Raw genomic sequence first — 72,089 nt, 5'->3', positions numbered from 1 at the left:
ACTTCTATTGGCTAAGCATGTTTTAAAGATATAATAATAACAAAAGTACAAGCATCCTCCCTCCCCCATCCTTCTCAACATTTTGGGGACTTACTCTTTCCTATCCTGCTTCAGCCTCTGTGGAGAATAAGTTAACTCTTAACCCAATTTTTATATAACGTTGTTCCTACTAAGTTCAAGATCAAAGACAACATTGATGCTGGGTTCTGAAGGTGACTCCTTAAGCCTTGGACTGAAAGATGAAGACAGGTAGATGATTCTTTTCCTTCACCGGAGATGAAAACAAACAAAAAAACACAACAGCAACAACAACAAAAAAAAGAGGCAGGCAAAGCACCATGCTGTATAGCTGGAGGTAGGGAGAGAAGGCAGGAAGGTCCAAGGTCTTTTCTCTTATAGCACCATCCTTTCACTGCACACCATCAGTGAAGGAATGAAATCAAGAACAAATGGTGAAGTTTTTGCCCCATATTTGTCCAAAGACTCCTTTATTCAGCATGTACTTAGCTGATCAGAACCATTTTCAGAATATCTATTCATGCTCCAGTGTTTCAGGAAAATCAGACTATTACAGAGTTTGACACAAATACAATCTCGTTTCTGCTGCCTATAGATTAACCGGTAATATTATGATTAGAATGACAGCACAATGATAGAAAGCTGGACTCAGAGATTTGAGTCTCACCCCTGACAAGTTATGTGACGTGGGGCAATTCACTTAACCTCTCAGTGCTATAGGCAACATTTTAGACTCAAAGTTACGGAGAAGATGCCAATTATGTTAGAAGAGGAAACTTTCTCACTTGGGACTTCCTTATACTGATGAAATCCAGTCCTTAATTCCTTTTTTTAAAAAATGATGTTCATTATTTTGCAATAAGTTGCTCCTGCTTTGAGTTATAATGTAGACTATACATTGGAAGTTGTATAGTTTATAGTTATATATTAATTTTCTCAATAACTCAGCCAATGTGTTGAACTGATACTGGAGGTATAGCCACTACCTAAGAAAACCCATAATACTTAGGTGTTTTCATAAAGAAATTCCCCACTAATTACTTTGATTCTATAAAGAAGAAAACCCAATATACAATATTAAAATTGAAAGGGGCAAAATCACCACCAACAAAGAAAAATTAAAATAATCATTGGGAAATATTTTGCTCAATTACATGCCAATACATTTGAGAATCTGAGCAAAATCAATGAATATTTATGAAAATATAATTTACTTAGATTTACAGGTGAGGAAATAACCTAAAAAACTATATCTTAGAAAAAATAAATTGAACAATTCATTAATGAATTTCCTAGAAAAAAATCTCCAGGGCCGGATGGGTTCATGAATGAATTCTATCTAACATTTAAAGACCAATTAACTCCAATACCATATAAACTACTTGAGGAAATAAGTGGAATCCTACCAAATTTCTTTTATGACACAAATATGTGTTGGCACCTAAACCAGGAAGAGTTAAAACAGAGAAAGAAAATTATAGACCAATTTTCTTAATGAATATTAATGCAAAAATTTTAAACAAAATACTAGCAAAATAATTACAAGGAATACATACTACGATGAGGTGGGATTTATACCAGAAATGCAGGATTGGTTCAAAATTAGGAAAACCATTAGCATAATTGACCATCTCAATAACAAAACCATCAGAAATTATATAATTTTCTCAAGAGATGCTGAAAAAGCTTTTGACAATATAGCACCCATTCCTATTAAAATTACCAGACTTAAGACTAAAGAAAGTTTTCCTTAAAATAAGCACTATCTAAAACCATCAGCAAGAATTATCTATAATATAGCTTTTGATATAAGCTAGAAGCCTTTGAAAGGAGAAGAAGAGTGAAGGAAATATACCTATTATCACTATTATTATTTAATATAGTACTAGACATGTTAACTATAGCAATAAGAGAACAAGCAAAATTAAAGTAATTAAACTAGGCAAAGAGGAAACAAAACTGGATTTTTCGGAAATTTTCCTATTCATCATTTCTTATTGTATGGTAATATTCTATTATATTCATGGACCTTAGCTTGTCCAGCCATTCCTCAGTTGATAGACATCCCCTCAATTTACAATATTTTGTTACCACAAAGGGCTCCTGTAAATATTTTTGTACATGTAGTTTCTTTTCCCTTTTTTACAATCTCTTTGGGATACAGAGCTAGTAGTGGTATTGCTAGTACAAAGGATATGCACAGGTTGGTTGCCCTTTGAGCATAGTTCCAAATTGCCCTCCAGAATGGATCACTTCACAACTTCACCAACAATGCATCTTTGTACCAAATTTCCCACATCCTATTCAACATGTATCACTTTCCTTTTTTTTTTTTTTTTGTTTTGTTATAGTAGCCAATCTGAAAGATGCAAGGTGATAACTCAGAATTGTTTTAATTTGTATTTCTCTAATCAAAAGTGATTTAGAGCACTTCTTCTTATGTGTGTAGATAGCTTTGATTTCTTCATCTGAAAACAGCCTTTCATATCTTTTGACCACTTATCCACCAGGCAATGACTTGTATTCTTACAAATTTGACTTAGTTTGAGAAATGAAATCTTTGTCAGAGACACTTGCTGTAAAGATTGTTTCCCACCTTTCTGATTTCCTTCTAATCTTGGTTGAATTTGGTTGTTTGTACTGAAGCTTTTTTAATTTAATATAATTAAAATTATCTATTTTACATTTCATATCATTCTCTAGCTCATATTTGGTCAAGAATTTTTCCCCTCCCCATAAATCTGACAAGTAGACAAAAACTCCAATAATATATATTTCATTCTGTAGATCTGAGAGGGGGGAAACTGAGGAACTGATTACTGACAAGGGCATTTCCTCAACAATCTTTTAAGACCTATCTATTACATTTTGGAATCATTCAGATGAAACTATTTTATATTAATAAGGACTGGTGACTTGCAGAAAGATGTCTTTTTCTGAAGATAGCATGCTATTGCTTTGACAGGCATCCTCTTTGTCATTTTTTCAGTTACACGTACTCATTTTTTTCAATGTGACTGCCAGGCCAAGCAGAAAAGCTTCTATTTTCTGGCTATATTCATTCATATTTCCAGTGGCCACAGGCAGTGACTAGCTGTCCATAGCCAAGAGTTGGTTAGGACCATCACCAGGAGGGTCTCCCCACTGAGGTGGGGAGTTACCCAACCGTAATCCCACATCTGGTGGTTTTTAAAGGTAACAATTCTTCTCTCTGGATTCCATTCCCAATGCTGCTCTGCCCCAATGCACACAGCATTAAAGAGATAGCCACAGAATCACAGGATGGAGCACGCAGCTGTGATGGCCCTGGCACTCTGTTCTGATTCTGGGTGGGCCTGGGTGGATACTACTAGTTGAAGCCATCAGCTGGGCAGTGTGCACGGGCAATTTGAAAAATTGACTAAATAGGTAATTAAAATGAACTCAGGGAATGTTTTCAAACCTGAAGGACTGAATTATTTCCAATTTAAGTTTGGGTAAAGGTTTGAGCAGTGCTGATTAAAAAAAAGGAAATAAACTGATTCCCCCTATCCACCCCCCCATCCTTCTGTACCACCCCAAACCATTCACACATGTAGGACCATCCAAAAAAATGAAGAGTAACTTTTTTTTTCCAAGACAGATCTCTGGAACACTCTCCCTCCCTCACTTGGAACCACTTCCTCTCTTCAAATCTCACTTTAAAACCTTCCTGTTTGCCTTAGCCTTTGACTGACTCAGACCCCATTCATCTTTCTTTTCCCTCTCCCCATGACCACATCCTTCCATTCTCCCCTCACCATAGACTGTGTGAGAACACTAGACTGACTCTTTACTGCTCTTCATTTTTCAGCTTTTTCCTGTTCCTTTGCAACACCTTGACATGTCAGTTTCTACTTTCCACTTGGCTGTGAGTCACTGTGCCCCATTGTACATAGCATCAAGCCATTTCTTCATGCAGACCCTCCCTCTCTCTTTTCCCTCATCCTCTGAAGAGGTAAATAATTTAAAAAGTCTTAAACTTTATCTTTCTTTGTGTGGTCACGTTCATTTCCAAATATATCTCTGTCGCTTTCCCTTCATAGATAGATATTCCTTGTAGCAAAGAATAAAAAAGAAATGGGGGAAGGAAGGGAATGGTTTAATAAAGTCCACAGACATTCCAACAGAGAAAGAGCACAAACAATGCAGTCGGAACACCTGGGTCCAGTTTCAGATGCTTACTAGTTGGGTGAGCTTAAACAAGTCACTTGGCTTCTATTCTGTCAATTGTAAAATAAACTCTGGTATACCTTCAGGCTCCAGAGCTAAAGGCTGTGTCTCACAGTAAAAGCTGAGCTGCATACCTGTAGTCTTCCATTTCAACAGAGAAAGGAGAAAGTTAAGGTCTTTTTCTCGTCTCTTTGAGAATGAGCTCAATTATTATCATTATAGAGCACTCAATTTCACTTTTTTGAGTTATTCTTTTTATTTACATTGATATATTCACTCATATTCTGCCTCTATGACTTTGTGCTGGCTGTCCTCACGCTCTTGCCTTGATTTTACCTTTTTTATTGCTTGTTTAATTCAAAGCATTGCTCAAGTACCACTTCCTATAAAAAGTCTGAGCCCAATAAAAAGTGCCCTCCTTTCCCCTCAAAATTTAATTTTGTATTTCTGTACAAGTCGTTTCCCTCTTAGAATATGAGATCCTTGAGGGCAGGGAGTATTTCATTTTTATTTTTATATTCCCAGTAACCAGAACAATACATGGTACTCAGTAGGTGCTTAATGATTGCAAGTTGATTAACGGTTTTTTGTAGAGGGTCACAGTCAGTGGGGAAACTCTGGGTAAGATACAAGACCCTTCAGCCCAGAGGGAACCTGCTAACAGTGTCTGGTTCGGCTCCCCATCTCCCCTAAGGGCTCTCAGCCTTCCTGAGAAGTCAGGGGGTGGTTATAACCTGTGTTGAGATTGAAGCAGAGTGATACCAGGTAGCAAACTACATACAATAGCAAGTTGTTTATGTGGTACCACGTGCTCAGTGTTGTTTTTGTTACATTATATAAAGGGGATAGTCCTTGAAATAAACGGACTCCATTTTTCCACCATCCTCAGGAGTCCCGCCTCATCACTTCTCCACTAGGAAGGTATATTTTAATCACCTCGGTGTGGGGGCTCTAGAAAGCAGGACACAACGACTTTTCTTCTTTCTGAATCACTTAATTTAATTTAATTTTTGCTGAGACAGTTGGGGGTAAGTGACTTGCCCAGGGTCACACAGCCAGGAAGTGTTAAGTGTCTGAGGGCAGATTTGAACTCAGGTCATCCTGACTTCAGGGCTAATGCTCTATCCACTGTGTCATCTAGCTGCCCCAAATCAATTAATTCTAGACTTCCTATTGTAACCATATACACTCTGAGAATTCTTATGCTTATCCCCACTCTTAAAATTGAGCCTTGAGTCTCAAAGCAAAGCTAATTTTCCGTCAAGATTCTAAGGATACCCTTAGGACTTAGTAATGAGTTTCTGATCCCAGTGTCTTGAACTCCCAGTGGTGTGCTTCCCCCTTCCAAGATTATCAGTTGAGAATCATTCTAGTCAACAAGCCTTAAATAGCTTTTAGAAAAGAGTATTTGCTAAGGTGATCTGGACAAAGTATTTGTTACAAGGCATCCCTCCAAAATTCTGAGACATTCTGCCACAAATATAGGCAGAATTCAGGGGAAAGTACATTGCTGTTTAGAGAGCACACGTGACAAAGTGATAAAATCCTAGTTCCTGGTTGTTTTCTCTCATTTCTGGCGGGTTCAAGGAGTTCCCTGTGGGCATGGGCTAGTTTCTCTGATGGACTTCTTATAGATTCATAAAAATGCATCTAGTTTATCTTTGATTTCCAATGTGGATACTGCCATTATTGGATCTGAAGATGTCATCAGATTACTGATGGGTAGATGGAAATTTCAAAATCTTTTAGTCCCTTAAAAAACTTGCAAGATCTTCTGGTCAAAGAGGGGGCTGAAGGAGACCTGAATAAGATTGAAACCCAGGCTTCTTTCTCCTTCTGCACCATGTATTTCTAAGTAAGAGATTTTCCTGAAAAGCCAGGCTTGTTCCAACTTCTAAGATGTCTTCCTTCTCTTGATGTGACACTTGTTAGAACTTCCCAAGCTAATTTTAGTTATCCATACAGTTACCCACACTCAAGGGGAGGTGACAAATCTTTTAACCAACTGAAAGAGGGGTCCAAACTGTTATTTCACTTTGTTCAATGAGTTTTCACATGTAATACAGTCTGTGGCTGAGATTGATTGTTTAAATATATTACCACTTATTTTAAATGGGATGGGAGTGATTATTGATTTATTCAAACAACCCACTCTTATACTATGCTTTTCTTTGAATTATTCATATTTGTATTTTTTTGGGACACAGATAAATAAGACACACCTGACTAAGATTTTTCATTACACTCATGTGCCATAATTTGGCACAGGTCATATTCTCTTATACCAATTGGTGGATATCCACTTTGTTTTCAGTTCTTTGGTACTACAAAGAAAACTAAGTATTTTGGTGTATTTTACTGCACCACTTTTCTTATTTTTTGAGGATGAAAATAATTTCAGTGCCATTTTGTTTTGTTTCAATAATACTAAGTTGTAGCTTTCAAGTTTAGGAAACTTGGAAAACAAAATGACAAGATGACTTGCTTGTTACACATATCAAAAATATGTAATCTTTTAGTGTGTTCCTTGGTAGAGCTTGAGGAAAGGACATGACAGGAAAACAGCTAAAATTAGGTCATCTATTGTTAGATACCATTAAAACTGTTATTATTATCCAAATTGGAGAAAATAATTTTCTTTATGTAATCAGAAAAATAGCGACATCATGGAATAGTTGATAGAGGTACAGTCTTGGCATTGAAAAAATATGGGTCCAGGTCTTTACCCTAACACACATAAGCTGTGGTACTATGACCAAAAGGTTAACTTCTCAGTGCCCTTGGCAAATGTCTAACATTGCAAATTACACACTAATTGCCATCTGCATTGGTGGGAAAAATCTCCATATCATAATATAATGAAAAACAGGTCCTTGCCAAAAAATAGACACTACTGGCATCTAAGGTTGGAAAGACCTTGAAGATCATCCCACTTAGTCTTCACCACCATCATTTTTACAGAAGAAGAAATTGAGGTTCATTCAGAGAAATAAAATTATTTGCTCAAGATCACATAGACAGTAAATTACAAAGCTAGGATTTGAATTTATATGCTTTAACACTAAATGAAGTGCCCAACATACCAAACTAAATTGTCTTCTCTTAGATCTCAGTTTCCTCATTTGTGAAGCAAACACAAAATGTTTGTATCACTTATCATTGTTCAGTCATTTTTTACCCGTCAGACTCTTCATGACCCCACTTAGAGTTTTCCTGGCAAAAATATTTGAGTGTTTTGCCAGTACCTTCTCTAGCTCATTTTGCAGGTGAGGACATTGAGGCACACAGGGTTAAGGGATTTGCCCAAGGTCACACACTTACTAAATATTTGAGGCCAAATTTAAACTCAGGATGATGAGTCTTCCTAATGCCAGAGCTGGCACTCGATCCACTGTACTAGCTGGCTGCCCTTACCATACAGATCAGTTATGAGGAAAATGTTCTTCAAAATCTACACAAATGTACATCTTTCTCTACCTTCTTTAATATTAAAACACTTCTCACTTTTAATGGAAATGGAAATCTTGGTAAATCTGTGACAAGAGTAGAAACATTTTTAGAAAGGTTTGAAAAAATGGTCAGAATCAAATTATTATTAAATTGTAACTCTCAAGAAAAATATTTGCATATAGTTCAAAAGCAGAATAATATCAGACATGGCAGCTAAAGGGAACAATCTTAAATCATCTGCAGATGATAACCAGGACTGTGTTATATATCTATGTAATGGAATAGCCCTATGGCTGAGAGGGGGGATGGAATAATATCAAAATAATGGTGCATCCACTTGCCAGGTCTAGACTTCTCATAGATATGGCAAATATTGGTCTCCAGTATGCAGAGTACTGGGGGAGGAGGGAGGGTTTGGAAAAGATATCAAATTTGGCTCAGACACATTACTAGCTCTCAAGAAGTTTACAATCTAATTCTTATAATCTAGGGTTTACACTTTTTTCTTTGACTTCCAAAGGATAAAACTAGGGATAAATAGTAGAAGTTATAAAGGATGGAATTTAGGTTTCATAGAAGAGAAAAGTTCCTAACAGAGCAATCAAAAAGTAAAAGGGCTACCTTGGTAAGTGTGTTGAAGTCCACTTCACAGGAGGTCTTCATAGCCGTGAATCAGGTTTTTTGGAGTGGGGATTCTTTATTGGGTTGACTAGACAGACACTGAGGCCCCTTTTAGCTCTAAAATGCTGTTAATTCTGTAAATGTCTGCTTAACCAAATAATTGGGATAATATAGTCAATTTTCAAGTTTTCTTAACTTATTATTATGTTTAAGAATTATTCAATAATTCATCTTCTCATTTTGTGTTTCTCTTGCCTTTTTCCCTTTTTCAGATAACTCCCTACCCCCCCTTTTTTTTAACCATTTCCACTGGATAAAAAAGAAGCAGAAAAAAAATTAAATGTGAATCTAGAAAGAAATCTTATGGAAGAGAGAGTTGAAACTATTTGTCAAAATTGGGGGAACATTGGTTGGGCCCATGTATGGTACAGAGAGTTGTATAAATTAATGAGGGCTACACACTGAATATACTAGACTTAGAATTTTAGAATTTCCTAGATGATTACTATTCTTAATTCAACCTTCTTCATTAAAGAAAGAAACTGAGGCCTTGAGAATGGAAATGACTTGTCCAAAGTCACAAGGTAAGTGGTGGAGGGAGGATCAGAATTAAAGTTTCTTTTTCTTTCAAGGGAATCAGGGTTAAGTGACTTGTCCACAGCCACACAACTAGTAAGTATAAAGTTTCTACTTTGTGCACCTTGCTAATAATAATTAAGTGCTTTAGGCCTTGTGATACTTTTCTCATGACAATCTTGTAAGGAAGATAGTACAAGTATTATTATTTCCATTTTATAGATGAAGAAACTGAGAATTAGAGGAAGAGTATATGATTTATTCATTGTCTATTTCATAAATTCCAGTGGCTCCTTCTCAAAGGATCAAATATAAATCTTTCTGGTCATCAAAGTCATTCATAATCTGTCCCATCCCCATCATTCCAGTCTTCTTTTGCCTTAACTCCTATTGCCATATCACTGCTCTGTGATGACACTGGCTTCCCTACTGTTCCTCAAACAAAATATTCCATCTCTCAAATCTGGGCATTTTCACTAGCTTTCTCTGGAATTCTCTGCCTCCTCAACTCTGCCATTTGGAGTCTTTTAAATCTCAGCTAAAATCCGATCTCCTACAAGAAGCCTCTTTCAATCTCCCTGAATGCTGTTTATCTCCTCTTTATACTTTATATACCTTGTTTGCAAGCAGTTGCTTTCATATTATCTCTCCCATTAAAAAACAGGAACTCATCTTTTACTTTTCATTGTATATACCTGCATTTAGTAAAGTACTTGGTATATAGTAGGTGCTTAACAAACACTTACTGATTGACTTCAGCATCCTGTAGCTAGTAAGTGTTGAGCTGGGAGTCAAATTCAAGCGTTCTGAATGCAAATGCATCTAATTCAAACTAAACTTGTCCAAAATTATTTAGCAAAGTAATTTTCTTTTGAAAATTTGACATGAAATGAGTGGGTGGTAGAAAAGAGTGATGGGCAGCTAGATGGCACAATGGATGGAGTGCTGGACCTGGAGTTGGAAAACTTCATCTTCTTGAATTCAAATCTGGCCTCAGACACATACTAGTTGTGTGGCCCTGTTAAGTCACTTAAGCTTGTGGGTTTCAATTTCCTCATCTGTAAAATGAGCTGGAGAAGTAAATGGCAAACCACTTCAGTATCTTTGTCAAGAAAATCCCAGATGAGGTCATGAAAAATCAAAATGACTGAAAAATGACTGAATAGCAAAACCCAAGAAATATAATATTTGATTTTGTAACATATGTTAAATTTGTCTTTGCTATATTATTATCATATTACAAAATATTATTTGATATTGTAATATATAATATGATCTTGCAAAGTTCCATCCTAAAGTAATCCTTCACTGACTATTATGATATGTGAAATGTCATCATCATTAGAAATTAAGTTCTTTAGAACACAAAGTTACTTTGGTATTTTGACATTCTTTGTGAAAAATACAAATATTCCTTACATGGGTAACATTTTCAGCCATTTTCAAATAATATCTTTACAGGGATCACAGAATCCCTGAATTTTGAACTGGGATAGATCTTATAGATTTAGTTCAACTCAACTCTGATTTTATATATTAAGCATAAGAAAAACTAGAGAAGGCTGATTTTTTTTCTGGAAGATCAATCAAATAGCTAAAGATGGCTGGCAATTTGAATTCAGAGGAAAGGTGAAAAGAATTAGGCCTAAAAATGGAAAAAGGTCCTAGGAGACCAGGATTCAAATTCTTGTTCAACCATAACTAGATGTATGATTTTCAGCAAATTATATTTCATTGCTTTGAACAATCCTCAGTTTCCCTAGCTATAAAATGAGGTAAATATTTATTTTAAGTTTTCCTCACACAAATGTGCTGAGGAAAGCATTCTGTAAACTTTGAAGTCATATAACAATGTAGACCATAATTCATATTAAGAACAGCGCACAGAGATTTTTCTACTAAAAGTACAATATTGGGAGAAGGGAATCAGACAGACATAATAGAGGAGGAAGGATTTAGATAGATAAGGAGGCAAACAAGAAAAATGGGAGAATTCCTTTTATGCATGATCTGAAACTTCACAAGTAGAGTATCATAATACTAAAGCTGGAAAGCACCTTAAACTTTATTTAATCCAATTTCCTCATTTTATGAATGAACAAATTAACACAAAGACTAGGTAATGATAGATAGACTCAAGATTTGAACCTGGGTCCTCTGAGATACAAATTCAACACTTCATTGAAAAGAAGAAGCAGGGATTCCAGTTTGAGAGGAAAGCATTTTCTTTTTTAAAAGTAATTTATTGATATTTTGTTTTCACAACACTTATATTTCCCAATGTGTTTCTTCCTTCATTCTAACCCAGACAGATGTTATAATAAGGAATAAAATATAATTTAGCAACACTCACCAATTTATCAAAAAATTCTGACATCATAGGCAATATTCCATATCCAAAGTGCTCCACTTGTGCAGCGAAGTAAAAAGTCAATCATGTCCAACTCTTCTTAATCCCATGGACCATGACACACTAGAGGCCCAAAACACTGAATTTTCTTGGTAAAGATACTAGAGTAGTTTTCCATTTCCTTCTCCAGTGGATTAAGGCAAACAAGTTAAAAACTCAGGTTCACACAGCTAGTTAATGTATGAGACCAAATCTGAACCCAATTCTTGCTCACTACAACATCAGTGCTCTATCCATTGAGCCACTTGGCTTCCTTCTGAGAGGATGCCTACAAGACCTTTTAAATTTATTTTGACAGTTACTGAGGGCTTCTTATATGCAAGATATTTTTAGGTTCTTTTATAGCAACTGGATTTTTTTCTTTTAATTAAAAAATTATAGTTGCCTTTTATCTTTACAGTCATTTCTCCTCAACATCTTATTCCCCAGCTCAGCCCCGAGCCCTTCCCTGTAACAAAGAAAGCCCTTATTCAAAACTAAGCAACACAGAACACAACTAAGGTTCCTGATAGCATATAGGGAATCCCACTTTAAGTGGCTGTCTTCTGCCACCCATTTAATCTTGCCTAAATTTTATTGAAGAAGAAGATTGAAAAGTAAAAGAGAAAATGCCTTGAGGCACTCAACCCAAAGTTCTTTGGTTTTTTGCTTCTTTCCTCCATCTCACTAAGAGTTGGTTATAATCATAGAATATCATGAAAACCACTCCATACTGTAGTGTCAGCAACACCTGAGGAGTTCAAATTCTTCCTAAAACATCTGCTACCTGTGTAAGCCTAGGTAAGTTATGAACTCCCTGGGTTCAAGTTTTCTTTTCTTTAAAGTGAGGGATTGCATTCAATGGTTTCTAAAATCTCTTTCAGTTCTAGATCTCTAAGCTGATGTGTTTGCATCACTTTGAGGATTTGATGTCTGTGTCTAGTCCTTTCCCAGAGAGCCAAGATCTCTGGGAAATCTCTTCCATGAAATGACTTCCAAGCAAGTCATTTAACTCCTCTGAGCCTCACTTTCCTCATCTCTAAAATGAGGAGTTTGGGTTGTATGATCTCAGAAAGGGCTCTGAGCTCTAAATTTTACAGCTTGCCATCAGTGAAACATTTTATCTCTCCAGTAGTGATGATGATGGTGATTCAGCAGCTCATCTTTCTGCTTCACTGGCCTCTGGAAAAAAGCTCTCCTTATTTAAAAGCCTCCTATTGGCCTATCTTGTTTTTTAGAGAGGTAGGATAAAATCAAGCTCTATCTGCCCCAGTTTTTCTTAGCAATCTCTGTCTAAATTAGGGCACTTCCAATTTAAAGTGGATTTTTCTATTTAGAATAAGTCTCTCCTGTGGAGTCAGCTCTTTCCTAAAAGCATGCCTTTTCTTCATGTGTATATTTCACAGAATTGAAAGAAACCCCTGGGGAGTTTTATTTCTCCTCCTGAAGTTTCCCATATCCAGAAGGGAATTCAAGTTTCAAAGATCATTTAGAGGATAAGTCTATGGGAGAAAGCTTAATTTTCATGCAATGTGAGTGAAAAGAGGGTGAGAAGGGAGAAATAGAATTGAGTGGACTGAAGTAATAGAAGGAATAAGTAGAAGAAATTGAGGATGAAAGGAGAGAAGGAGAAAGAGACAGATACAAGAGAGAAAGAGAGAAGGGAGGAGGAAAAGCGAGGGAGGGCAAAGGAGAAAGAAGGAAAGTAGAAGAGAAGAAAGAAGAGGAAGAAGGGGAGAAGAGAGAATTGAGAAGAGGAGATAGAGAAAGAGAAGAAAGAAGAGGAGGGAAAGATGGAGAAGAAAAGAGAGAAAAGAGAGAGAAGAGAGAGAAAGAGAGAAGAGAGAGAGATGCAAAAGAGACAGAGAGAAGGAGGGAAAGAGAGGAGAAAGAGAGGAAAGAGGAGAGAGAAGAAAGACACGGGGGAGAGAAGGGAAGAAGAGAGAATGAGGAAGAGAAAGACAAGGAAGAAGAAAAAGAAGGTGGGAAGAAGGGAGAGAGAGAATAAGAGAGAGGAGAGAAAGAGAGACAGAAAGAGAGAGTGAGACAGAAGAGGAAGAGAGAGAGACAAGAACGACAGAGAAAGGAGAGAAGAAACAACAGAAGGGATGAGGGACAGAGAGAGAAAAAAAGAGAGGAAAGGAGAGGAAAGAGAGGAGAGGAGGGAGGAAGAGACAGAGACAGAGAAACAGAGAGAGGAGACAGAGACAGAGGGGGGAGAGAGAGAAAAAGAAAGAAGGGGAAGAGCGGAGAGGAGAGGAGAGGAAAGAGAGAGAGAGAGAGAGAGAGAGAGAGAGAGAGAGAGAGAGAGAGAGATGGAAGGAGAGAGACTGAGAGAGACAAAGAGAGTCAGAAAGACACAGAGACACAGACAGACAAAGAGACAGAGAGAGATTGAGAGAGAAATGGAGAGGGAGGGAGGGAGAGACAGATTCAGAGAGACAGAGACAGAGACAGATACAGAGAGAGAGAGAGAGAAACAGAGACAGAGAAGGAGAGGAATGAAAGGAGTGAGAGGAGTGAAAGGAAAGAAGGAGAGAAGGAAAGAAAGAAAGACAGGAGGCTGGGGAATAAAAAAGGATAGGAAGCGGCATATGTAAATAGTAGAGAATGTGAGTGGAAGTCCCTCAAAGTGGTGATTACTAATCTGATCTCTGACAGGGAAGTTTTCAGCTGACTCCGTTTAGGACATGTCACGGTTCACCCCATAAACTGTCACGTCCCATCAGTTTTCTCTTACGGGGGATCTCGGTGTCATCACCGCCATGAGAAGGCCTGGCAGCTGGCAAAGAGTTTCCGCGCGGGGCTATCCGATACGCCATTATTCGCCTCGTCTCATTTTAGCCGAGCAGTTACGCTGCTGTCAGAGGTAATGGAGACCGTGCCACTAAGAAAATCGGCTGTAATTTATTTATCAATTGTTTCTGCATACCGCAAGAGCGGCCATCTACTTTACGGCTGCGTCCGAGGTATCTGAGAGCCCCCGAAGTTCATGGTTTTCCGGTATTCTAAGCTCTACTTATGGCTTTTCCTGTAGATGACATCCAACACCGCCTTTGTGGTCTTGAAGGCCGTTTTCTTCTTTGCTTTCTTTAGTCACAAATCATTCTGAGGCATCCCTTAAGTGCATTTGTATTGTTAAGTGCACCGGACTGATTTGGTGTTAATTCAATTTGAGTGCCCTTAATATCTTGTGGGGGGTGATGCAATGCGGGCCGGCTGCACCTTGTAAAAACTGGTCCCAGGTTTGCCTGAGAGCAAGGCACCTTTCCCTTAGCCATTTACCAAAGTTGCTGATAAAATTTTCATAAGGAAACCTTTTTAGTCTGACCCTATTGTGTTATTCTCCCATTAAGGCTCAGGGCATCAAGTCTGTCTTCAAGTGACAGCTTATTGCATTCTCCTCCATTATTGCTGCCTGAACATAGCTGGCTGATGGGTCACAATGGAAGCCCCCTCTCGCAGAGTTCTGGGAAGAGCTGACAAAGAAAGAACCTGGGAGATTCTCTGTGTGCTTGCACAGAATTGTGGAGTGGGACTGAATTCCTAATCTATAACAACCTTTTAACTTTGAAGGATGAAGAGATAGATGAAGGATGTCCAAGGGATCCGCAGGAGACGTGGGGAAGAGAAGAGCAGGGGAAATGAAGGCATGGCTAAAAAAAAGTAAGAACTGCCAAAAACACTTTACATAAAGTGAAGAGCAAAGAAAGTGGTATACTGGGTTAAACATCTGTAAGGGACTGCTTTTCTTTGGGAATGTTGGACTTAGAAAATGGCAACAAAAGTGCTGCAAGAAGCTAGTTTTGCTTTGAAAATAGATTCAAGAATGACGATAGATCTGTGAGATCTTAGAGACTATGTCTAAAGCAGAATTAATCACCTCCATACTCCAAACTTGCTCCTCCTCTATTGATCTCTATTTTTGTTAATGAAAACCCATCAAGTGACCCAAGTCACCCAGGTTTCTAACCACAGAGTGATTTTTTTTGGCTCTTTTCTTTCTCTCACAGCCCCCTTGTTCCTTCAAATTTTAGGTTTTCAGGTCTTGTTGCTCCTATCTCCAAGACATCTCTTGTATATATACTTTTCACACTCCACTTGTGGGTTACCATTCCAGTTTGTGTCCTTATCACCTCTCCCCCATGCTACTGTAATATTCTCCAAATTAATCTTCTGACTTCCAATCTGTCTCTAACCAATTCCCCCACACAAGTACCAAAGTAATTTTCCTAAGGCACAGGCTTGATAATATCACTCAAAAACTTTCACTGGCTTCCTATTGCCCATAGGATAAAACAGATTCCTCAGCCTGGCACTTGTAGGTCCATCGACAATCCGATTTTATTTCTCTTGATTCTTCTCAGAGACCTTTGTAGTCCAAAAGAAACAGATGTAACTTAACTTCCTTAAATTCTACATTTCAACATCCTCTTCAATACATTTGAGCAAGCTCTCTTCCAGTGCTGGTAAAATACTCATTTCTTCCTTTCATAATCCTTATGTTCTTCAACTTACCTTTTCTATGTACTTTTCCATGATCCCTTCCTCTTCCCTAATTGTGACTGCCTTTCCTTCCCAAATTACATTGCATTTGTATCTGTGTACCTGTTCTATTCCTCAGTAGAATGTAAACTCCATGAGGAAAGGAACTATTTAAGTTTTAGCTCCCTAGAGGCTTGCACAATACCTTTCACACAATAGATGCTTAATAAGTGTCTGTTGAATTAAATTTGGTTCAACTCTCTCATCTTTGAGATGGGAATACTGAGGCTCTGAGAGGCTGAGTAATTTTCACTAGATCACCTAATTCAGAAATGGCTCCCAGTTTAGTGAATTTCTGCCTTTTCACTTCCTCCCCTGTTGCCTACCCTTTTGTATCCACCAGTGACTGTCCCTCACTTAGCATGCCGGTGTCCTAATACTGATTCATTTATAATAGGTCTCAAGTGCTATGAGACATCTTTTCAGCTCTTAGTAAAGGGTTATCTTACCTGTAGGGGCTAATTCTTTTTAGGTCATTCATATTTGTTTCAGGAATAAGGCTTATGGGACCATTTAAAGCACCAAAATCTCATGCAAAACATTCTTTGCTCATCACCATTGGTTAAAGTTCAAAGAAATCTTAGAGTTAGAAACAAAAATAGCAAATACCATGGACTCTATTGCTTTTTAAGTTACTCATCATAAAAGAATGAGAATCCATATCTAACAGAGCACTTTGAGATACGCAAAGGACTTTCTTTATGCTGATAATTACTAGCTATGTGTTGAACAAACCATCGTCTCAATCTCTCTATACTCCAACTTCCTCATCTGTAAAATGGGGATAACATTTGCATATTATCTACCTCACATGGTTGTTAGAACTTTAATTTGACTTGGGTCAGCAAGGCAGATTTGTCAAATAGAGCCCTGGCAAGGGGTTACTCTGGTGACATAACCTCCTGGGAGTTTTAGGAAGAAAGAAAATTGAGATGAATCCTTGGACAAGGTGGGGGTGGAGTTTTTTCCCATACACAGGAGTTGGAGGAACTTTTCTGGAAGAAAAAAAGGAGGGAAACAGGGAGAGATGTTGGTTGTCCTACAGTAACAATATAATGGTGTCTGTCATATCTTCATGAGAAATGATTTTCTATTTAAATAGACTAGATAGGATATTCATGGAGGGAAGCCAGAGCTGAACAATGGGAGGGCCCTATCCTACCCCAGTCCTGTTTCCATAATTTATTCTATTAAAAATATATTTATTGGATTTAATATTATTTCTTATAAACACCTGTGGTCAACACAGTCTTTATGTTGCAAGTTGTTGCATTCTTTGAGGATTCAAAGGAGGCCACACAGGACATAGGGAGCTTTCCCTGCAGTGGCTGAGAGCTCTACCCCATGCCCACTGTTAGATAGTTCAACCTTTTAACTAGGGACATAAGCACAAGCCATTAATTGATAAATCTATCTTATAGACACAAGCCAAATTATATTTATGACAACTCAGTGAGGTAGGTAATTGTTGTGATTGAAATTGGGATAAACTGAGGCATGGGTTTTGAGCATAAACAATTTATTATTAAAGCATGAATTTGTTAGTAAACATGATCTCGGCTTCTTGGACAAGCTAAGACCTTGAATAAGAACTGACAGGTCATTTTATAGACAAAAAGAAGAACATCCAAAAATAATAAAAGGCAGCATCTTAGATGAGGAAGACAATATGGTTGGTTACAAAGTTAGAAACATCATGGATATGGGGGACAATATGATTGACTAGAAATGGGAAATGGGGGCAGGAGCCTAGCAACACCCCTTTACTAGTAAATTCTTATTGGTTCAGTCCAACTGACAGGCCAGTTAATGATATAAAGATAGCAAATCAGACTTCCTTGAATTGAAGTGATTAACAGAAAAACTGGACTTCTAAACTTAGCCTAGAGATAATGAAATGTGATTTAAGCAGTTACACAAAATATTGGTGTTTGGCACAGAATAGAAACAATTGCAAAATAGAATCTATTTGATTTTTTCATAATCATAATTATTATCCCCATTTTACAGATGAGGAAACTGGGGTATAGAAAAATGAGATGATGGCCAGGGACCAAAGCTACTTAATGTCAGAACTCAAGATTTGAATCCAGGTTTCCTGACTCTCAGTCTATTATACTTTCCCTTATATCACTATGAGGTCTATGTAATCTTAGGGTCATACTCTATATTGAACTGAATATGGAAATATTAGACACTGGGAGGGCACATGAGTCAGTAGAAAGTCTTGCTTTAATGGAAAGAGACTAAAATGGCCAAAAACTATAATGAAAAGTGTATGATGCAATTTCTTTTGATCTTCAAATGAAATTGGCAAAGATTAGCACCTGACTCTCAAGAGAATCCGTATTTGTGAGATTTTATTATTTCCATTCTACAGGTAGAAGAATAAAGATAAAGAAGTCAAGTGATATAGCTGGGTGTACCCATGGATACAGGGCTGAGCCTGGAGCCAGGAAGACCTGAATTCAAATACAGCCTCAGACACTTACAAGCTGTAAGATCCAAGACAAATCACTTCACCTTGTTTGTCTTGGTTTCCTCATCTGTAAAATGAATCAGAGAAGAAATTGGCAAAGTACCACAATATCTTTGCCAAGAAAACCCCAAATAGGGTCTTGGAGAATTTGATACACATGAAAAATGACTGAATGACCCTAAAAGTAGAGAGAACCAGGGGATTTCCTACTTGATAAAGAATAAGAAGTATTAGGCATAGTATTGATTATATTATTCTATGGTGCTTTTTTTTATTGTGTTTTATGCTCAGTATGAGCAAAGAATAAGTCTGAAAGCTAAGTGAAAATTTGTCCATTCATTCATTTATTTATTTATTTTTGCTGAGGCAATTGGGGTTAAGTGGCTTTCCCAGAGTCACACAGCCAGGAAATGTTAAGTGTCTGAGGCCAAATTTGAACTCAGGTCCTCCTCACTTCAGGGCCAGTGCTCTATCCACTGCACCACTTAGCTGCTCCCATTTAAGTGGAAATTTTAAAAAGATCCCTTAAACAACATAAATACTTTCTGACTTAAAAAAATTCTTTGTTTTTCTTCTACAATAAATTATAAGCTCTTTGAGGGCAGGGGCCGTTTCCTTTTTTTGTTTTTATATCTCTAGCACCTAAAAGAGTGCCAGATATAGAATAACTACTAACTAGATGCTTGTTAATGGAGTGATGAATTTTTTGGGATTCTCACAGTTTGGGCTTTTTTTACATGGGTTTCACATAAGATCATCAGATCACAAATTGAGAGTTGGGGTGGGGGAATCATAGAAATTATTATATCCTCTCCCTTAATTTTACAGATGACAAAATTGAGGATGAGAGAAATGAAGTTGCTTTCCCAGAGTCATACATATATATTCATTATGAAAAACAAGCATGCCCATGCCAAAGAAGCCCAAGCTGTAGAAAGACTTACCAAACTGGAAAAGTTTTAAGAATAAAGAGAATAGCTCTGGTTATGGAAAGCATATACTTGTCATCCAAGGACCAGGCGAAGAGGTCACGAGATGCCAGTTTCCCCCCTGTTTACACTCTACTAGATCTCCTTCTAACTCTCAGGAAGTTTTGCTCCGTGAGGAAATACCCATCCTGATAAAATCAGGGGCCATTCACTAATGCCTGTGTATATAATCAAACACTTCACATTTATATATAGTCTTAAGAATGGCAAAGTATCTTCCACTTAACATCTTTAATCTTTCAGGGAAGTAGTGCACAGATGGGGAATTGGAGGTACTCAGAACCAAAGGGATATATGTTTCCCCAACCAGGAAGCATAGCACCCTGTACTCAAACTCTGAATTCAGAGGTTTTTTTCATACCACGCTGTGTCTATGTGTATACATGTGTGCTTGGTTGCGGAGGAGATCCCTTGAAAATAGTCATTATAAGTGTGTGTATGTGTGCTGTGGGTTCATAGTCCCGAGGAGAGGTCAGCGAATGTTTGGTAAGCTGATTTTGATATAATATCAGCTAATGCTTGGGGCACAGTTGGAGAGGATGCCCTAGTCAGGGAACTGTGTGTGTTTCATTAGAATGTATAATAGATTAGCCTATCTATCCCTTGATCTTTGAGAGTATTTGGGTGAGCTGGAGATCAGGCATGTCTTCCTTTATGATTTTCACAGAGAAAAGAAACCATTGGGAACACTCTTCCCAGACTTCTCCTCTGAACTGCCCCAGGCGGTAAGAGTTGGATCTACATTCCCCCAGATTTGGTCATTTAAAGACGCCTGACAGGGCCTAGGAATGCTGACATGTTTCAAAAACTACAAAAAAATAACCTGCTCAGATTTCCAACGGGGGAGGGTTACTGTTGACTCAATCCTCAGCAAGATTTTCTCTTGTTCCTCTTCTTTTCCAAGAGTGAAATTCATATTAATTCCGCATGCTTATCTAATAATCTGTCTGTCTGTCTTTGGCTCTGTCCATCTCTGTTTCTGTCTTTATCTCTCCGTCACATCTCCATCTGTCTCTAGCTCTGTCTCTGTTTCTAGCTCTGTCTCTGTCTGTCTCTCTGTCTCTGTCTCTGTCTCTGTCTCTGTCTCTGTCTCTATCTTTGTCTTTTTCTCTTTTTCTCAAAGAGCATTAGTTATTCTAGAAAGAGAAGCATTCACCAGGAAGTTCCAGATGAGCTGTTGCCAGGGATGTTGCTTTCAACTCCAATGAGCTGAAGCGACTGAGAAAGAAGGATCGTGGGGTGAGGTTTTGGTTTGATGTCTGGTAGTGCTGGGGAGATGATTCATATAGGACAATGCCCTTGGGGTTGTTGGTGAAAGCCCAGCGTAGTACCTCCAGCTGAACTGGAACTCTGAAGTTCAGCCAAAAAAGAGTTACTGGTTTTGACTTGGCAAATAATTGGTGGGTCAAAGGCAAAGGATGTGGTGAGGGGGTTAGTCTTTCACTGGAAAAATTACCTGCTGGGAAAGAGGGAACCATATAATGTGTTCAGTAAAGAAAATCCTAGCAGGAAAGACATCTCTCACATTACAGAGCCGCGTTCAAGAATCAGAAGGGGATTGTCATTTTAAGGTACCAGCTATAAGAAAAGGGATGAGTAGAGGCGGTTATGGCATCAAACTATGAAAGAACAGTTTGTATAAACTGGGTGTGAAGGTGGATCAAAGGGAAAAGAAAGAGAATTCCCCTGTTCTGTTTTTCAATAAAATCCTTGATTTCTTGTGTTACTGTCAGGAGTTAGTAGGGTGATAACTAGTATTTATTTTTGTATCTGGGGCAAATGCCAAAAAACCAAGGAAAATCACACAAAAGTATTCCTTCAGTTGATGGAGGTAGGAGGACAGAGACAAGATGCTGCCCTGTACAGTGGTGGGAGGTGGGGAAAAGCAAGAGATGAAAAAGGAGGTTACGCTAGCCTGCCCTCAGCTAGCTTCCTATGTTAATTACTTTGTCTCCTTTCAGAGAAGTTAGCTCCGTGATTTCTATGAAGATGAAGGCCTCTAAATTTGGTGCTCTAGGAGAAAACCCCTATAAATTTATTCTAGTTATAATTCTATTAAGGTACCACAATGCCCTGAATTTATTTAGTAAGTGTTGAATTGAGTTTGGTAGTGAGCTACCTTTCCTTATTGAGACTTAAACTTCCACTGGCTTCTACTTCCACTGACTGGCTTCCAGTCATTTTAGTGTCCAACTTTTCTTGAATACAGACCTTCCTGACTCCAAGCTCAATGCTCTATCTACTGTGTCACCTAGCTTTTACTGTAGGATTGTGGCTTATTCTGTCTAGATGACTCAAACTCAATTTAATTTCTTTTAAAAATGTTTTATTGACAGTTTTTGTTTGTTTTTTTAATATTACCATCACTGCCCCAAAATTTCAGTACTACCTTTCCATAAAATCTTATACCAAAGAAAATAAACAAAAAAATAAAGTTATATAAAACAATTTTTGCTTAAGTCTTGACAGCATATATAGTATTCTATATCTGCTATCAAGACTAGTCATCAAATCAATCTGAATATAGCTTTTTTTTTTTTAGTGTTAATTGCTTTATTGTGGTCACATATATTTCTCTCTTGGTTTTTCCTTTCTTCATTCTGTATCAGTTCATGTAAGTGTAATACCAATAATAATAATTAGCTAATTTTAAGCTTGGAGACAATACAATGGTACCTCAGGTCTATGTGATCTCCTCTTTAGTAACTTTTAAAAGAAGTTTATATCAAAGAGTTAGGATTCTCAAACAATTGCTCTGAGCCCCTAAAAGAAAATTACTAACATTTAGGCAAATGTTTAACTCTCTGCCTTAATCAACATTTATATTTATTTCCTACTAATTCCTGGACTCTTAATGGTTGAAGCAAATTTAAGTTATGAGAAATGCTTGGGTGAAGTAGCAGCAGAGTACATTAAAGTGTCTATTAATGTATAGGCAGGGTAAGAAAAAGCTGGGTGAAAGAACAGACCATATCTTGTTAGAGCATTGTCATAATATTCAATTACATGATTATATTGAAATGATTATTCATTTTCCATCAATGAGTCCTTGCTTTGTATCCTTTTTTGCCATCACAAAAATATTTTTATAGAGTTTTAGAATATATCATTCTTTTTGTTCTTCAGCCCTTTCAGTTCAATGTTAACTTCTTCTAATTCAAGAGGCAATTCCTCTATGAAATTTATTCTCATCCTATCGAGTATATCTTCTCCCAGCAGAACTTGCTTGTTTTGTATATATTCTGCATATCCTTGTCCGTATACATACTATTTCCTCCAGTTGAAAATAAGGTATTTAAAGGGATATATTGCTTCATATTTTCTTTAGAAAAGGGCCTAGAAAAGGATTTAGAAAAATCCTTAGAGTTGAACATAGTGCCTTGCATGAAAATAATCACTTAATAAATATTTGTTGCATAAGTAAATGCCTTTTACCTCCTGGAATATATATATATATATATATATATATATATATATATATATATTACTGATAATTCTGGGACAAAAGGTATAAATATTTTAGTGACTGTAATTCTTTTGGCACATAAAGACTGTCAAATCTGGTGTTCTATCCATTGTGCCACCTAGCTGCCTTTTTTTTTTTTTTTTTTTTTTTTTTTTTTTTTTTTTTTTTTGCTGAGACAATTGGGGTTAAGTGACTTGCCCAGGGTCAAACAGCTAGGAAGTGTTAAGTGTCTGAGGCCAGATTTGAACTCAGGTCCTCCTGACTTGAGGACTGATGCTTTATCCACTGTGTTATCTATTTCTATCTATCATCTATCTATCTATCTATCCTTATCTATCTACCTATCTATACATCTCTATCTGTCTATCCATCTTTATCTGTTTCTCTATTCATCTTTATCTTTATCATCTTTCTACTCATCTTTATCTATCTATTTATCTATTACCTAGCTATCTACAACAATCCCATGTGGTATGTGGGTTCTGTTACTTTCCATTAGCCTTCTCTTTTTGCCTTATCTGAGAACAGACTAATATAGATTTTCTTTCATTCCCTTTTGTGAACTAATTTAACATCTATTCTTCTTGCTTGTCATTGTAGGGAAACTGAGGACAATGCTAAGCAAAAAAATTTATAGTTAAATAATTACATGATTGAAACTGACAAATTTACTTCAGATAAGTGTTTGGGAAATATGGTAAGTATATGGATCAAGTGTAAATAAATACTTATCTTGAGGCTTTTTGGGCAGCTAGGTGGCAAAGTAAATAGAGTGCCAGACCTGGAGTCAGGAGTCAGACACTTACTAGTTATGTGACCCTAGGAGATCACTTAACCCTGTTTATTTCAGTTCTTCAACTCTAAAGTGAGTTGGAGAAGGAAATGGCAAACCGCTTTAATATCTTTGCCAAGAAAACCCCAAATAGGGTCACAAAGAGTTGGATATGGCCAAACAACTACAAAATTGAGGTCTTTACTATGGCCTTGAAAAGACTGATTTTGATATTTTTTCATTTGTATTTCCCCTGAAGACATTAGTGCCACAAATGGTATCTATGCTTGATATGGACTCATTACTTGGAGAATGATTTGGATACTTGGATAATCATCTTCAAAATAGTTTTTTTTTGTTCTTTCCAATTATGCTTTTTGGAGGCCAGCCAACAATAATGCAACAGGCCAAGAGAGAAAGCAAACAGTGCTGGATTACATTAGTAAATTATAGTACATTAGACGCAGGCGGGATTCCCAAATTCTTAGACTAGCAGAAGTGTTTTAATAAAACCATACAAGGAAGAAAAGGAGCTGCTTTTAGAGAGGTGGTGTCCATGAATTTGAAGAGACAAGCTCAGTCCAACAACAGGGTGATGGTCAAAGATAGACTTTGTCCTGCCCTTGAAAGATGGAAACAAGGGCAGGTAGCATGAATAAATGAAACTGAGATATGGTCCTATAAACACAGGGAAGGTAACACTAAAGTTCTGTATAAACTGATTCTGCAGAAAGAAGCTAAGGATAACAAGCTTTTATAAAAAGCTTTGTTGGAACAAAGAGGAAGATCAGAGAAAAGATAGAATCACTGCTTGGGGTGAATGGGATGATGATAAGATGATGAAGAAAAGGTGGAGAAGCTCAGCTCTTATTCTATTTCTGATTTCTCTGCTAAGAAAAATGATCTTTGGACCATAAAGGAAAGAACAAAAAGGTCTCTCTAAGCTGCTGCCGATACTCAAGATAAGTAATAAAAGAAGAACTAGATGTCTTTGATGAGTTCAAGACTCCAAGCCCCAAAGAATTACCCCTGAGTATTCAAATACCTGGCATATATATTTAAATATAATGGTATGTAGAGAGGTGTGGGAGATTTCCATTTTTAAAAGAAAGAAGAGAATGGAATTAACTATAGATAAATGAGACTGATTTTGTATCCTGATAATATACTACAATATATTATTTAAAACAAGAGACAACCTTACAAGAGTGAGGGCCAAGAGAAATGTCTTGTTTATGGAACAGCCAGAAAAGCAGTATTATTGAATCAAAACATACATGGCAGGGAGTAAGGTGAAAGAAGACTGGAGAGGTAGAAGGAGGCTAGGTGATGAAGGGCTTTTAATACCAGATAATTTTCTGTTTGATCCTGGAAATTATAGGGAATGACCGGAGTTTATTGAAGGGAGTAATGTGGGGTTTGACATTGTCAGATCTGCACTTTAAGAAAATCGCTTTGGTGGCTAAATGGAAAATGGATTGGAGTAAGAAGAGATGTGAGGCAGGCAGACCCAATAGCATGCTACTGCAGTGGTTTAATTGCAAAGGGATGAGTTGGGGGGGACCAACATGGTGACAGTATCAGAGAGAAGAAGGGATATTGAAAAGATAGTGCAAAGGTAAAATTGATAGGTTTTGGGTACCGATAGGATATGAAGGATGAGAGATAGTAAGAAGTCAAAGATAACTCCTACGTAGAACCTGAGGGACTGGGAGGATGGTGGTGTCCTCTATGATTCTATGAGTTTTACCAGACTGCCAAAGGGATCTGTGACATAACTTAGTAAGAAGCCTTGTACTGCACCATGCTACCTCTCTATAAAATTATAGTTTAAGCATATGTTATTATTAATTATTCACATTTTGTTCTAGCCCAACAAACACTTCCTCAAAAAAAATCCAAATAAACCTCATTACAAAGACATTTAATCCTTGCAAAAAAGTTTTCTTTGATGTGTTTTCTTTTTTTTTTTTTAATCAAGGAAAATGTAATATTTTCCCCCAAGAGCAGCTTAATGGCACAGTGGATAAAGAACTATGCTTAGAGTCAGGCAAACTCTCCTTCCCAAGTTAAAAGTTGGCCTCAGACACTTGATAGCTGTGTGACTATTTTATTTTAGTTTCTTCATCTATGAAATATACAAATTATTTTTCCTTCTAATCTTAACTGCATTGACTTTTATTTGTGAAAAACTTTTCAATTTTAGGTAATCAAAATTGTTTATTTTGTCTTCTGTGATCTTCTTTAATCCCTCTGATCAGGGATTCTTTCCTTACTCATAGTTGTTAAAATATATTTCCTTCCATGCTCCTCTCCTTCACTTAAGATGTGACCTAAATCACACCTACATTTTGACCTTGTTTTGGTTCTAGTTTTCCTAGCAACTTTTGTTGAGTAGTGTCTGGTTTTATCAAGCATTATCCTGCTATGTTTTTTTTTCTTCTCTATTGTGTAGCTAATTTGTGCCACTAATCATCTTTTCTCTTTTTTTTTTTTTAGCCAGTAAATAGTTTTTGATGATTACAGAACTATTTTATAATATATATATATGTAAATTTACATATATATGTATACCCACATAGAATGACATAATTTCTAAATATCTAAGAAAATTAAATGACGAAATAAATAATAAACCTATAATAATTCAGTATCAATGTATCTCCTTCAGATTTAGACAAATCAAACAGAATACAAATAGGAAAGAAGTTAAGGACTTAAACATAATTTGAGAAAAATTAAATATAATAGAACTCTAGTGATTATTGAATTGGTATAGAAATATATATACATATGTTTTATCTATATATATATCTATACACACATTTCTGCCTTGTACCTAATATCTTTATGAATATTATCCATGAATTAAAGAATGAAACCCTCATAAACAAATTAAGAAAAGCATATATTAAATATATTTTTTATTGGTTACAGCACAATAAAAGTATATTCAATAAAAGGTTTTTAAAGAAATGGTTAAAATTGATTTTAGGCTAAAATAACTTAATCTAGAATAATTGATAGATCAAAGTAAAAATAACATAAAAATAGACAATCTCTATTCTCTTGGATCCTGAACTTAGCTTGCCATAAATTTCCAAGGCCCAGAAGGTATATGGATTTATCACTGCCATCTCAATAAGTCATTTGTTGGTTCCTTTTCCCATGTTGGTTTGGATGTAAGAGATTCTTGAATGCTCAAATGCCTTAGGCATCCTTACTGGAATACTATTTTCTTAGTTTTCCAATCCTTTGGGCTTTCCTAGCTGCAGTATTTGAGGATATCTGAACTGGAAGGACTTTCTATGTTGTATTTTTTTTCACCCTGGCTCTTCTCACTAGGTTTGCTCATTAATGCCTATAAACTTCTGTTACTATTGTTCAGTAATTTTCTGTTTTGTCTATCTCTTCATGATCTAACTTGGAGTTTTCTTGGCATAGATACTGGAGTGTTTTCTATTTCTTTCTCCAGCTCATTTTATAGCTGAGGAAACTGTGGTAATCAGATTAAGTGACTTAACTAAGATCAGACAACTAGTAAGTGTCTGAGGTCAGCTTTGAACTCTGGAAAATGAGTCTTCCCAATTTTAAGCCCAGAAATCTATCCACTGCATCACCTAGTTATCCTGTGTAGGCTTCTAAGTGTTCTCTTTTGTTAACCTAAGCAGGATGAAAGCATACTATAGTTTTTCTGTTTCTATTTTTAAAATAGTATTGTATTTTCCCCCCAGTTACATGTCATGACAACTTTTAGTATTCATTTTTACAAGATTTTCAGCTACAAATTTTCTCTCCTTATCCTCCTCTTTTCCTAAAATTATAGACAATTTGATATAGATTATGAATATGCTATTGTAAAGCATATTACCATATTAGCCATATCAGAAAAGAAGAAAAGATGAAAAATAAACATGAAAAGACTAAAATAGGTGAAAAATATACTTCAATTTAGCTTCTATCAGTTCTTTCCCTGGATGTTGATAGAATTTTTATTCATGAGTCCTTGGTACTTGTCTTGGATCATTATATTGCTGAGAAGAGCTGAATTATTCATAGTTGATCCTCATACAATGTTGCTGAGTACAATGTGTACAATGTTATTCTGGTTGTGCTCATTTCACTTTTTATCAGTTCATACAAATCTTTCCAAGTTTTTCTGAAATTGTTTCATTTTATCATTTCTTATTGCACAATAGCATTCCATCTACCACAGCTTGAGTCATGAACCTGTAACTCATCTAACTTCTCCTTTAAGAATTTGAATGCTATACCACTTAGTGAGTGTGTGTGCACACACACGCACACTAAGTGGTATAGCAACTTGTAGTTTCCTTCTTTATCTCTTTCAATTAGATATATTTTTGTTTTTATTTTGTCTGAGATTAGGATTGTTAAACTTGCTTTTTTTTTTTTTTTTTACTTTAACTGAAGCATAATAGATTCTGTTCCAACTCGTTATCTTTACACTGTGTGTGTCCTTCTCCTTCAAGTATATTTCTTATAAGCAAAAACTGCAGGATTCTGGCCTTTGAGTCACTCTGTTATCCATTTTTATGGGAGATTTCATCCTTTCTTATTGATAATTATGATGATTAATTATGTATTTCCTTTCATCCTATTTTTCCTCCTATTTATCTTCTCTCACCTTTCACCCTTTTCTCTCATCAACAGTATTTTGCTTCTGTCTGCTACCACCTCCTCTGGTCTGCCTTCTTCTCTGTCAGTCCTCCCCTTCTTACTCCTCCCTGCTTTTACTTAATTTTCTCCCCTTCTACTTTCCTGCTAGGTGAGATAGATTTCTATATTAAACTGATAGTATATATAATTTTCTTTTTTCTTTTTTAAAAAATTTTTAATAGCTTTTTATTTATAAGTTATATGCATGGTAATTTTACAGCATTGACAATTGCCAAACCTTTTGTTCCAATTTTTTCCTCTCCTTCCTCCCACCCCCTCCCCTAGATGGCAGGATGACCAATACATATCATTTTCTTTTGAGCTGATAGTGATGAGAGCAAAGTTCAAGGAATAACCATTGCCCACCTGCCCACCCTCCTATCTTCCCTTTGTAATGTCTTTTGAGCCTCTTCTTGTGAAATAAATTGCCCCATTATACCTCTACCTTCCTTCTGCATCCAGTGTACTCCTCTTTCTCATCCCTTAATTATTTATGTCATTCCCTTAAATTCATCTTATACCCATACCCTTTGTCTATATATATTGCTTCTATCTGTACTATCAATGATATAATTTTTAAGAATTATAATTATCATCTTCTCATGTACTGTAAGTTCAGTTCCACTGACTCCTTTTCCCTTTTTAGGTTTCTCTTAGGTCTTGATATTGGAAATAAAATTTTTTGTTCAATTCTGGTCTTCTTTATGAAAGCTTGAAATCCTTCTATTTCATTGAATGACGATTTTCCCCTCAGAATATTATGTTTAACTTTTCCAGTTAAGTGATTCTTGGTTGAAATCCTGGCTCCTTTGCCTTCTGGAATATCACGCTCCATAATCTCTGATCCTTTAATGTTGCAGGTATTAAATCCTGTGTAATCCTCATTATGACTCCCCAATTTTTGAATTGTTTCTTTCTGACCACTTGCAATATTTATCCTTTTGGCTATAATGTTCCTTAGAATTTTTATCTTGGCATCTCTTGAAGTTATTTGTGTTTTTTTTTCAATGCCCATTTTGCCCTCTGGTTCCAATATATCAGGACAATTTTTTCTTTGATAATTTTTTGAAAGATTCTGTTCAGGTCCTCCTTTTCTTTATGGGTTTCCTTTTGACATTGTTTCTCCTGGATCTATTTTCTAGGTCAGTTGTTTTTCCCAGGAAGTATTTTATATTTTCTTCTAGTTTTCTTTTTTTTTAATTTGTTTGATTCTTGATATGTCATTAATTTCCATTTACCCAATTCTAGCTTTTAAAGTGTTATTTTCCTCAATTAGTTTTGATACTTTCTTTTCTTTTTGGCCAATTGTGCTTTTATAAGGAGTTGTTTTCTTCTGTGTATTTTTGTATTTCCTTTTCCATTTGGCCAATTTTACTTAAAAATTTTTTTTATTATTAAAGCTTTTTATTTACAAAGCATATGCATGAGTAATTTTTCCAACATTGACCCTTGCATAACCTTTTGTTTCATATTTTCCCCTCCTGCCCCTCCATCCCCTCTTGCCCCCCCATCCCCTCCCCTAGCTGGCAAGTAGTCCAATACATGTTAAATATGTTGAAATATATGCTAGATCCAATATATGTATACATATTTATACAGTTTCTTGTTGCACAAGAAAAATCAGATCAAGAAGGAAGAAAAAGAAAACTGAGAAAGAAAACAAAATGCAAGCAAATAACAAAAGAGAGAGTGAGAATGCTATGTTATGTTCCACACTCTGTTCCCATGGTTCTCTCTCTGGGTGTAGATAGCTCTCTTCATCACTGCACAAGTGGAACTGATTTGAATCATCTCAATGTTGAAGAGAGCCATGTCCATAAGAACTGATTATTGTATGGTCTTGTTGCCATGTATCATGATCTCCTGGTTCAGCTCATTTCACTTAGCATCAGTTCATGTAGGTCTCTCCAAGTCTCTCTGAAATCATCCTGCTGATCGTTCCTTACAGATCAATAATGTTCCATAGCATTCATATATCATAATTTATTCAGCAATTCTCCAAATGATGAGCATCCATTCAGTTTCCAGTTTCTTGCCACTACAAAAAGGGCTGCCACAAACATTTTTGCATATGTGGGTCCCTTTCTCTCCTTTAAGATCTCTTTGGGATATAAGCTTAGTAGAAACACTGCTGGATTAAAGGCTGTGCACAGTTTGATAACTTTTTGAGCATAGTTCCAGAATGGTTGGATCTTTTTACAGTTCTACCAACAATGTATCAGTGTCCCAGTTTTCCCACTTCTTCCTCAACTTTGTCACTATCTCTTCCTGCCATCTTAGCCAAATCTGAGAGGTGTGTGCCAATCTGGCATCTCAGAGTTGTCTTAATTTGCATTTCTCTGATCAATAGTGATTTGAAGCACCTTTTCATGTGGCTAGAAATAGTTTCAATTTTTTCATCTGAAAATTGTCTGTTCATATCCTTTGATCATTTATCAATTGGAGAATGGTTTGAACTATTATAAATTTGAGTCAGTTCTCTATATATTTTAGAAATGAGGCCTTTATCAGATTGTTTGGATGTAAAAATGTTTCCAATCTTGTCTGCATTAGTTTTGTTTGTACAAAATCTTTTTAACTTAATATAATCAAAATGATCTATTTTATGATCAATAATGGTTTCTAGTTCTTCTTTGGTCATAAATTCCTTCCTCTTCCACAAATCTGAGAGGTAAACTATCCTATGTTCTTGTAATTTGTTTATAATATCATTCTTTATGTCTAGATCATGAACCCATTTTGACCTTATCTTGGTATATGGTGTTAAGTATGGGTCTATGCCTACTTTCTGACATACTAGTTTCCAGTTTTCCCATCAGTTTTTGCCAAATAGTGAATTCTTATCCCAAAAGCTGGGGACCTTTGGGTATGTCAAATACTAGATTGTTATGGTCATTGGTTATTTTGTTCTGTGAACCTAACCTATTCCACTGATCAACTTCTCTATTTCTTAGTCAGTACCAAATGGTTTTGATGACCATTGCTTTATAATATAGTTTTAGATCTAGTGCAACTAGGCCACCTTCATTTGCTTTTCTCTTCATTAATTGTTTTGAGATTCTTACCCTTTTGTATTTCCAGATGAATTTTGTTGTTATTTTTTTCTAGTTCAGTAAAATAGTTTCCTGGGAGTTTGATTGGCATAGCATTAAGTAAATACATTAGTTTAGGAAGTATTGCCTTGTTTATTATATTCGCTCAACCTATCCATGGGCACGTCATATTTTTCCAATTGCTTAGATCTGATTTTATTTGTGTAGAAAGTGTTTTGTAGTTTTGCTTATATAGTTCCTGACTTTCCTTTGGTAGATAAATTCCCACATATTTTATATTATCAACAGTTATTTTAAATGTAATTTCTTTTTGTATCTCTTACTGTTGGATTTTGTTAATGATATATAAAAACTCTGATGATTTATGTGGATTTATTTTGTATCCTGCAACTTTGCTAAAGTTGTGAATTATTTCTAATAGCTTTTTAGTTGATTCTCTGGGGTTCTCTAAGTATACCATCATATTATCTGCAAAGAGTGATAATTTGGTTTCTTCATTACTTACTCTAATTCCTTTAATCTCTTTTTCTTCTCCTTGCCAAGGCTAGCATTTCTAATACAATATTGAATAGTAATTGGATAGTGGGTAACCTTGTTTCACCTCTGATCTTATTGGGAATGGTTCTAGTTTATTACATTACATATGATGCTTGCTGATGGTTTTAAATGGAGGCTACTGACTATATTAAGGAAAAGTCCATTTATTTCTATACTCTCTAGTGTTTTTAATAGGAATAGGTATTGGATTTTATCAAATGCTTTTTCTGTATCTATTGAGATAATCATGTAGTTTGTGTTAATTTGGTTATTGATATAGTTAGTTATGCTAATAGTTTTCCTAATATTGAACTCAACCCTGCATTACTGATATAAATCCCACTTGGTCATGATGTATTATCCTCGGGATGATTATCTATAATCTCTTTGCTAATATGTTATCTAAGATTTTTGCATCAATATTCATTAGGGGGATTGGTTTTCTTTCTCTATTTTCATCCTACCTGGTTTAGGTATCAGTACCATGTCTGTGTAATAAAAGAAATTTGGCAAGAGTCCTTCATTCCCTATTTTTTCAAATAGTTTATATAGTATTGGAGTTAATTGATCTTTAAATGTTTGGTAGAATTCACATGTAAATCCATCTGGTTCTGGGGATTTTTTCTTAAGGAGTTGATTAATAGCTTGTTCTATTTCTTTTTCTAAAATGGGACTATTTAAGTAATTTTTTCCCTCTCTTCTATTAATCTGGGCAATCTATATTGTTGCAGGTATTCCTCCATTTCATTTAAGTTGTAAAATTTATTGGCATAATGTTGGGCAAAGTAATTCCTGACAACTGCCCTAGTTTCCTCTTCATCGGTGGATAGTTCTCCCTTTTCATTTTTGAGCCTAACAATTTGATTTTCCTCTTTCCTTTTTATAATCAAATTTACCACAGGTTTATCTATTTTGTTGAGTTTTTTTTTCATAAAACCAACTCTTAATTTTATTTATTAATTCAATAGATTTTTTAGTTTCAATTTTATTGATCTATCCTTTTATTTTTGGAATTTCAAGTTTGGTATTTGATTGAGGATTTTAATTTGTTCTTTTTCTAGCTTTTTAAAATTGCAAGCCCAATTTATTGATTTTTTTCTTTCTCTATTTTATGCAAGTAACCATCTAGAAATATAAAATTTCCCCTTATTGCCGCTTTCGCTGTATCCCACAAATTTTAGTATGTTGTCTCATTATTGTCATTATCTTGGACCAAGTGGTACATATATGTTTAATATTGATATTGCTTCATTATCTATGGTACCCTTTAGCAAGATATAGTTTCCTTCCTTATCTCTTTTAATTAGATCAATTTTTGCTTTTGCTTAATCTGAGATCAAGATGGCTACCCCTGTTTATTTTACTTTACCTGAAACATAATAAATTTTGCTTCAGCCTTTTACCTTTACTCTATATGTATAGCTCTGCTTTAAATATGTTTTTTGTAAACAACATATTGTAGGATTCTGGCTTTTAACCCAGTTTGCTATCCACTTACATTTTATGGGAGAGTTTATCCCATTCCCATTTACAGTTAAAACTAATAATTTTGTATTTCCTGCCATTTTATTAATCCTAAATTATACTTTTCTCTTTCCTTTTCCCCTTTCCCTCCTCCCCAGTTTTTTACTTATGAGCACTACTTGCCTCAAGCAGTCCTTCCCTGTTAGAGACCCTCCCACTTTCTTATACCTTTCCCCTATGATTTCTCTTTTTTGCTTCTATTTATCTTCCCCTTACCCCTCCCACTTTTCTATGAGAGAGTTTCTCAGTGAAACCAAATATATGTAATATTCTTTCTTTAGGCCAAATCTGATGAGAATAAGATTCACACAATATTTGTCACCCTCTCTTCTTTCCCTTAATTATAATAAGTTTTGTTTGCCTCTTCCTGAGATATAATTTCCCTCATTTTACCTCTACTTTCCCCCTTTTTCTACTAAAATCCCCTTTCCATCTCTAATTTATTTTTTATATTATAAGAGTAAAATTAGATTATTTTCTTTCAATGTATACTCATAACAGAACTACAGTTCTCAAAATTTTTTTCCTTTTTACCTTTTTATGCTTCTCTTGAGTTCTATATTTGGAAGTCAAATTTTTTGTTTAGTTCTGGTCTTTTCATCAAAAATAAATGGAATTCACCAGTTTCATTGAGTTTCCATCTTTTTCCCTGAAAGAAAATGCTCAGTTTAACAGGGTAACTTATTTTTGGGTACATTCCAAGTTCCTTCACCTTTTCAGAATATCAGATTCCAGGCCCTTTGATCCTTTGACGTGGAAGCTGCTAGGTCCTGAATAATCCTTATTATGGCTCCTCAGTATTTGAATTGTTTCTTTCTGGCTGCTTGTAATATTTTTTCCTTGGTCTGATAGTTTTAAAATTTAGCTACAATATTTCTTGGGGTTTTAATTTTGAATTGAATTTTGCCCTTTCAGGAGGCTTTTGGTGAATTCTTTCAATGTTCATTTTACCTTCTGATTCCTGAAAGATAGTGTTTAGGCTCTTTTTTTCATCATGTATTTCAGGGAGTCCAATAATCCTTAGATTGTCTTTCCTAGATCTGTTTTCCAGGTTGATTGTTTTCCCAATTAGGTATGTTACATTTTTTTCTTTTTTTGGGGTGGGGAGGGGTTTGCTTGATTCTTTTGGTCTCATTGAGTAATTCATTTCCATTTGTTCAATTCTGAATTTTAGTGAATTACTTTTTTTATTTACTTCTTTTTATATTTGTTCAATTGAATTTTTAAAAGAATTGTTTTGTTCTATGGAATTTTTTTTCCATTTCACAAATTCTGTTTTTTAAGGAGTTATTTTCTTTTTCTGTTTCACAAATTCTGTTTTTCTTGGAGTTGCTTTCTTTGTCCATTTTATCAAATCTATCTTTTAATGAGTTATATGCTTTTTCCATTTGACTAAGTTTATTTTGTAGTGAATGTTCTTCAGATAGTTTTTGTTGCTTTTTCCAAACCCTCTTGCAAATTTTTCATTTCCTTTCCTCATTTTTCTTCTTCTCTTTTAAGATCCTTTTAAAAATTTCTTCTAATAGAGCCTTGTGTGAGACCAGGTTATATTGCCTTTTGGGGCTTCATCTGGAGACAATATCCTTTGGTCTCCTCAGGGTTTGAAATCTGTTCTTCTCTTTTACTATAGAAGCTGTGTATCATCAGAGTACAATTTACCTTTTTCCTTTTTTTTTTTTGCCTTTAGGGCAGGTGATGTTTTTCAAGTGGTCACAGCTGCGCTGGGTCAGTGCTGATTCACTACTGATGTTGGGTGGGGATGGCTAGGTCCTGTGAGAGTCTGGCATTTTTAATTCTGGCACTATTAATCTTTTGTGTTTGTGTTGGATGTTTTATAATTTATCTGTTGATCTACTAGCTTAACCAGGGCAGAGTGACCAACACTGATATAGATTCCTCCCCCTAGATTCTCTGACACACAGAGTCCGCACTACCCGGGGACTCCGTTCTGTCTGTGCTGGTGTTTCTACTCAGCTGCTTGCACTGACTGCCTCCCTCCTGTTTCCAATTGAAACAGACCTTTTCTGGTGATCTTTGAATTTATCTTCTGCTTATAATTTGTTATACTCACACCATTTGTGGGTTCTGCTGGTCCAGAGCTAATTCAAAGGCTAGATTTCATAATTAGCGTGAGGGTTGTAGAGAAGGGCAGAGAGAAACGTGTGTTGTCTCCGCCATTTTGGGTCCCCAATTCTACTTTTTAAGCAATTTTTCAAGTTGACTCTTTTTTGATTATTTTCTTGCATCACTGTCATTTCTTTTCCCAATCTTTTTTTCCCTACTTTTCTTACACGACTTTTAAGTTACTTTTTGAACTCTTTCATGAATTCTTTCTGGGTTTGAGACCACTTCCTATTTTTCTATGGGGTTTTCTTGTCCTCTTCTGAGTTTGTGTCTTGGTCTTTCCTGTTATCATAATAACTCCTAATGGTCAGATTCTTTTTGTTATTGTTGCTTTTGTTTTTTGCCCATCTGTTTTTGGACCTCTTTTCTTTTTTTTTTTTTAAATTTGAGCTCTGCTCTTGGGGTAGAAAGGATATTGTCTCGGATTCTTGTGCCAGTGACTTCAGGCCCTACCTGTTTACATAGTGCTGCACTGATGTTGGGCTGGGGTTCATGGGGAACCTCAGAGTCTGGGTGCTGCCCTGAGGAGATATGGTGGTTGGGTAGCTGATGCTGCTGAAAATCTTGGGGGTCTGGCATCTTATCTACTGCTGAGCTGGGGTCCTAGTTGTGGTGTCTGGCATGGACTGAAGCTGGTGGAATGTTTTTCTGTTTCCCTGGAGCTATGTTGAAGTATATATTTAACATCCAGAGGCTTCCTGATTTCCCTCCATGTGCTGGAATTCTTGGAGATTTGACCACTAAAGGATGTCTGTTCCTGAGTCTGTGATGAAGCACTTGGTAGTTCTCAGAAATGGGAGTCTCCTGGTTCCTCTGGCTATGCTGAGGCACATATGAGGTGAAGGTCCTAGTGATGGCTTTTGTCTGCTTCACTACACTAAGGCTGAGGATCTCCTGCTGGTTTTTAAAGGTAGGATTTGCTGCTGGCTTGCTAGAATGCTTCCTATTCTGAATGAAACTCCTCTTTTACCTGAGAAAGACAGACTTTTCTTGATGATTTTCCAAGTTTCTTGGGCTAAAAGTTATTTCACTCAGTCTTTTTGCTGGTTCTGCTATTTTAGGATTTGTTTTGGGATGCTATTTTTGGTGAATATGGAAGAATTACAGTGATTTACTGCTTACTCTGCCATCTTATGTATTTTTTCTGTTTCTTAATAAATATTTGGCTTGATGCTTCCTTGTTTTATATTTTTCTGCAATATATATGTGGGGATTAGAGCTTTGTGCTCCTATTCTCTCTACTACATGGGTTGAGTAATAAAGAATTTGTGTTTAAACTAGCCTTTAAGAAAAATCTCTTGTCTACATTAATTAGCATTCAATTGACAGAGAAAATTCAAGCTACTACTCAGTGGTATTAACTCCCCTGAGTATCTGTTGACTTTAACCTGTTTTGTTTATGCCAAAGGTACAGATAATATTCTTTTGGAAATAACTTCCTGTCCTCATAACCTTTTTTCATCTTCCTAGTTTACCTCTCTCCTCAGACTTTCATGTAAATTTGTATACGTGTTGTAGTCCTTTCAATAGATTATAAGCTTCTTGAGGCCAGGATTGTTTTTATTTATTTATTTATTTTTTGTCAGCAGGACCTAGTACAATGCCTTGCTTATTGTTGATGAGTGGTAAATGTTGTTTTGATTCGATTCGATTAAATTAAGTAATGCTTTTATATAACCAATTAATCATATTAGGCAGGACATCTTCCCTCTCCACACATCTATACAGTCAAGTATTGAATTCACTTTGTATGTATCAACACAGCCCACTGAAGATCTCTTAAGAAGTAATAATAGTATGGAACATGCTTATACAATGCAATTGATGTGACCTTTCCTTAGTTGATGAATTTTTGTCAACTGCAGAAACAGCTGATTACTGAGCCATCAAGTGGATCACTCCCCTGTCAATCCAATTTAGTGACAATGACAGCTAAGACATTAGCATCAAGCTTATCCTGTCCTAATGAGTTCAGCCACCTTTGCTACTAAAGTAGGACTGATCACATAACGATTTGTTCAATTGTTATGTGACCATCTGTTTCAGTGTCCAAAAAAGCTCATTTGTCTAAGGAATGGATGAATTGGGTTTATTGCGGAGATCTGGACAGAGAAGGAAAGAAAGGTGGATATTGATTTATGGATGACAAACATGAGGAATTGTAATCACTCGAGTCTGTTAGTTGGTGTATAATAAAGAAGAGTCTTGATGTTTTCTACCTAGGAAAGTTAAGATTTTAACTAAGCTGTTATTATTTAAAATAGTTAATTTCACCTCCATCTTCATCTTTTATTCCTTAGTGTATCCTTTTTGTTTCTAGAATTTAGCACAGCAACTTAGCCTGGCATATAAAATGTGTTAATAAATGCTTGCCTAGTGATTGGCTGACTATACTTTCGTTGAAAATGGGAGCTTTGGTTTTGTTTAAATACTTTACAAGAGGCACAATAGGAAAAAAATAAACTGTACTAGGAATCAAGAGACCTAGATTTCAGTCTGTGTCTAATGACTATAGTGTTGGGTGAACTCATCTCTGGACTGGTTTCCTCTTTTGAAAAGAAATTGAAAGAGTTATTTTAGTTATCTCTAAAGTTCTTCCCACCTTAAGCACTGACTTTAATAATTCTGTTATAAAAGTATATAATTATTCCTTCTATATTAAACATTGACCATAATTATATAAAAGAAATAATTGTTTCAGAGCTTAAAACCAATTAAAATACAAAGAAATGAAAGACCAACTTTGAGATCTGGAAGAGACATTAGAAATAGATTATGGAGAGCCAATCTCTTTATTTTACAGATGGAGAAATTTAGGCCCAGAGATGCAAAGTGATTTGCTTGAGACCATAAAGATATCAATATCAGGCTGGGAACTTTGACCCAGGTATTCTGATTTTGAATCTGGTTCACTCTCTATTTTAACTTGTTGCCAATTACATATGTTCTGAGCCAGAGGTATTTTGGTAACCCATTCTCCAAAAAAAAATGTATATGCAATACATTTATCAATTTAATTGGCATTTTAAACATTTTATACATCACTTTATTAAGTCTAGACAATTAATAATTGTTTAATGAATAAATAACAAATCAAGTCCTGGTTTGTAGCATTTGACAATTTCAATGGTATAAATGCTCATAATGAAAATTTAACAATCAGCTCTCACAAGTCATTTTGTGCTGGCTCCAGCATACCACTGGTCTGAGTTCATATAAGGCATTTATATGAGGCATTTATACGTTGACTCTTGGCCTCTTTTTACTGTAATGACACCATTTATATTCTAGGAAAGCACTTACGATCTTGAATCTAAAGTGACCTTTGATTTATATACCTATTCTGTTAAATCTGACTGTGAATAAAATGAATTTTGTATTGTGATGAAGGAAGAGAAATTTAAGAAAATATCTAATTTTTCTAGTTTCATTTCAGGGACAAAACTGTGAGTTTGGACTTGAGTTTTAACAAACTCCTTGTGAATCTGTAGTTAGATGCTGTATGCATGTGTGAGCACACACACGTGTTTGCATTCTTCTAAATGAGCAACAGCTTCTATGATATGGTTATCACTGGGTAAATTGCATACATCATCCTCTTGAGTGAGAGGTAATAAATCATTATTTCCAGGTAGAATCTTTTATTGAGGCTTTGGGATTCCATTTCATTGAGAAAAGATTTTGTTTTCCCTCTTGGCTCTATATAGGCTATGTTTTACCAAAGAATTCACGTCAAGCTGACATTTATTAGTTAGGACACGGTCCACACCAATCAGACACACACTGTCCAGCTGTTGCCATACCAGTTTTGCTATGGATGTCCCACATTTGTGTACATCTCACTCTTCAGAAGGTTTGACTAGTAGAAGAATCAAATAATAAAATTGCTGTCTATTTTCTTTCCTGGGAAACCACCTTGCACAGATTTTTTTTTTAAAGCTTTATTGATAACTTTGTTTTTAAAGCATAGTCAGTTCATAATATATGTTCACTGTTTCTTTGTCTTTGAATCATCCCTTGAAACAGAAAAACACATAAAATCAAATTTAAAAATATTTCATTTGACAGGATATGCAACATTCCACATCCCTAGTCCTCCACCTCTCTAGGTTCTTTCATAGATGTTTAAATTTTATTTAATAAAAAAGAGTAGTGATCCATAAGTTGAATAGTTAGATTACAGTCATTAACTGGAAACACCATCCTTTCCAACAATCACCACAGTTTGAAATGCAATGTTGAGATCACAACTATACTGCTGCCACAGCTATTCCTGACACTGGTAGTTTTAAGCTACCTTCGGGAGATTTTAGACAGCCCCCACAGTGGGAAAGAGGAATGATTTACTTGGGGATCCTGGCTAGCAAGCCTGCTAAATCATTCGTGTATTATTAAATATTTTATGGGCTGGAGAGAGCAGGTGGTGCCAGGAAGACATGCCCGTGTTGTTCTCACCATTCCTAGCATTGACCTTGCTTGTAAAAGAAGGAGTTGGCCCCACACATACTGCCAGAAAGAGGCATGCTGGGTTACTCTGCCAGGTGAAGCATTCAGAGGCAAAATAGGCATTAATCTATAGACTAGCATGTGGGGCATACCATGCCTGAAATCCCACCATTAACAAATCTTCCTCTGCATAATTAAGGAACTATTCCTTGTTAATATTCAAAGAGCCCCCTTTTCAACTTCACAAGCACTCTCCATTTAGTCATTTACCGAGTTCCTTAAATCTCATGTCTTCTAAGCTAAATTCTACAACTCATGGGGATAAAGGTACTGATTTCACTTACCACATTTTCAAATCTGATTTTCATCATACCACAAAAAAGTATTTTAATGAATTCTGCAGCCAACATTTTTTATTTCATTTAATTTGGTGAGCTCAATTAATCAACATACATTTATTAAAGATTTACTACATGCAAGGCACTGTGGCTTAAAGTAATTAATTAGCATATTAATTTAGATCATCAGTTTGTATTTATGTCTATCATCTATCTATCTATCTTTCTATCATCTACCTATCTGTCTGTCTGTCTATATATCTGTCCATTCATCTATCTACCTGTCTGTCTGTTTGTCTATACATCTGTATATCTACCTGTCCTCTATCTACCTTTCTATCTCTCTATCAATGATCTATGTCTATCCATTTCCTGTCTATTTGTCCATTTGTCTCTTTGTCTCTCTGTGTATTTCTCTCCTAGACAGGCAATACAGATAAACAAGGGTCTGGCCCAGTGGGATATAGGAGAAGATGAGTCTGCCCTTTATGGGGGAGATTATTCAATGTTTCCAAAGAAATGAAAATGTTTGGTATATGTCTTTAGCCTCGATGTTCTGCTGGTAATGCTATCTTGGAACATTATATTCTCAAAAGAACCAAAATTGCTATTAACCTAAAAGGCAATGGAAAAGGGCACTCTGGTTTTAATCAGGCTGAAAAATGTCAATGACAAGGATAAGTTGCATAAAAAGCAGCTAAATGGTGTAGAGGATTAAGTGCTCAAACTGAAGTTAGGAAATCTGAGTTCAAATTCTGACATGGACACTTATTAGCATAAGAGATATGGAAATGTCATCTAACTTCCCTAGACATCAGATTTCTCATCACTAAAGTGTGGGTGATGATACTATCAACTCATGGGATCCTTATGAGGATTAGATATATGTGTGTATATATGCATATACATCCATACATATAATGTCTATAAATATTCTTTAAACCTAAAAGTGCAAAATAAATTTAATTATTATTATTATGATTATTAAAAATATGATCAAGGATATGCGTTACTATAAAATCTAGCAATTCACAAGCATTTATTAAATGGCAACTGTGTGCCAGAATTGTGCTAAGCACTGAGGATACAGATATAAAATAAAAAAAGGCCTTATTCTCAAAGTGTTTATATTCTAAAACGGAATCATATTCTTCAAGTAATGAGGATGAGACAAAGAATGAAGTGCCTCATTATTACCTTCAAGATATTCTGAGGACCAAAAGGAGTTCTCCATAAGGCAGAATGAATCCTCTATGGGAAAGTTCTATAAACTTTGGGAAATCACCCCCCACCCATGCAGACAGACTAAATACTGAGGTAGGGGAAGGGATGAGGCAATGTTCAAAATTATTGAATGTGTTGGAGTCTCACTCCCATATCTGTCTTCTTGTTGCAAGAAACAAAGTTCTATTCAAAATAGGCAAAAAAGAGGCTATCACAGAAAAAAAAATCACAAAAAAACCCAACTGAATGAAGGTAGAACTGTGATTATTTAACATGGTATGCCCAACTGAGGTAAAATTTAAGTTGGTGAAAGTTGAATTTTGCCCTTCCACCATCACCACCAGTTGGTTTAAACTCACGGAAAGAGAACTTATGGACTGACTGTATTGTGTGCATATGCAAAGTCAATCTTTGTTTATATAAAATAACATGACATCTATTATATTTCTTACCATCATTCATTTGGATAAGTATGATATAATAAAAGCCTATAACTATTTTTTCTAAAAATAAAATAAATAAAAAATAATTATAGTCTTTTAGAATATTGAACAACTAAATTTAAAGTTGATTGTTTTGAATACTGTATTATATATTCTCCAAATGTGTGTGTGAACATAAAACATTTTTTTATGAAAGACTGATATTGCTACACATTTTTGGAAGCCAAAGGAATATAGACAGGAAGACATGAAAGAATCAGACATAGGATTAAAAGATGTGGAGGAATTACAACTCTTATTAGTAGAAGGACCAATGGGGTCACACATCTGTAGAAGTGTAGGAGGACCAGTAAGATTTCTGTTAGTCAAATTGATATATAGAATATCAGGGCTTTTGTTGCTAGCAGGTATGAATAATAAAGACAGAAATACAAGATGGTAGCAGAGGCTGATGCCCCTACCTGTTTTTAATCTTCAAATGAAATCACAAAAAGTTGGACATGACTGAACAATTACAACAAAATGTTGAATTAGGTGATATGTTTATTAGAGATGAATTCTGTGTAAATAACCTTAAAGGGTGATCAGTAAAGCATGTAAATGGGCTATGGTTATGTGCAAGTCCTTAAAAATGATTTTCAAAGAATCGTTGATGTAGAACTCAGAGGGAACTTAAAGTCCATTTTATCCAACATCTTCAATTTTTAGATGAAAAAAAAAAAAAACTGAGGCCCCTGGAAGTTAAATGATGTGTTCCAAATCATTCAAGTTGTAAATGTAAAAGGCAAGATTCCTTGACTCCAAAGTCAGTGTTCTTTCTATTATACCTAATTTTAATATTGGTAATGACCCTGCTCTTAATAGATGTTTGGAAAACATTTAGTTCTCAGTTCATAGTAAGGTATTCTTAAATGATATTAGTTATAATTTAATGTTATTTACTAAGTATTTATTTAAGGGCTGAATATATCATATAGAGATATTTGCATTTTAATGAAGAGTAGAATCCTGAAAATAATATCTCAAATGAGAAGAATGAATTTCTAATGAATGTTGTCTAATGGTGTCACGCACTGATCTTTGATCTTGAAATTTAGGAAAGTTGGGTTTTGGTTACTTCTCTTTTGATCTCCAGAAAACCACTTCCTTTTTGTAGACCTCAGTTTACCACCATGTGAAGGGAAGAGTAGAATTACATCAACTTTGAGGCATCCAAGAGTTCATGATAAGCAATTGATCTTTCCAGAAGAAAAACCACCAGCAGTTAAGTCTTTACAGTGTTTGGAAATGATCAAACATGGTAGTCTTGACTAAGCAATCAACAATTAGCAGAGAGAGAGAGAGAAAGAGAGAGAGAGAGAGAGAGAGAGAGAGAGAGAGAGAGAGAGCAATTAGTTGCAGCTGAAATCATAAGGATATAAAATGAAATAGATGAAAAATGCCATCAATGGTAATTCTTATTTTAATTTCCCATTTTAATCTCTTACCAATGGGCATATAATCTTTAAAACTCATGTTTGACATTCCAGACACACAGTGAAGCAGAGACATGCTGTGCCTTTACCATAACTGACACGCGTTCCAGATATCAACTAAGACCCTGAGCCCTAATCCCATACAAAGAGAAACTGTTCTAAATTAGTGACACAGAAAATACACTTGGCCAGCCAAGATAGTTACACATGATTAATGTGACGAAGGCAAATACTTTTGTTTTTAAAAATAAAAGAAAGATATCACTGAATAAGAAAAAGGAAAAAAAATATATTTTTGCAAAGCAGAAAAGAGTGTCCTGGTTTCCATCTCTGCTCTTGTATTTCCTTTCTGTCTCTGTCTCTCCCTCTAGCCCCCCTGCCCAATCTTGCCATCTGTGCTTTGGTTTCTTTGTTTTTCTACCAATAAGACAGAGTGATAAACAGTGTTGGTATTTTTTTTCTAGGAACCCTGACCGTATTAATATTAAATCATCTGTGTATACTAAATGATTAACCCACTGGTAGGGCCAATAGGTCTTGGAATGTATCCACCTCCTAACGCTCCCCCACATCTCCTTATCCCTCCACCCCACCCCAGTCTCTGGCACACATCTTCACCACTGGATTTAAAATATAGATAATGCAGTGGGAGAGATATTAGCCATTTCTTTTATTCAGATTTCACATAATCAGAGAAACAGAATTGGAAGGAACCTCAGCACTAATCTTTGTAAATCCACACCTGGACAAGAACTAGAAATTTCTGACTTTCCATTCACTTTACCCTTGTCCCCCTCTTTTCTACCACATAATAAAAGATAAAGGGGAAAGCATTTATAAATTAGTGTTTCTAGTAAGGAAAATTGCAAGCAGAGGGCTAAAAGGAAGAGTAAGCCAGATATACGTAGTACAACAGCTAACCTTTTGTCCAGGCATGCTGAAATAATGAAATCAGGAAAATGGGACTTGGGGCAGCTATCCAATGTGTGAATTGACAGAGGATTAAATGTTGTCAGTTCAATAACAACTCATCTCTAAGCCTTGAATCCTACTACTACTCTGAATTAGTCATTGGCACAATGGTTTGAACCGAAATTAGTTTAGGAGATAATTCTTTTCTTCTATTAAATTTTATTTTGTTTATTTTTTCAGTTAAGAAGCACATATTTTCTTTCCCTATCACTTTCTCTCTCTCACTGCAAAACCAAAATTTACCAACCCTCTGAAACAAATAAACAGTCAAGCAAAAAGAAAATCCCTTATTAACCATGTTTAAAAATCTATGTCCTATTATTCATTTGGACTTTATCACTTCTCTTTCAGAAGATAAGTAGACTTTTTCATCTGTAGCTCTTTAGAATTATGGTAGGCCATTCCATTGGGCAGTCTTTCAAATTTGGTTTGTCTTAATTCCAATAGCCTTGGAATGGAAAATACTTTCCACATCCAAAGAGAGAACTATGAACACTGAATGTGGATCGAAATATACTATTTTCATCTTTTTTTGTTTGCTTTTTCTTTCTCTTGGCCTTTCCCTATTTTGATTTTTCTTTCACAACATAATTAATATGGAAATATGTTTAAAATGATTGTACATGTGTAACAGCACATCATTTGCTGTCTTTGGGAGGGAGAGATGAGGGAGGGCAGAAGAAAAATTTTGAAACTCAAGATTTTACAAAAATGAATGCTGAAAACTATCTTTACACGTAATTGGAAAAATAAAATACTATTAAAAGTAAAAAAAAACCCACAAAGTTGTTTGTCTTTATGATATATTTATGTTACTGTATAAATTAATCTCATGGTTCAGTTCATTTTACTCTTTACCTGCTAGAGGCAGAAGTCTTCCCTTGTTTTTCTGAAACTGTCGCTTTTTCCATTTCTTTCTATATAGTAATATTCCATTATATTCCTATACCACAACTGATTCAGCCAATCCTCGATTGATAGGAATTCCCTTAAGTTTTCAGGTATTTTTTCCACTACAAAAAGAGATGCTATAAATATTTTTGTTCAAGGAGTCTCTTTTCTGAATTCCCCAATTCTTTGAATTGTTTGGTGGCATAGTTCTAACAGTAATATAATTAGATCAACAAGTAGATATAATTGAGTGACTTTGGAGGTATAGTTCCAAATAGCTTTCCAAAATGACTGGACCAATTCATAGCTCTATTAACAGTGTCTCACTGTGCCCATTCCTCCAGTATTTGTTATTTTCTTTTTTGTCATCTTGAACACTTAGATGGATGTAAACTAGAACCCAGGGTTATTTTAATTTGAAGTTTTCTAATTAGTTATTTGAACAATATTTTTTATATGACTCAATAACTTGGCTTTCATCTTTTGAAAATGTTTGTTCAGATTCTTTGACCATTTATCAATCAGAGAAATGACTCTTATTCTTATAAATTTGAGTCACTTCTTTTTCTTAATTAGCCTAGCAATGTTTGGTTTGTCTCTGGGAACAGATTTGATCTGGGCTTCAAATCAGTTCCATTGTCACCATGAAATCTGGGGTTGCCACTTGCCAATTAGATTTGTAAAGTGAGTTCAAAAAGGACTTATATTTTAATCTTGCCTTTGCATCTGAATGGGTTGGACTATATTAACTCAAGGTTTCTTTCCCAGCTCTAAATCCTATGATCTTAAGGAAATTGTCTTAGATTCCCCAATCAGGTAATCTTGGTGTAAATCCTAGCTCTGACATTTACTAGTTCTGTGACTTTAAGTAAGCTATTTAATCATTCCTACTGTCAAAAAAAAATTGGAATAATAATGTTGACACTCCCTAACTTGCACAGTTTGTTAGGAAGATACTTTGTAAAATGTAATGTACTATAAAAAAGTAGGTTGTTACTGTCAGGTCTACAATTCAATAACATTGAATTTTGGTGCATAGATCAAGGACATTCATATTTCCTTTGGGTATAGACAAGAAAAGCTAGCTACAGGTCACGTTTCTACTCAGGTGTACTTTTTAAATAAAAATATAATTCTTTATTGATAATATACATCACTATAAGAGATGGATATACAAAGAGATACCATATGTTAGAACCATATAAATATCAGTGTCTTGCTCAGCTTAAATAAATCTTCAGAATTATCAATCACTGCTTAATCTAACTCTGACATTTCCCCATATCTCAGCTAGAAAATTACCCTGAATTTCTTCTTAGAGTTCAAAGCTCCCAGGGCTGTGCTCAGAATTCACAAGGTCATGACCCATCCCTAATTCAAAAGGCTACTGCAAGTGAACCTCTAACTAGCTTCTTGTTTTTAATTGGGGCGGGGGGGGGGAAGGGGAAAGCATTTGCTTACTTGGTTTTAGAAACTTAAAAATAAAGCAATAGGTGTTGGTATCTGCCTCTCTATGTAAGGAAGATGGGAGAAGTGTCAAGTCATTCAATCCATGAACAAATATTAAAAACCTACTATGTGCCAGTCACTGGGCTAAGCAATGGTGACATGAAATGAGGCAAAAATACAGTCCCTGCCCTCAAAGAATCCACACATGAATGGGAGAGACAAGAAATAAACTATATTAATATATGGTTTTCTAAGTCACCCATAGTATGTATGGTTATGTATGGTTTAGCAACCCCATTTCTATTTGAGTTCCACACTACAGTTTTACAGTCAAATGTAGTCTTTTTTTTTTTTTTTTGCTATGGTCCTGTATATCATTAACTTCTATGCCTCCACTCTCCCAGTAGTTACTTGCCAGATAGTGAAGACCGTTCTAGCTCTGTAGTCTTTGCATTCAAAAATTGATTAAGATTCCTGTCAAAGCCTTTTTGTTTGTTTGCTTTTAAGGGGCATGACCCTATTCTCTTCTGCTAATTCAAATTCAGCAAAATTATTCCTCTGAAAACCAATTTGAACACAACATACAAAAAAGTTGTAAAACAAAACTATCTCATTACTGCATAAGTATTAAGGAGCCCTGAGAATTCAGATTTCTTATTCAATAACTAGTCATGAAGCACAAGTACAAGATGGTGTTAATAGCCACTTGCCCCACACTGTTTAGCCAAAGAGTTCTGCATCCTTGGGAATACAAGAATCGTTCTGTTGGTTTGCATAGACTAACACGGATGGGCAAAATTGTTGAGTCGGCATGATGCTTTTTAAAGTTCTCAGAAAGACTGATCATCTAGACCTTCTACCCCTCAGCTCTTCTTGTCTCTATGGTACAGGGCCAACTTGTCATTGGAAACTGGACTTTCTCAATTAGAACTTAGTTCTGAACCCTTTGTCAAACCCTTCTGCTTCTTCCACTAATATTACAATAAATCTAGTTATATCAGCCTGGTTGATATAGTGGAACTGGCTATCCACAAGAACAGATAAACATGCTTGGATACTGTATACGAATGATGTGAATCTTAAGCATATAATAAATATATACACATATATTAAAATATATACTTTTGTCTACATTTAAACAGTTTGTCCATGTAAAGTTCCTTAAAATTGTTCTTTCATATTGTCTCTTATATGTTAATTTTTCTGTTAAATTCAAGTTTCGTTGATAGAAAGTCCTGAAAATCTGCAAGTTAAATGAATGTCTATTTTTTTTCTCATTCAAAATTATAAATAATTTTGCTGGGTATGATTTTGTTTTTTACCTCAGGCCTAGCTTTTTTGATTGTCAATAGATATGATTACAGGACCTGCAGTCTTTTATGCTGATAAGTCTTGTGCAATTCTAATTGTAAGTCCAGTGTATTTGAATTGTTTTTTTTTTTTTTTCTTGTTTCTTGTAAATTTTATTTCTTTGATCTGGGGATCTTGAAATTTGGCAATAATATTCTTGTGTATTTTCCATAAAGGAGCTCTTTGAAGTGGTGATTGGTAGTTTTTTTTTCTATTTCTACTTTCTCCTCATATTTTACCACTGCAGGATAATTTTCTTGAATTATTTCCTGCGTTATGGTGTCTAATTATTGGTGTCTAGGTTTTCTTTTTGGTTAGAATTTTCTGGCATTTCAATTGTTCTTATATTTACTTTTCTTGATCTGTTCTCCAAGTCTGTCGCTTTCTTATAAGATATTACACATTCTATTCTATTTTTTCATTCTTTATAATCTGTTTTATTATTTTGTGGTCTCTTATAGCTCCAATGGCTTCTCCTTGCCCAATTCTAATTTTCAAAGAATTATTTTCATTTGTGAGACTCTGTACCTCCTTTTCTAGTTGATTAAAATTTTTTTTCATAATCTTGTTTTTCTTGGATGGTTTTATTTTTGTTTTTAGTTTTTTCCTTAATGTCTCTCATTTGATTTTTAAATTCTTTTTTGAATTTTTCTATAAATTCTCTCTGGAAAGAGAACCATTTCACAATACTCTTTGCTCTTTGGGGTAGAAGATTTTTTTTTTTAACTAAAATATCTTCTTTTGAAGATGAAGCCCAGAGTTCCCTGTTTCCAAAATATATTTCTTTTTTTCCCCTTTTTCTATGAAGCAATTGGGGCTCACACAGCTAGTAAGTATTAAGTGTCTGAGCTCGGATTTGAACTCAGGTCATCCTGAATGCAGGGCCAATGTTCTACTCACTGTACCATCTAGCTTCTTCCCAAAATGCATTTTAATGGTAGAGTTTATTCTTCTTTGCCAGTTCATTTTTTTAAAATAAAAAGATATTAGTATAAGCATCTCTAATTGTGGGGTGAGGTGATGGTGCCTCAAGCTTCCCTTCAGCTCTTCACTCTGACCAGGAACCCCAAACCAAGAGCTTCACCCTCCTGCAAGTGCCTACAGCTAGTAGCATCCCTTTCCACATGTCTGGGCACTCACCAGGTGCTAGTTCAGCTGAGCCTGACCTTCCTAATCAGCTGAGGTTCTTCAATCTTCCCAAACTCAGAGTCTAACTCCACAAAGAATACAGGGGTGAAAATTTCTGTGGTTCCTGCTAAGGGTCTAGCCACACTTACTGAGTCCAAGGGGTCCCACTTGATGTTTCTGTGGAGATAGTCTGGAGGTGTTTGCACTTCATACAGGTTAATTCCCAGTCCAGGGACTTTGAATTTTCTTGGATTTCTTTGGATTCTTGGATATCTAGAGGACCCCTGTTTTTTCCCAAGTCTTGTGATTTTTCAGTAGTTTATGTTTGCCCTGAGATGCAAATCTGTACTGTTTGTGGCGGAAAGTGGGAGAGCTTGAAATTTACCCACCTACTCTGCCATCTTCTCAGAATCCTCCCCCTACATGGAGTTTCAAACCAGCCACAAAAAAGAAGAAAGATTGAAATAATAAAAATAGGAATAACCATAGGCCAAATATAACAATAGTTCTCAAAATATGGAACAGGGACCTTTGCAGGTCTCCAAGATCCTTCCAAGGTTCATGAGATCAAAACTATTTTTATAATAACACTAAGATGTTATAAATTATAATATAATAAATGTCAACAAATATGATCCATATAAATAAAAAATTGGGGCTCAATAATTTTTAAGAGTGTAAAGACACCCTGAAACCAAAAAGTTTAAGAACTTGATTATAGATTATAAAAGGGACATGAATTAGACAGAAAAGACTTTAGAGATCTTCTATTAAAACCTTCTCATTTATAATGGAGATTTGGGAACCTGGCAACCAGAAATTCATGCTGGTATGGTAGGAAGATTTCTGGTCACCTCTTCAGAACATATACAAATTACTCTCTGTTTCCTGTCTGCTTACTACATGGTCAGTTTTTTTTAATTGTCCCTGAGCCAGAAGTGAGTGTATACACATAGAACAAGTGGAATCTTTCTCTTTTCTCTATTTTCAAGCAAGATAAGAACTGGGTAGGGAGAGTGGTAGCAGGTATTTGGCATTACTTGCCTTATTTCCCCATGGTAGGTCATCAAGTAATAACATGGTGCTATTCCTGTTTATTCTTTTTTTGTTGTGTTTTCTTCTTGCCTAATTGTAAACTCTTTGAAAACAGGGACCATCTTGAGCCTCTTTTTGTATCCTCAACACTTAGCACAGTGCTTAGCACATAGAAAATGCTTAGGAAATGTTGATTGATTAATGTTAAGTGAATGAATATCTAGAAATGAAACATACAAGACTGCAACCTCATGATCCCCAAAAGGTTGGCAGAGTTTTTAGATGTTTCTAGAGCCACCCTATGGATCAAGGTATAGGTGGGTGAGTGTGCCTTAGCTTGAGGCACTTTTTGTACTTTTCTTCTTGCAATATCTTTTTAAATAAATATCTATTTGTGAAGAGTTATTGATGTTAAAAAGTTATAAACAATATTTAGTTAAATTGATATGGGGGCACTAATCATGGTCTAGATGATATTAAAGAAATAATTGGTCTATTAATATTAAAAAGAATGCACTGAATGGAGATTGAAGAGTGTAATGGTAGAGAGACACCCATCCACTTAGGGCTTACTCCTAGAACCCTGAGGAGAAATGTATCTGAATTCTGGAAAGTTGGCTCAGCCTCTTAGTGCTACATTGTCCTTCAGTGAAATTCCTTTCAGGTTATAAATAATGATTTATCCATACCAACTGTGAGACTGTCCATTGTCCTTTAGGTGATACTCATTTTCAATTCTTAAGAGGCCATTTTATTTCGTGTTTCATTGTCATATATAAACTTGCATATAGTAGTCATTTAATAAATATTTATTGAATTTGCTTATTTAGAAGTGATCTACTTTCTACTATGTCAGAGAATCCTGGTCAATTGAGATCTAGTGAGACCCTCTTGCTCTTACCATGACTCAGACCTGTGAGGTTCAGAATGGAGTTTGAACTAGATGGTCATCCAAGTCTTGATATGTGAGACTGTTTATCAGGAGCTTGCCCTATGGGATTTATTTCATATTGATCTTTCCATTTGGCTGCTGTGGCAGCTTGTGTGGTCTGAGTACTGGGTAAAGTATTAGGAATACAGTAGTCCATTTTCCCTTTTTGGTGGACCATGACAAATGGTCCAGCTGACAAAATGTGGTCTGTTTTCTGTCTCTGAAAAGGGAATGGTTTTACTTTTAAAGCAGGAAAGCAAACCACGAAAACCAGGCACAGCATAGAGAAGCCACAAGTGATATGACCATTTTGCCTTGAATATTCACTCTACTGAGATATCCAGAAAAAAGCAGCTTCATAGGAATTATTTTATACAAAACAAACAATGTATATTCAGCTGGAGGATAAAGTGCAATCTTCTTCCCTCCATCCTTATAATTTGGATCTTTTACTCTTCTTCCCCTGATTGGGCAGCTTTCAACCAATTCAAAATGCTAGCTTATATACACCTCAGTGCTTGACTTAGTTTGGTTTCCTTCCATTATCATCAAGAGCAGATCTATTGAAGAAAGGCATAAAGAAAAAACAATTATTTTTTAAAAGAAAGCTCATTAAGTTCAACTTCCCTTCTTCTTACTTCTATTCTGCTTCTTTGAAAGGGAGTTCCCGGTCCTCCCCATTTTCCTTTCCCCTCTCCTTTCCTTTTCATCTTTAGTAGAATCATGGTATTGAAATCTCAGAAGTGGAAAGGACCTTAGAAGTCCTCTAGTCTAACTTATATTTGTATTTAATCTACCCATATTTAATAAATGATCATCCTGCCTTTCTTTGAAGACATCCTGGTAAAGGGAAATCTTTAGGCAGCCTATTATATTCGTATATAGCTAATTGTTAAGTAGTTTGTCTGTATATCAAAATTAAATGTACTCTCTAAAATTCCTACTTATTACCCCTGGTTTTTTCTCTATCTGTCAGACTTCCAGGTAGTTGAAGATAACTATAAAATCATTATCTTCTTCTTGCATCTTCTTCCCTCCAGGTAAATATCTCTAGTTCTTTTAGTTGATCCCCATATGGCATGAATTCAAGACCCTTCACCATTATGAATATCTTCTTGATGTTCTCAGGCTTGACAAGATCTTTTTAAAACTGTGGTTACCACAAAATAATATAGATATTGTCTCATCAGCTCACAGAATAATGAAACATTGCAATTCCATTTCAAGAAAAAACAACTGGTGGGTATGGGAGTCAGTTTGAATGAGTGCTCTCTTTCTCTGACTGTCTCTTTCTCTGTCTCTGTCTCCTCCTATTTCTGTCTGTCTCGGTCTTTTTGTCTTTGTCTCTTTATGTGTGTATGCATATATGTATGTGTGTATATCCACACACACATATTCATCTTGCCAACTTGTTAGAACAAAAATGAAAAGAAATATAAAACTAAAAGAAAAAATAAAAATATTTGGAAAGATATGGTATGTAAGATGACTCTAAACTGACCTATTTAAACAAGAACTTGATGTTGAAAAAGAGGAAATAGAGGAAAGAGCATTAGCACCAATTATAATAATTTTAAATAGATTAACCAGAATAAATTGGTTTCCCCAGCAAGAGACAAAAGTAACCTAAAAACCTAAAAAAAGAGACAAAAGTGAAATATCTACAAATATTTTAACTCTTTCCCAAAACAACTGATATGATTGCAAAGGATGATGCCAGTTCAAAATATAGTTTTGTCTGCAAAAATCCTATAGAAAGGTGCTTGAAAGTTAAAAAGCACCATCACTTTATAAAACAATAAGAAACAATTCAAGGACAATCTGTTTACAAAATGACTAAAATGCAAATATACAAACCATATCAGATTGCTTATCATCTTAGTGAGGGAGACAGAGAGGGAGGAGTAGACTTTGAAAATCGAAACTTTAAAAAATGTTTAAAAAAATTTTTTTTAAATGTAATTGAGAAAAATATATTAATTTTTTTTTAAAGAAGCTTTGGGTAAAAAAACCCAATTGATAAAGTTATCCTTAAGGCACTTAAGGATGAAAATAGAGAGAGAACAATAAATAAAAAAGTAAAAAAATGGAAAACATCTGCAAAGATTTTTATAATAATTTTTTTTTGAGACTGGATCTTCCTGCAGTGCTTAATATATAAGTGTAATGTTCCCTCTTAGGCATGATTCCAACATTCATCAGTAAAGGACCTTTGAACTGTTCCATTTCTGAAATAGAATTTTTTTTTACCAGTTTAGGAAGCCAGTAGTCCCCTTCTTCTGGGGAAGGGAAATTATCTTTTAAGCAAAGAATTATTGTGGATACTCAACTTCAGCCCATTGCAGCTCAGAATGCCTGAACTCAGTTGATCCACCAGTTTCCGTATCCCCAGAGGTAGTGATTACATATATATGTTACTATACATTAATAATTTTTTTAACAATCAAAGAAAATGCTAAGATCACTCTTTGACTCTATCATAATAGTCACAATTATCCTTTGGGAAAGCATGCTTGAAAAAGGGAGATGAGAGAGAGAAATGTCCGATGGTCAGCTATTCTTGTAATGCCAAGAAAAAGCAAAGAGGCTTTGTACCATGCTTATGGACAAGAGACATCCAGATGGGCAGACATGGATATGTTGTTTTCTGCAACAGTGGAAACTGAACCCATATTGATGACTCTCAGATCCATTATGCTACTAGAATATTCACAGATTAATTGGAAACTCCACTTTTACAAAGGAGTTGGACACAGTATAAGGTATTAACTAGGTGCTAACTGGGACAAAATAGATGAGAGAGAGAGAGAATGGAAGATGACTGTGTAAATACAATAAATGGAGCAAGAAATTTTAGGAGTTCCCAGTGGGAGAGATTTCTATGCTCAGAAGTTGGTACATATGCTAATGCCTAATTATACATGCTCAAAAGAAAAAAATATTACCTAATGAGAGAAGAATAGGTGTTGGGCAAAAGAAAGAGTATGCATGGAGAGAGTATATTTGCGGCAGATAACTAACCTGTACCTATACAATATTCTCAGATTTATCAACAAAATTGAATTAGGTTTGGAGACCCCAGTTACCCAGTAACCCATTCCCTTTGTGGGCCACACAGAAATGACCAAAAAGGCTGTACCCAATATTTAAATCATAAATTCATAGCATCCACCTTCCTCTGCTCCCCCAGGGAAGAAAATGGCTGTTAAACATCGTTACGGATCAGCAAGAAAAGGTAAAAGTAGGGACAAGGTGTAGAGAAAAAAATAAGATCTTGGTTCAAATCCCAGGGCTGTTTCTCTTACCTGAGTGCCTAATGATAAGACTTATCCCAATTCACAATTTAAAGTTCTTTTCAGGCACATTTGTGATTCTTTGGGACTGACAGCAGAACTAAATACCGATGCCTTCATGGCAACTTGTCTCTCTTTATGATATTTGAGGCAATTATTTTGTACCATTCTCTTTCACACCCATACTTATTGATGGCTCTGAGCTGGATGGAAGCTTTCACTTTCATAAATCTCAGCAAATTAGAACTTGGAGAAGCCACATCTATTGTCTTCTTTCTTGCCCTTCATTGTCTTAGGGTCAGGTCTCAGGGAATATTTCAGAAGCTTCAAATGCCTATAAATGACTACTCTTGTTTATATGGTTTTCACAATGTTTTCTTCTTAGTAAGGCCATAGAAAGGAAGTATTGGACTGTAGTGCAAAAATGATTGTCCCCATCTTCTATGTGAAACTGAGGCTCAGAGTGTGTGTGTGTGTGTGTGTGTGAATAATTTATTCATGGTCACATAGCTAATAAGTGTGGGATTGAATCCCAGCTTTTCTGATTCCCAGTTCAGTATTCATTCCATTGTTCCAAGCTATTCTTTTCTTAATGGTGATGACATTTTTCATCTACCCAAAACTGACCAGACAAATAAAAGAGGCAATTCAATCAGTTTGATTGTACAACTCCAAATGAATGAGTTAATTGATTCTTCTTCTTCTTCTTCTTTTCTTCTTCTTCTTCTTTTCCTCTCTCTCTCTCTCTCTCTCTCTCTCTCTCTCTCTCTCTCTCTCTCTCTCTTTCTCTCTCTCTCTCTCTCCTCTTCCAAGTTCCCTTAATGCCAAAGATCAGAGAATAAGAAGAAACTAAAAGGAAAAAAGAGTAAAAACAAATGGAAAGAGCCTTGTATTAGGATCAAAGGATCTCAGATCCAGTTCTGCTACTTACTGGTTATATACTCATGCATAGATTTTTTTCTGGTCCTCAGTTTCTCCTCCTGTAAAATGAAGATCCTGGTCTAGCAATTCCTAAGGCTTTGGCATTCTATAAAGTGGAAGAATGGTGGGAGAGAGTGGAAATAGGGACAGGACTGGTTTAGAAGTAGCAACAGGTAGTAGAAAGGCAAGAAGTAGCAGAGACAAAGAAAAGAGGACGCAGTAATAGTAGAAGGCAGAGATAGCTTCAAGGAATAAGTAATGCTGAAGCTGGTATGGCAGGATAACTGTCTGGGCAGTCAGACCTCTGGTAATAACTTCTGACACTATTACCACGTGTACCTTGATAACCTCTGACATTATTTCTGTTTGTGCCAGACATCATCCCACAAATATTGTCTCACTTGATTCTCACAACAACTGATCAATCAGTAAACATTCATTAAGCACCTATTATGTGCCAGGCATCATGCTAAGCTTGAGGGATACAAGAAGAGGCAAAAGACAGTCCTCAAGAAGTTTACAATCCACTGGAGGGGATGAGATTACAGAGAAAAATATACAAATCTATTCAGAGCAAGCTATATATGGGATAAATAAGTAACAGAGGGAAGGCACTAGAATTGAGAGGATTTGGAGAAGGTTTCCAATAAAAAGAAGGGATTTTAGTAGAGACTTAAATGAAGAGAAGTCAATAAGTGGAGGGGAGGCAGGAGAATTCCAGGCATGGAGGATAAGCAGAAAATTACTCAGAGGTCAGAGATGGAGTGTCTTATTCATGAAATAGCCAGGAGGCCAGAGCCATTGCATAGAAGAGTATGTGGCAAGAAGAAATGTTCAAGAAGACTTGAAAAGTAAAAGACCACGACCCTGGGAGGTAGGTGCTGTTATTATTCCCATTTTTCAGTTAGGAAACTGAGGTAGAGATGAAGTAACTTACCTAGTGCTACCTCCTTAAGTGTGTGAGTCCACATTTGAACTCTTCTTAACTCCAGGCTCAATGCTGTATCCTCATGCTGCTTTTGAAACTTTTTTGAACATCTTTTGAAAACATCAATAAAAATTGATACTCATAATAATGGTGCTGTTGTTAATAAAAGATTAAATTATGTTTGGCATTCTCTGTTTGCTCAGAAAGATTTAAATATAGAATTATAGAATCTATAGCAATATAAAATTATAGACTCTTAGAAAAGGAGACCTTGGAAATTACAGGAACTAGAGACCTAGAGAGGAAGTATCTCAGTCAAATTCAAACAGCTAGACTAAAAACGCTTTTTACTGAAAGGGTTAACACTTTCTTCTCTAGAAACACCATTTATCTAGAACATCTTATTCCTTAGTGTCTGAGGTGTCAGTATTTTTTCCCTAGTTTTGGCCAATATATACTAGATAAGTCCTTTGAAGACTGAAATAGAAGAGGGCCTGTGTAAAAAAAAAAAAAAAAAGACCACAGGGCCTATTTAAGAATTAAATAAATCAACTTCTGACAAGTTCTCCTTATCTATTTATCATTAGTAAGAGTTCTGCAAGCAGGTGAAAGGTAGGATGGAACTCAAAATGTAGCTGTTTAGGCAAAAATGAAAAAAAAAAAAAAGCTTGCATTTTTCCCTCTCTCTGCAATCCCTTGCTTTGTGCTCCAGATGGTCAGCTGTGTGTTAGCCCCAGTCAGTTTCACACTAGGAAATGTTATCTGGGGCTGACAGTTGGAAGTTGCCTAGTATGAGAAATGAGTGCAAAAAACCTGAGTTTTAACATGAATCTGACAGGCAACCAATCAGTGTACCCCCATTATCTAAGCAAAATCAAATGCAAGCAGATAAATAATCCCCATTTAAGAAAATTGACAAAGAAATATGATCCTTCATCCTATAATACTGGCTATGTCAGTACAGGTGGGCATGTCTAATAGACAGAGCTTTGAACAGAGACCAGAAAACTGGACTAGATTGCCGACTTTTACTCTAGACATATCGGCAACTTTTTTATGCCACAATTTTCTTATCTATAAAATAGGCCTAGAGACACCTGCCCCCATCTATTAATTAGTTAATTAGCTAATTAATGAATCGATTGATTCAGCATTCTTTGCATATTTATCACAGTGTTTGGCACACAGTGGACGTTAATAACTGTTTATTAATTACAGTACAGAATTTTAACGCAGCTGGTGAATTTTTTCACACTTTTGATTTTCAGCTTGAGAGAATTGGTTCCCCAAGCCAGTATTTTCAAGGTTAATTTCTTTGTTCATATTCTTTGGGATGCCCCTCCTAAAAGAGACACACATATAAAGAAAGGCATAAGCCAGAGAGGACGTGTCACCTGGGAACATGGGTGTAATAATCCAGTGTGCAATGGAAGCACATGACATAAGGTCAGACTGGAACTGTTGTAAGAACTCCTGGGTTCTTTGTGTGCACCTGATTGTACTTAAGAAGGGCACTTAGTTTTAATATGGGGAGGTTTGGCATTTTTTCAATGATTTCTCTGAGAACAGGAAACTCAAAACCAAACCAAATTCTGCCTCCATCTCTTTGCACATAAGAGGTCCCCATACAATGTTCACCCTCTTCCCTTCCCATCTCTCTGAATCCCTTCTTCAATTTCACTTTCAACTCTTTATATATCTTCTTATTGTTTAGTCATGTCTGACTCTTTGTGACCCTGTGGACCATATCATGTTAATATAGCCCATGGTGTTTTTTGACAAAGAGAATGGAATGGTTTTCCATTTCCTTCTCCAGTGGATTAACCAGTGAGGTTCAAGGTCTTGATCAAGATCACATAGCTAGGAAGGGCCTTCTTATTTTTTATTTTTTTTATAAAGGTTTTTATTTTCAAAACAACATTGACCCTTGCATAGCCTTGTGTTTCATATTTTCTCCCCCTTCCTCTGACCTCCTCTCTTAGATGGCAAGCAATTCAATTAACATGTTAAACATGTTAAAATATATATTAAATCCAATATAAACATATTTATACAATTCCCTTGCTGCACAAGAGAAATCAGATCAAAAAAAAAGTAAATGAAAAAGAAAACAAAATGCAAGAGAACAACAATAAAAAGAGTGAGAATGTTATATTGTGATTCACATTGAGTCCCCACAGTTCTCTCTCTGGGTGTAGATACCTCTCTTCATCACAAGATCATTGGAATTTGCATCAATCATCTCATCGTTAGAATGAGTCGCATTCATCAGAATTGATCATCATACAGTATCGTTATTGAAGTATATAATGATCTCCTGGTTCTGCTCATTTCACTCAGCATCAGTTCATGTAAGTCTCTCCAGGCTTCTCTAAAATCATTCTGCTGCTCATTTCTTACAGAACAATAATATTACATAACATTCATGTACCATAACTTATTTAGCTAATCTCCAACGATGGGCATCCACTCAGTTTCCAGGGATGCCACAAACATTTTTGCACATGTGGGTCCTTATACCTCCTTTAAGATTTCTTTGGGATATAGGCCCAATAGAAACACTGCTGGGTCAAAGGATATGCACAATTTGATAACTTTTTGAGCATAGTTCTAATTGCTCTCCAGAATGGCTGGATGTATTCACAACTCCACCAACAATGTATTAGTGTCCCAGTTTTCCCACATCCCCTCCAACATTCATCATTATCTTTTCCTGTCACCTTAGCCAATCCATCAGGTGTATAGTGATTTCTCAGAGTTGTCTTAACATTTCTCTGATCAATAGTGATTTAGAGCACTTTTTCCCATGACTAGAAATGGTTTTAATTTCTTCATCTAGAAATTGTCTGTTCATATCCTTTGACTGTTTATCAATTGAAGAATGGCTTGAATTCTTATAAATTTGAGTCAATTCTCATCAGAACCCTTAAATATAAAAATACTTTCCCAATTTATTGCTTCCCTTCTAATCCTGTCTGCATTAGTTTTCTTTGTACAAAAACTTTTTAGCTTAATATAATCAAAATGATCTATCTAGTGTTCAATTATGAGTTCCATTTCTTCTTTGATCACAAATTCCTTCCTTCTCCAATCACAAATTCCTTCCTTCTCCACAGATCTGAGAGGTAAACTATCCTATGTTCTTTAATTTGCTTATATTATCACTCTTTATGTCTAGATCATGAACCCATTTAGACCTTATCTTGGTATATGGTATTAGGTATGGGTCAACAGGCCTAGTTTCTGCTATACTAGTTTCCAACTTTTCCTGCAGTTTTTGTCAAATAGTGAGTTCTTATCCCAAAAGCTGAGGGTTAGTAAGGGTCTTGAGGCTAATTTTGTACTCAGGTTTTTCTGATTCCAGGCCTAGAACTAAAAGTGAACCACCTAGCTGACTCACCTCTTACTTAAAGCTTTTCTAGCCATCTCCTCAGTTATTAGCACCCTCTAACACTACTATATGTATATAAGTACATATATATTAATATATGTCTCCCTGTTACTTCCTCTCACTTCCTTATCCTCAGTAGAACGTAAGCTCCTTGAAAACAGGAATTATTTTCCTTGTTGTCTTTGTATCATAACATTTGGCACAAAGTGGATACTTAACTAGATATTTGTTGAATAAAATTGGAACCAACAAACAATTATTAGACATCTAGTCTGTATAAGCAGTGTATTAGAGATACCACCCCTCTTTTTGCCTGATGAGAGGAAAACCTTGCCATTTGCCAGTGAATATTTCTTGAGCCGTGTTTAGACATATTCCATTAGGTTATGTAGATCTAGACCTACTCAAGAAAATTTAAAGGGATAATGATAGCTCTAATCAAGTATTTGAAAGGTTGTCTTTTGGAAGAGGAATTAAGATTGTTGTCTTTGGCTCAAGGAGGGAGAACAACAGATGGAAAGTGAAGAGAAAAATTTTATCAAATATCAGCTCTGTGCTCCTGGCAGGAGACTGGCAGGGAGTGCTCTCTACTCAATGGACAAGCTGGCTCTAACCTACTTTCCCACCTTCCTTGGGTAGGGAAGTTTTTTGTTTTTGTTTTTTTATAAGAGTTAATTCTTTGACTATAGAGAACAAAAGGCAAAGGAGTCATGGGACAAGCATTATGGCCATCCTGTGGAGTTTGGGAACCTCTGAAATAAGTAGCTGAAATAAGTGTCAAAGGGGTTGGTAGCAGGTGAGCTGGTTGGAATGGACAAGAAAAAGGTAATATCAGGATCCAAAGTTAGCATGAGATTGGTTATTAGACTCATTTTCAGAGATCATAAAGGTTAGAGCAAATAACTTCTGAATTCTATTTCAACTCTGCAATTTTGGGATCCTAGCTTTGCTACTGTGTGCCATAGGACAGGCATTTTCCAGTTCCCTCTTTAAGCTTCAGTTTCTTCATGTGTAAAATGAGGGCATTGGCTTAGCTCTTTCTTTAGAATCTTTTCCATTCCTAAAATTCATAATCTTTTTTCCTCCTCAATAGGATTTTATTTTTCCAGTACATGTAAACGTAGCTTTCAACATTCATTTTTGTAAGATTTTGTGTTCCCAATTTTTCTTCCCTTCCCCAAGTTAGCAAGCAATCTGATGTAGATTAAATATATGCAATCCTTTTAAATATAGTTCCATATTTGTCATATTGTCCAAGAAAAATCAGACCACACGGGAAAAATCATGAGAAAGAAAAAACAAACAAACAACAACCAAAAAACTGTGAAAATGCTATACTTCAATTCACATTCAGTGTTCATGATTCTCTCGGGTTTCCATCCCAAGTGTATTGAAATTCCTTGAATCACTACATTGTTGAAAAGAGCCAAGCTGGTGATAGTCAATCATCACATAATCTTTTTGTTACTGTATACTATATACATAACTTCACTCAGCATCAGTTCATGTAAATCTAAAGTGTATAGTGCTATAAGAGTTATAGATCATCTCTAAGGACTATTTCAACTACAAAATTCTATGGTACTTTGAAGAAGTGACAATTTAATTCTAAAGAGCAAATATAATACACTTTCATTGGGGCAAAGGGCACATATCATTACTGAGTCACAACATTCCAATATAGATGACACCAAATGTACCAATGGCTATTTGGAGGAAGGCCACTGGGAAAAAGATGGAAGTACAGCAGTGGAGTCAGAAGTAAATCAACCAATATGTCTTCCTACCTTTGTCAAGACTTTAAAGGCCAAGAAAATCTTTCCCTTTGGGGAACCAAACAAACTTTGTTCTAGCAGTGAAAAAGTTTATAGTATATAAATCTAGCACAAAGCTTTTTGGCTCTCCCAAAGATGGAGAGCATTTCCTGGCTATTGAAATATGCATTTGGAGGTGGAGAGGGAAGGATTAAGTCCAGTGTCCTTTTATGGAATTGCTAGCCCTATTCATCATCAGTCATGATCAATTTGTCATACACCTACAATGTATTAGGAGCTATAACTGCATGAAAAAAACAAAACAATCTTTGCCCTTGGTGGGATATTCTCAAGGATGGATGGTGCTAGGGAGATCCTTAAAAGCTGGGCTTGGTGGTAGGAAAGAGAATTCTTTTAGAATTGGATTACCTTGAGAACTTAAGTTTCTTGAGGGCAGACAGAATTTCTAGCACAGAACTTTATACATAGTAGGTGCTAAATAAATGTCTGTTGAATTAAACGAAATGGAAAGTGACACTAAGCTGAGCCCAGAATGATAAAAAGAAAGAAAAGAATTCTGGGAAGTAGAGATGAGGAGGTGATATGCAAATGCATGAAAGTGAAATATGAAATATTGAGTTCAAAGAATAGCTATTAGTATATTTTTATTTGAACACAGTATACATAAATGAAATAATATAAAATAAGGCAAGTTTTGAATGGCTATAGTAGAAAATCAGTTTGTAGTCAGACCTGTGTTTTGGAAAGATTATTTTGATAGCTGAATACTGACTAGAATGGAAATAAGAAAAATGTGGAATGAGGAGCCCAACTAGGAGTTCATTACAGTAGTCTAGGTGAGAGATGAATGAGGGCCTAAATTAAGGTGGTAGTTCTAGAAATTGAGGGAAAGGGATGAATTTGACATATATGCCACAGAGTTAGAACTGACATGATTTGGCAATGAATTGGATAAAGGGAAAAAAGAGAAAGAGGAGATTCATGGATAACTCTATGTTTATGAGTTTGAGTAGCGTGGTAGATCTTAGTCCCCTCAACAGAAGCAGGAAATTTTGGAGACTAAATGAGATTAGGACAAGTATTCTTACATTGGGGAATCCATGGATGTCCAAAGGATTAGTAACTAAATTTTAGGGAATCTATGAGTTTGTTTTGTAAAAATATTTTGCTAATTAATTTTGCTAACTTTTCCCTTCATAATTCTGCATTTTTTTGTTATTTAAAAAAGACAAATTCTGAAAAGAAGTCTATAGGCTTCATTAGATTCACTAATGAAGTGCAGGACATAAGAAAAGGTTAAGAACCTTTGGTTTGGGACTGGGAGTTGAGGAGGAGGGGAAGAAGGGAAATATTGTGGACATTTTGAGTTGCTAGTGGGACATCCAGATGGAGATGATCAGCTAGAAACTGACATTGTGCTTGATTTATAGCGTTAGGAGTAAACTATGCAGAGGTGATAATTAACTTATTGTAAGATATTAAAATGCCCAAGGGAAAGACTTTAGAGAAAAGAAAGAGAAAAGGGCCCAAAATAAAACAGTGGTGAGCACAGACACTTAAAAGATGAGAAAGGGATGGTGAAACAAAGAGGTTAAAAAGGAATAATCAGACTAGTAAGCAGAAAACTCAGAGAGTATGTCTAGGAGAAAGGGGTAGTTAAGTATCAAAAGATGCAGGGAAGATGAGGATTAAGAAATTAAGAAATGTCCTCTGTATTTAGTACTTAAGAGATAGTTTTCTGAGAAATAACAATTTTAAGAAACTGATAACAGCACTAGCCAGCTAAGAGTTGAAGAAATGAATAGTTAATGCAAATTTCCTCTAGAGCAAGGGAAAGGGTGAGCTGCGTTCAAATTAACATTTTCTACTTATTCCTTGTGGCTTTGGACAACTTGTACCTTGTGTTTCAGTTTAGTCATCTGTAAAATGTGAGACATATGAATTAGATGATGTTTCAAGTTCCTTTTATTTCAAATCTGTGATCTAGCAGTCAATGGAAGCAGTGAATGTATATCATATAGATAAAATTATAGATTATCCCCCCCAAAAAATCTACCTACTCAACCAAATTGAAAACTTTGAATAGACTCTCTCCTATGAGCAGAGTGAGTGTGATTTTTAAACAAATGACTCGAATGAAAGAAAAATGATGAGGAAAAATACTTACCCAGCTTATAGCCAGTCAAAGCACCAGGAAAAATACTTTGGTGGGAAAAAAAAGACAGCTTATAATAGACTAGATACCTCATCTGGAACCAGGACAATGGCAAATTCCTTCAAGGTGAAGCCTATGATTAATCCCAGCCTTGAAACTACAACAACAACTACTGCTTACAAGACCTGAGCTTTCAATAAATCAAGAAACAATGGAGACTTTGTCAAGTCCCACAAAGGGACTCCCGTACTGTGAAGTAGGACAGTGTCAGTGAACCAAACCCTCAATCCAGCTATGTCTTATCTAATGCAACTGATTTATGAGAGGAAAAACCTAAAAAGAGGGAAAGGAAAGGGGGGCAGGAACTTAATCAAAATATTAATAATAATAATAGTGCATTTTAATAGCATGCTAATAAATCATTTTCCCCATTCAGATTCATGTTTTGAAATCAAAGCTTCTTGTATCAGACTAGGTCTCCAGTGGTGGGAGCAGTCACAAGGGACTTCATTCTGCAGCTTGAACTCAGGAAAGCAGGTGGGGGGTCTCTTGGAAATCTGTAGAAGTTTAGCCTGAGAAAGGCCTGTGGGATCAGGCCCAGAGGTATAGACATAATTGGCCACACACACAAATGTTGCCGCATCAGAACATTTTTGGCATTGAATGAAAGCCTAGTTCCTAGAGGCCACTTGAGTGTCCAAGTCAAAAAAGGGGATTTTTGTTAGTGAAAACTGGAAAGAAGAATCCATCCCAGAAACAGGCTAATGGGGTCTGGCCAGTGAGAATGTAACACTGGGCTGGCCAGGCCTGAAAGTGTTGCTGGCAACAGGTTTGGAGAAGCGAGGAAAGCCAAACATTGCTCACAAGGAGCCCTCTCCTGCCAGTTCAGAAGAGGTTTTCATGGTTTGAGTAGCCTGCCTGACCTACCTCAGAGGGAATAGTGCCGGCTAGGACTGGAGCCTGGAGGTAGTTGGGAGGAGGCTGCCGGGAGGGAAGCTTACAAGGAGACAAAAAAGCTTAGGTTTTATTCTCCTCATCCTAACTTGCTCACTCCCTTTTTCTCATTCTCCATGCCGTCCTTCCCCACCCCAATACACATATTCACTAAGCTGTTAAATACTAAGCAAGTCTCTGTGAATTAACCTCTGGATTTCATTTTCTGCACAGGGGCTTGGGAACCAAGGTTCCTCTCAATGAACTTTCAGGGTGTTGACAGGAACTGAATCGAGGGAGTTGAAAAGGGAGCCGTGGAAAGGGACAAAGCAGAAATTGGTGCTTGTGGTTGAATTCTAGCTTTACCACTCATAAAGAGCAATACAATAATCCCTATAAGTATAAATATTGAAATGATTTATAGGAATAATGTTGTTTCTATAAATAACAAATAACGATAATTGTGACAAGTCACACATCAACAGAATTTGAGGGTTTGTAAGATTATGAGATGGAAAAATTCAAGTTTTATTGCAGATGAGGACACAGATGCTCACAGCCATACAGCTGTAGCTTAGATTCCAGTTGGACTGTTTGATTCTGTCTAGTACTCTTTTCCTTTACTACAAACTGCCTCTACTAACTCCCTGTGTGACCCTGGTATAGTGTAAGAGACATTTGCTGTGGGTCAGGAAAGCCCAGATTCAAATGTCACCTCAGACACTTATTAGCTGTGTGATTATGGGCAATAATAATAATAATTTGGATTTAACATAATGCTTTCATGTGAACCTGGCCAATAATAATGATGATGGTAAAGATAAACAGAAAGTCTGTAAACCACTTTAAAAATATCACCCCATTTGATCCTTAGGACAATTCTGGGAGGTAAGTGCTATTATTACCCCCATTTTATAGTTAGTTGAAGAACTGAAGCAGAGAGATTAAGTGATTCTTGCTTAGCGTGTCTAAGGCCCAGTTTGATTCCAGGTCCAAGACTGTGTTATGTAGGTTCTTCAAATCATGTAACCTTTCTATGATTCAGTGTCATTATTTTTGAAATGAAGGGGTTGGATTAAATGGCTTTTTAAATCCTTTCCAACTTTAAAAGCAACTTTAAATTAGTGATCATTTTCCCTCTGTGACACACTATCATTTTCAATAAGGTCAGGTTCTTTCATTAAGAAGGGATTCTTCCATGTCACTAAAGGGCTGAATACTGAAGAGAGTTTCTCCTTCCTTGCTCTACCAAGAGAAAAAAAAAGCTTTCTTGTTTAATGAACCAAAGTCACAGAACGTCAAAGCCAAAAAGATTAGAACACTGAACATAAAAAGTTAAAATTGGAAAGGTATCATGAACATTGAACATGAAATGGTAAAAGAGAAAGGAACCTCAATGTGGACTATAAGTGACAGAAGAGCAAGGGTGTGAATGGGTATATATACCACAGTACTCTTTTAAATATAATCTATATTATTGTTATTTTCTCCATTTTCCCTCATTCCCATAAGTCTAGTTCATGAAGAAAACAATAAACTAAGCTCTGGTTTGTAGTGTTTGTTGATTTTCCAGGTATAAGAGCTTCCACTGAAAATTTAACAACTGGTTCTCTTGAACTGGTTCTTGCACACACTTGTAGGGATATTAGGACACTGAATGTTAAAAGTGAAGTGACTTTATAATGAAAAACAAAATGGCCAAGATGGAAGGGACCTGAGAATCAACCAACAAGAATTTAATAAACACTTTAAAAAAACTATGCCTGTCTTTCTTTTTTTTTCTCTGAGGCAATTGGGGTTAAGTGATTTACCTAGGGTCATACAGCTAGGAATTGTTATGCATCTGAAGTCAGACTTGAACTCAGGTCCTCCTGACTTCAGGGCCGGAGTTTTATCCACTGTACCACCTAGCTGCCCCCTACACCTGTCTTGAGGAAATCCATATCCAAACTGAAGAGGTCTTATGTACATGCAAAACACATACTGAACAAAGACAGAACAAACTTGATATAAGGAAAAGGTGATAAGGCATTACTAGAATTAGAAATTCATTGCTGAGGTGATCCTTGAACTGAGTTTTAAAGGTAAACAAAGATTCCAAGGGCATAGAACACAATTTCAGATTTGTAGTTCATGGAACATAGAACATAGAGCAAGAGAGTGAACCCTTTAGTGACCCACATTTAGTTTGTAAAGGGCATAAGATTTTGCTCTACCAGGAAAAAAGCTTTCTTGTTTAATGGACCAGAATCACAGAATGTCAAAGTTAAAAGGAGATTAGAATACTAAACATAAAAAGTTAGAAATGGAGAGGATTTGTGAGCATTGAACATGAAAGGGTAAAAGAGAAGGGGACCTCAGAATATTCTTGTGAAAAGGTAAGATAGGTAAAAAACAAAAACAAAAACAAAAAACTATAGCTGGGGAGATAGTAAGTCTTAGAGCTGAGACTTTTGGGGAGATTTCACACTGGTTCAGGGTTAGGAGAAATAGAACTCTTTTCAAAAGATTGTAGCAGTGCCTTAGCCAAAGATTTCAACTTAGAAGCTGTAGGTTACAGAGACCATGGCCAACTGTCAGAGTAAAATATGCTAAAGAGACACTCAGTGGGTTCAGTAAAGCAACATGGCTAGAAAAGACATATTTCTTATTGTTGTTGTTTTGTTCAGTCATTTCAGTCATGTCTTACTTTATATTACCCCATTTGGTGTTTTTTTTGGCAAAGATATTGGAGGGATTTGCAATTTCCTTCTCTAGCTCATTTTACAAATGAGGAAACTGAGGAAAACAGGATTAAGTGACTTGCCCAGGATTACACAGCTAGTAAGTCTGAGACCATATTTGAACTCAGGAAAATTAGTCTTCTTGATTTCAGGCCTGGGGCTCTATCCACTATGTCACTCAGTTGCCCCAATCAAGACATATTACCTATTGTGAAGTAACACACTGATATTTTGAGGAGGCAACAGGGACCCTGTTGCATGAAATCTAATCTTGTTCTTCTTATGTGTCTTTCCTGTGAGAATTCTGTATTTGCTTACTTACAAGTGTGTCTGTTCGAGAGAGAATGGGTCCTAAGATTACGGGAGGAATATCAGACTTCTGAAGTCATGATCCACCTTATTTCCTGGAGGGAACACACAGCTGTCTGCATCTGGCCTAGCCAGGGTTGGGGGAAGTCTAGGATGCTCCAAGAATGTGATTTAGGCTGGGAATTCTGGCAGTTCTTCCAAGGTTTTGATTTATAGGGGGGATGAGATATATACAGAAATAAGTAAAATACATGTTAGAATGTGATTACATGCATAGGAAAGGTCAAATGGTATGGCTAGAAAGGCAAGGGAAGAAGAATTACTTTTAATTAGCCAAATCACAGAAAATATCATGGAAGAGGTAACGTGGGTTAAATCTAGAAAGATAAGACATTAAACAGGCAATTGGAGGAATGGCCATGAAATATGTTGGAGAATCTATTTGAGGGATAGGGGAAACAGCTGTGTGAGTTGTCCAACTCACCCAGTTGGTGGGTAGTATAGTTGAATATATATCTAATGTTCTCAGCTGCCAATGAAGGGGACAAGTGCTTCTTATATGGGGCAGAATAGACTCTTCTTGATACTATGGCTAGTGTTGAGTTTGACTTTTGCCCTTAATTCTTATTTGCTGATGCAGTTTTTATACCATATACCTGTTTAATAAAATAGCAATTTAAATATTTATTAAAAACAATTACAGTAGGAAATGTGTCAGAGATCCTGCCTCCAAATCTTGACAGTTTGACCAAAGGTAAACCCCTTGATATCCTTGAGCTTTAGTTTTCTTATCTGTTAAATAATGGGTTTGGAAGTCTCTTCTGCCTCTATATTTATTTATTTATTTATGAAAACTTTTTAGTTTTCAAAACATATGCATGGATAATTTTTCAACATTAACCCTTGCAAATCCTGTGTTCCAATTTTTCCTCCCCCTCAACTCCCTCCCTTAGATGGCAAATAATCCAATATATGCTAAACATGGTAAAAATATGTGTTAAATCCCATATATGCATACATATTTATACAATTATGCTGTACAAGAAAAATCAAAACAAAAAGTAAAAAAAAATGAGAAAGAAAATAAAACACAAGCAAACAACAACGAAAAGAGTAAAAATGCTATATTGTGATCCACACTCAGTTCCCACAGTCCTCTCTCTGGGTGTAGTTGACTCTCTTCATCACAAGATCATTGGAACTCTGCCTCTATATTTATGATCCTATGATTCTGTGATTCCTACTATGGTATTGTAGTAAAAGTTGAGGGCAAAGACTGTCATACCTTTCTCTGTATTCTGGCACACATACCAGCTATTTAATAAATGCATATTTTTATCATTGTTGTTCAGCCATTTCATCATCTGACTCTTTGTGAACTACTTTGGGATTTTCTTAGCAAAAATACTGGCATGATTTACCATTTCCTTCTTCAACTCATTTTACAAATGGGGAAACTGAGGCAAATAGAACTTAAGTAACTTGGCCAGGGTTATGTAGCTAGTGAGTATCTGAGGCCAGCTTTGAACTCAGGTTTCCCTGACTCCAAGCCTGGTGCTTTAACTATTGCACCACTAAGCTACCTCTCTATTGGAAAGTATGCATGTTAGTGGAGGCTCTTGAGTTACAGTTTTGGGTACTTGTATTTTGTACTTATGGCAGTTATCCTCTGGGGAACCTAACCTGAAAATTTGAGTAGATGGAGGTGGAAGGGTAGTCCAGAAGATTGCCATAATATAATGTCAGAGCCAGGAGGGGTTTATAGATATAGAAGGTTAGAGGTAGAAAGGACCTTATTTTACAAGTTAGGTTTGGCAGGGTATTAAATATGGAAAGAATCAACTTTGAATTTCTTAGCTTAGAAGGTGCCTAATGATTTCTAGTTTAACGAGACACAGGAGAGAGAGACTTCAGCACACTAAATATCAGAAGAAAAGTCCTTTCCTGCTCAGAGGTAGGAGACCACCTCCTGCTTGCCTGCCCTTGTTTCTTGGGCATCCCTCTGTCTATGCTCACCCACCCTCAGGGACATAGTCTAAGCTGCACATTGTCACTTGGAGCCTCAGGCTTAAGCCAATATCCTCCCTTATACCTATTCCAGTTTCTCGAATAAACATGTTTTTTTCCTCTCCAGTCAGAGTGAGGGGTTTGGAGGATAAGTTTGTCTCAGAGACAGATGCATTTGCTGGTTCAGCAAGTCAGCATGTGGTCTCAGGCAGAGGCCATTGCTGGTCCGATGCCATGGAAACATATGCCTTTTCATCTAAGGAGAAGGATGCAGAGGATGGATGAATACAATCATAAACCAGGGGACAAAATTGTTAGCCAGAAGACCTATAGCTGTAGGTCTTTCTGCAGACCTTTCTGATAGAGCCAGAGAAATAAAATTTAGATGTACGGCAGAGTGGAAGTTGGGAGATGATGGGAGGGGTAATTCAAAACTATCCAGTATAAATTCTCTTGTTACAGATGTGGAAACTGAGGCTCAGCAAGAGGAAGCAAATTGTTTGAGGTCACATGAGTAATAAGTTGTGAGTAATAAACAGGTTTAAAGAAATGGAAAAAAATTCTTATTGATTCATTGCTTAGTCAGCTAAGTGGGGACATGGATAGAGTACTGGAGTTAGAGTCAGGAAAAAGTGAGTTCAAATTCTGTCTCACTTTCTAATTAAATGACACAAGCAAGTCACAAACTTTCTCAGTCCTAATTTTCTCACCTGTAAAATGGGGATAATAATTGCATCAATGGATGTCTATTGTATGGATCAAATGAGATAATGTATGTAAAGTGCTTTGCAAACCTTTAGAAAGTGCTAAGTGGTACAGTAGATGGAGCACTAAGTCTGGAATGAGGAAGATTTCTCTTCCTGGGTTGAAATCTGGTCTCAGTTACTTCCCAGCTGTATGTTCCTGGGCAAGTCACCAGTTAACTCCATTTGCCTCATTTTTTTTCATCTGTAAAACGAGTTGGATAGACTCCAATATCCTTGCCAAGAAAACTCCCCCAAAAGGGTCACAAGAGTGGGACACAACTGAACAATTATTATTTTGACTTCAAAGTCTATGATTTAGAGTTTATCACTTTCCTTTCCTAACACCCCCAAACCTTAAGGAATCACAAAGGATGGAAAATACCAGAAATCCTGTTCATATACTAAGACTCCCCTCAGTGGCCCTTTGTCTCTGACTGTTATGTCTGCCTTCTTCTAAAGTCTCTCCAAACCACATCATCTTTCTCCTGACCTCCCCATCTTTAAGAGGTATGTGGAAATTCTTAGGTGTCAGTCAATGACTATCTCTTCCATCCCCCAGAGTGGCTGGAGATATGAAAAGGAATCGACCTTTGATTTACAAATGGATCTCTTTAGCAATCACTTCCCTCTGGTTCATATCTGTGTTCAGCTTTTAATCTTCTCAATTATATTTCCTTTCCATTGATTGCTACTTTGCTAACTTTTATATTGAGCAGGCAGTAAAACATCAGCCACATAGGTAATGGGATTGCTTTTCCAGGACCTTGCCTACATCACTTTTCCTAAGAAGGACCTGCAAGGGCTCCCCATTGTGAGGCACAGCAAGTTCATCAGACATTACTTCATTTCACAAAGAAGTCTCCCAGAGGAAGCCTGGGGTAGGGGAAACAGCCCTGGACTTTGCCTCAAAAGAGCTGACGCTCAGTCCTGCCTCTCTCACTTACTAGCTGAGTGACCCTTGGCAAATTGCTTAGATCATAGGATTTAGAGATGGAAAGGACCTTGAAGGTGATTTAATCCAATTCCCTCACTTTACAAAGAAAAAATTGAATAATAAAAAACATATTATATATATAGTTTTAAGGCTTGCAAGGCATTGTGTATGTATATATGTATTATATACTTATATATGTGGGTCTATATATGTAATATGTATAACTTAATATATTGTTTACAATATATAACATTGTATATACAATAAATTGTATATACAATACATTGAATATACTTAAAGCATATATATATATACACAGTCATATATAATTTATCACAACAACTCTTTGAGATAGGTACTATTATTGTCCCCATTTTACAATTGAAGAAACTGATTCTTAGAGATGTTTGTCCTTTGTTCTCAAAGAGGATCATGACATCAGGGAGGTGATGCCATAACATGCAAGTGAATTGGATTTGAGTGAGGGAGGGCTGGGCAAGGTTACCTGCCTCACTCTCCCCTCGAAAGCCATCAGGGTCTAGTGACCAAAGAGAGGTCAGGATAACTGTGACCTGCCTAGGATCAGCAAATGCCCAAGACTGGACTGGACCACAGGAGCTTCTGACTACAGTTACAGCCTTTTGCTGCAGGATAAGTAAAAGAACCATCTAAACTTACAATGATAAAGTAGCAAGATCCAAATCTTATGACTCCAAATCTTGAGCTTTTCTGCACTTTTCTAGACTTTAATTTCCTCATCTATAAAATGTGGGAATTGGATTAGTTGAACTCTATTGTGCCTTCCAACTCCCGTATGGAATGATTCTGGGATGAAGGTCAGATGCCACTTGTGAGTTTTAGTTTTTTCTTCTGGAAAC

This window comes from Sarcophilus harrisii, chromosome 1 (assembly GCF_902635505.1).
Source record: "Sarcophilus harrisii chromosome 1, mSarHar1.11, whole genome shotgun sequence".
Lineage (NCBI taxonomy): Eukaryota > Metazoa > Chordata > Mammalia > Dasyuromorphia > Dasyuridae > Sarcophilus > Sarcophilus harrisii.
Note: the sequence above shows the minus strand (reverse complement) of the source record.